The sequence below is a fragment of the Amblyomma mixtum genome, chromosome 8 (genome assembly GCF_055824585.1).
Source record: "Amblyomma mixtum isolate Tamu chromosome 8, ASM5582458v1, whole genome shotgun sequence".
Classification (NCBI taxonomy): Eukaryota; Metazoa; Arthropoda; class Arachnida; order Ixodida; family Ixodidae; genus Amblyomma; species Amblyomma mixtum.
This window is the reverse complement of record NC_143019.1, coordinates 113,691,266-113,762,883: the sequence shown is the minus strand read 5'-3', so window position 1 is coordinate 113,762,883 and position 71,618 is coordinate 113,691,266. Positions and strand designations below refer to the sequence as shown.

Genomic DNA, 71,618 nt, shown 5'->3' with positions numbered 1-71,618 from the left:
GTGAACAATCCAGAAAACAGAAGAGCAAAAATTAAAACTAAAAAACATACTGCGCATGTACATCGTAGTCGAGTCATGACATCTTTTTTCAAAGAAATTCGAAGACTATATTCCATAGCAGACGGCACTCCCCTATCTCCTTGACCTTATACAGTTGCTACGAAAGCGTGGCTCCTTATCTACGAAATTGATGTATGGTGAAGCAACACGCTCATCTTCATCAGTATAGTCAGATAGGAAGCTTGGGCGAGTTGGTGATGGTTCACTTGCCACATAGCGCTAAAACGACCCGGACACAAGAGAGACACAGGACGGGCGCTAGCGCCCGTCCTTTGTGTCTCCCTGTGTGTCCGTGTCTTTTTAGCGCTATGTGGGAAGTGAATCATCTGCATCCTTCCTGATCATAAAGGCCTCCACTATCTCCCTAAAAATTCGATCAGAGTGATTAAACAGGAGACTTGTCTTTCTAAGTGGGGAAGCAGATGAGCGTGTTGCTACACCATCTATCAGTTTGGTAGTTAAAGAGTGCCGTCTACTATCGAAGATACTCTTCGAATTTCGTTGAAAAAGACGGCACGACTCGACTGTGATGTACATGCGCAGTATGGTTTTTAAGTTTTAACCTTTGTTATGTTTTTTGCGGGGTTGTTTCCTGTGCCCTGCGTCTTTATATACTTTTTCTAGAATAAAATAACCAGTTATTAGTCAGTGCTCGTGTCATGTCCTTTCTTCCTTTTGTCGTGTTTACTGCGTTACTTGAGCACGAAAAAATTGTTTAATGGGAGATGTTCTCACTTTACCCATTCTATTTACTTTCCGCAGAAAAAAGACGAATTTACGGTAAGAGCCGCAAAATAAAATGAACTCGAAATAAATGAAAATCGGCTGTGTGTATACGCTATAATCCACCTTATGAGGTGTAGGACGAAAAGACGATACATTTCGCATCTACAAGACCCTCCTGCTTGAGCAGTTTGGGAGACCCCATAGCGCGAGTAATAGGTCTCGTACGCAGTGTACTTACGGCCCCGTAAGCACGCCGTGTACTTACGGGGCCCCAAAATGGCCGCCGCACGCGCCCGCTACGTTCCCGCGCACTACGGAGAAATGAAACTGTCATGTATCAGCACGTATACATACAGACAGATACCTTTCCGTCACACCGAAACTGACCAGTCCCCCCTCCTACTACATGGTAAGAAAATGTTCGAGAATCTCTCCACCACCCATCCCCCACCCAACGAGAGCCTCGTGGGTGCACTGGCTCTCCCTAACATAAAGAACTTACCAAACATATTTTATTTAAATCACCTATTCGACATCGCCTCTGTGACTCACGTTATATATCCTGAGCCCCTATAGCTCAGTATCCTCAAAAACTCAGCTGATCGCGGCTTCTCACTATAGTAAAGTAAGTAAAGCAAGAAATTTGTTCGCGATAGAATGTTAAGGACTCTTCCTGGGGCGCTATCAAAGGCAACTTTGCGTCCACAGAATTTTTTGCGCCCTTGATAGAGTGATACAGAGGGGTTAATCTGGCGTGCACCATTTGTCCACCAATTTGTTTCAGGCATTTATTTCCAAAGCTACAAACAACCCCTTTCTGGCAGCTATGCTTATTAGGTAAGTGCTTGCCTGTCTTTTCTGGACATGTTCTCGAGTGCTGATTCATTCTGTTTTCTCACTCTTGGCTTTTACTGCCTGTATGGCCTCTCCGCAAGGCAGATGACAAATGTTGCGATCGGTCATTACTTCCTCTACCCATACATCTACAGCCTTACCTAAACTTTCTTGATACTAGTGTATTAAAGAGAAGTCAGCGGATGTACAGTGGAGCCCACTTTAATGGCCACAGATATAACGAACGCTCGCTTATTTCGAGCGGGTGTGGTGCTAGCGTGAAAATATGCATACGGGCAACGGAAATTCGTCGCAGATACAGCGAACAACTCTGGCCACACCACTCGGTTATAGCGAACGAGGTGGCGTGGTGAACTAACCCGAGGTTGTAGAGGTCGTCCTTCCGCAGATGAAATAGCGCCTCTCAACCTTCATTACATCGCCCCGGAAAGAACATGCCAACCCAGAAATGGAATTAAAAGGCGGCACTGCTGTGCGCAGCGCTAACCGGAAAGTCCGGCGTCCGGTAACACTGTAAGTGCCAATGTAAACACGGTAACGATATGCTATAATTCTCTATTGAAATGGTAAGTAACCACCGGCCATACCTGGGTCGATGACCAATGCGTGGGCAATCACTGCCTACGCGTTCGCCGGCTCGGCAAAGCATCCTGAGTAGAAGAAGCGCGATGCGCGTGAGTCAGGGGCATCGTCAAAAGCGAAGCTACTGACCAATCTCGCGGATGAACTAAAAACAGCGATTAGATAATTTTTCAAATCCTTGCTGGCCATCCCGGTCACGTGGTATGCATAGCCTCCCCAGTCGTCTCAATCTTTGGCGCCGCTGCAATGTGCAGGCATTGTCATATAGCTGACAGTGCAACGGATGCATTCTGCGCCACAAGCGCCGCACTACTTCGTCGCTGCATCAGCCCAGTAACGACAGAAGAAGCTCAAAAACATGCGTGACCAGATGATTGCAGATTTTTTGCAACGCTTCGCTGATCCATAGCCGACAGGATGTTTCCTCGGATAACTACGTTCCTGCGGACCACAAAATTGCAGAAGCGCCTGATCTGACGGAGACGTTGAACACCAAGTGCGAGCTCTTCCTACTGCCAGGAATCTCATTTACGAGGCCGACCTGCCACCAGTTGCCATGCACAGTTCATCCATGATTAGTTATACCCCGTCCCTAAATTTGATAGTTGGCAGCAAGGTCTCGACGAGGATTAAATGACCGCCCTAGATAGCCTGGAAAGAGCCGCGGCAGGCTCTGCTTTGCACAAGTAGGCACGCATAACGCAGCTTTGTAAGAAATAATTGCCACTTTTGGCAGCCTTAGTATTTTTGGCTGTTGTAAGAAGAATACACTTGCTACGAACATCATATAACCAATGGAACCTGCGGGACCGTCAGGTTCGCTATAAGTGGGCTCGACTATAAGTGGGCCACAAAAACCTTTTTCACCCTTCAGACATGGACCTTACATGTTTGGACGTACTACCTTCGCGCCAAAGGGGCGTTTGTGTCGTAGTCAGTGCATTTCAACCTGTGCGAGCAACGAGAAACAATTTCAGCAATAAAATGATATTTTTGTCATGATGCTGTATTCTTTTAGAACATACTTAAGCAGTCTCTTAAAAAACCCATTGACATTATACATTTCATTATAACATTTATGTCTCGATGAAAAACTCTTGAATTCCGAGCGAACTCTTCGTGTTCATAGGACGCAGAACTGCCGCGTTCCACGAGGTCACTGTTCAGACAACAGTGTACTTTAACGCAGGAGGAATATGCTGCGCAAGTTCAACCTCCTGACTGGTTCCCCTTTCATGGCGTGTGCACCGTCTGGAATTTTCACGTGCGGGCGGACGTAGGGAGTTATGGTGACGTGAGGCCTTATGACGAGATCGCTGAATTCGACGCGGTCAAGTAAGGCATGAGGAGGGTCAGAGAGGTTCCAAATATTCCATGCAACAACCATAAATAGAAGCCTACAAGATAGCCGAATAGCCTAAAGCATCTGTAAACAGAGTTTTCTGTTGCGCCGCCATTAGTACGAATCCTACTAGGAGTCAGAGGTAAGACTATACATACTATTTTAGTTTTTTTTTTTTACTGCGTTAGCAGTATAGCCTGCTTTCCCAAAAAAAACCGCGCTGCGTGCGTGAAACCTCCATCCTTGATGCACCCTCCGGTGGACGACACATCAGGGTATTCACTGGTAAAAATGCACCTTCAAAAACTTTCACCCATCTCACCACCCCCCAATACCCACCTGTACCCGATATAGCCGAGGCAGATTGTTGTGAAGGCTCAACGTATTCAATCGCCCAAGCGTTCCAAGAAAAAAAAAACACTAACAATCATAAGCCTGTCGTGTCAGACACTAAGAACGGGAAATATGACTGCGAAAATTAGATATAAGTCGCCAGACAGAGAATTCAAGATCGAGCAATGCGAGAACAGCGGATGGAGCCGCGCGCTGGCGACTGGCAGAAATTTTTTCTTAGAAGCTGAGCAATTTCAGCGAATCGGCATAACGAAATCACTTCATCGTAGTTACATTGCATCGCAGTAGCATATTTATGGGCGTAATCACTATCGCATGTCAGCGAGCACATGTATTTCCGCATTGCCCTTTTGTGTAATCGGTATTTAATTTTTTCCTTTTTAGTACATCTCCACCGTAGCCAAGAACCCGCCTTTCGTTGCTTATTTCCGTCGCGCGCAAACAAGAATATGCGGATTCTAAAAAAAGAAGAAGCTGCACCAATTTATACATCCTTCTTTTGGTAATACTAGTAGTATAACCTGTCGAGTAGATATTGGGACTATATGTCAGACGGTGTAGTGGAGAGCTCCAGATTAACGGAGAGCAGCTGGGGATTTTCGAAGCGCGACAGAGCACGCTGGTTTTTGTATTTTCGGAATCAGCAGCCGAGCTCCACAGCCATTGAGCCATTTTTTTCTTTATTGCCCTACAGGCTCATCCTGAGGGGTTTTATTTAGAACTTGCTGTCTAAGACAATGAACGCCCACAAAAGTAAATGTTGCACTACCCACTGCGGTTGCTCAGTGGTTAGGGCGCTCGGTTACTTATTTGATGTACCCTGGTTCTAACTCGTCCCCGGCGGCGACCTTTCGATGGACGCAAAACGCAAAAGGCACCGTATGCTGCGCGACGTCAGTGCAAGGTAAATGGCAACTGTGCCACCTTTTTAGAAATTCGCAATACTCAAGGATTCAAATCTATACAGGCTGTAGGTAAAGGATAATAATTTTTTTGCACTACCATTTAAAATCGAGACGTAATCGACGATTAAATTTTCCACTTCTTCTCAAAGCAAAAAAGGAGTGCGAGGAAGTTCAGTGTGATGTCGCGGAAGGTATGATTTTAAATTACTGCTGCCGTCAACCACGCCCTGCCGCGCCTTGTTGGACGCTTCCAAACAACGTTCGGCGGGCTTTGACTTCGGTTCCGTTGGTTTTTTTTCCTTTAAAGCAGGCGTTTATGCGTTGAAAATGTACGGATACGTTCGATGAAGTCATCATGCGTCCCCCACTTAGCGTTGTGCGCTGCGGAGAAGTTTGAAGGCCGTCGCAATTTTAATTGGTGATTACGTCACCGTTACAAATGCTAGGCCAAAAGGACTTCGCATACTTTACCTGGAAGTCGCCTTTCAAATGACGCCATAGATATTAGAATACATGGATCACCGTGTGTTATTCGCCTACTGCCACTAAATAATTTAGAAAATAATTTTTTCTCCCATGCTGTGTCGGTTTCATCAACCGAATGATGGCTTTGACGTGAGTTCAACATTAGGTCACGTGAGGCACGGGAAAACTAATACAAACGCTGATACGTTGTTTTGACCTATAATTACAATGACCGACGTATCAGCAGTTATATAGCCGTTTATAGCACCTCACGTGACCTAATTTCCGCTACACGTCACAGCCATTGTTATGTTGGTCAAACCGAAACAGGATTAAGAAGAAATTCAAGCATAAATTATTTATTATGTGTTGGTGAATACCACGCGGTGCTCCATGTACACCAACGTCTAGCGCATCATTTGAAAGAAGAAAGCACGCAAGAAAAAGTTTCGTGTCTATAGTACTTTACTGAGTTAGAGCAGTCCTAACACTTTGATTAAAGATTTACGCAAATATGTAAAAGGGAGGAGTAATAACTCAAGATTTCACATAAACCTGACGTACAAGTGTTTAGAATTGGCGGCAGTACATTACAGAAGCGTCAATTAGGCTTCTTTCCCGGCACCAGACCTCCTGTAAGTTTGCTGTCGCAAATACTGGGTACCATTTTCGCATTTCCCAGCGCAGACCGCTACGGGTGGGTAAGTCTATGTGATAGATCATATCATTTTGTCGGAAAACAAGACGTATGCCGGGATGCAAAAAAAGTCGGGCTGAACCGGGTCCCGAAGCGGTTCGGAACGGTTCCTTTGAATCGTTCCGGTTCGGGTTCAGTTCCAAGATGGCGAAAAAAATATGGGTTCGGTTCGGTTCCGGTTCCGGGCGAAAATTCGGGTTCGGTTCCGGTTTCGGGTTCGGGTTCAGTTCCGGTTCGACACCCTGGAATAAATGCATGTCACCGCTGGATTCTTTGATGCGACAGCTCACTCAAATGGTAGCGGTTTGCTTTTATTTCGCATACTCCCACCCATACGTCGAGGTTTAAGTGACAACTAGCCCATGTTGTTGAGATAATTCTGTGATTTTCGAGCACTTAAGCCTAACTATCCGCGTCGCAAATTTTCCTTCCTCCAAGCGCGTAGCCAAGGAAGCAACAACACTGTAGCTTTTGTGCCAGCTTTAGCATTTTTCTCTCTATTTTCATAGTTTTCTTCCAGGAAAAACAAAAACATTCTGGTAGTGCTTGTCATATTCACCAATAAAATTCAGAAAAAAAAGCTTCTCCAGTCCAGAGTTCAAGTGCTTTGACTTACTGTCACCATATGGCGCCACTATGTTTACATCCAAGTCGTGCATCCAAAAATCCAAAGAAGCGACGCTGCGCGCGGCAAACAGGTATTGTAGCTGCGTCTTTTACAGCATTCGCAACGCAGTAAGTGCAGCGTACACAAGCTTAGTGCGTTCTGTGTAGTAAAGTTGTCTACTGGTCAGGGTACTTTTGAAGCCACTGAGCCGGCCGTTAGCAGAAAAGTAGTGAGCACGTCTTTATATACAAAGAAAAAGATGATTAAAGAGCATGTAGCACCTCACTGCAAAGAAATGCTTTCAATGCATGCGTATTTCTGTTTGTAATTAATGCTGGGGCATCTATCATCATCATCATTCGTTTTCGCCTTACGGTAACTTGTTACGGGAGAGACCGGAGAGACGGTATGCTAAAACGTCTTCTAGCGTGCGCAGCGCTAACCGGAAACTCCGATGTCCGCTAACACGGTAAACGGTAACGTAAACACGGTAACGATATGCTATAACTCTCTATTAAATGCTTTCGCCTTAAAATCGGACACTTAGGCGCGCTAACGTGTGCCAGTGAAGTTGAACATAGGCTGGCGAGCGCGAGCTGGCCTGCGAAGCCTGCTGTACGCTGCGCGCACAACCACAGGGCAAGGGTGGTAACGGAGGAAAGCGTGCGAGTGGAGGAGAGCGAATAGCGAATTAAAGCCCCTCAATGAAACAAAAGTAGCGAAAAGCTTTGAACTTTCCGACTCTCCTCCTCTCCAGGCGCGCCGCAGGAGAATTGAGCCTCCCATTGGCCGAGGCGCCGTAGTCACGTGCTAGCGCGCGCTTTTTTGGCTCCACAGCAGACGCCGGCGCCATTGCCAGGGCTGAGATTCGCGCGTCGTTTTCTGTGGTTGTTTTTCAGTTGTCAGTCGTGTTTTTCCGGATGATTTGGTGTGAAGCGCCAGCGGCTGCAGTCTTTCTTCGCACAAAATGCCGTTTGGCACGATTTTAAACAGACTCGTTCGCTAGCGGGTACGAAAGCCGTTCTGAAGTGCAGGTTTAATGTTGCTCGCATTGTGCGGCGTGTCGGCTTGGTTGCAGTCGGGCTCGTTCGCAGGCTCGTTCGCACGTTGTTTGAGCCCCGCCGTTTACGTTGCTCGCTATGCAGGTCTAGGCTTGATGTTGCGCGCATTGCTTGCCGGATTTGTGTTGCTGCAGCTGGACTCCTGGGCTCACGAACTCGATACTAAAGGGGCGGTACTCGCTGTTTGAGCCTACGCTGCTCATGCTGCTCGCGGTGCAGGTCTAGCTTTCATGTTGAACGCATCGCTAGATGTATTTGTTTTGTTACAGTTGCACTCCTTCGCTCACGAACTAGACACCAAAGGTGTGGGACTTGCTGTTGAAGCTCATGCTGCTTGCGATTAAGGTCTAGCTTTCATGTTGCACGCATTGCTGAACGTATTTTTCAAGCAGGGTTCTAAACCGAAATCGGGCGTTACTGTGCCTAGGCACATTAACGCACCTGCCGCTTGAATACTCAATATCTGCGTGGATAATACTTGAGAATGCAAGCAAGGACCTCTGTAAAACAGAGTTTCATACATTTTAGGTTTAGGCCGTCATCGCTGCCGCTAATTCCTGCGAAAATCACGCTGCGTGGAGCTATGTAACGTGGATAGGTGGTGTCAAATGAATCACTAACGCAGGGGCGCGCGCAATGATCCAGACCAATTCCAAAGTTCGACATTGGAAAAGCTCCTCATGGACTTTAATGCGGAGTGGTGACGTGTTAACGCTTGTGTATTCTTTTTTCAGTTATGAAAGGTCACGCTCTATAATTTTTTTTTCGTGCCTTGTGTCTGCCACGCCACAATCTAAATGTGGCCGAATCTGAGGCAGAAAATGCAACAAAAATCATGCGGGTGCGGGGTCCGCTGCGCGCGAAAGCGCGAGCGACGAGAAAGCCAAGCGAACTCACTCGCGCACGCCACTGCCAACGTGTTCTCCGCAGTCAAAGCGATCGAAGAACAAGAAGTTTCTATAAAGCAGTGCAACGTTGATCTCGGCAGTTATTACAGCAACTGATTTTTCAATCTCTCATTTCGTGATGTCATTTTGACCGAAGCGAAGGCAGGAAACGCAACACAAAGTTCATTCGGGCGCGCGGTCTGCCGGGCGCCAAAAGGAGACGGTTGGGAGCGTCTGCTAGTTGCTCCCGGCCTAGGTGCCGCCACCGTCGGCGCCCGGGAGAAGCCGAGAGAAGGAGCGCCGGCATAGGAGGAAGAGGGAGGAGATGTCGCTACTTTTAGTTCATTTAGGGGTTTTATAGCGAATTAGGGTGCCTCGATACCAGCGCCGCCGTTCAGGGTGGTGCCATCCTTTGACCGCTCCAATGCCGCCTCTCTCTCCCTGCGGCGCCATTTTGAATCACAGCGGTCGGTCGGGCTGATCGCAATTGCTTGGTGCAAGCAGCTGAGCTTCCGTTTTTCGAGGCCCAGTGGCTGCGGACGATCGCTGGTGGCTTTATTTGTTTGACAGTACTCTACCGCATGACTGAGGAGATTTTCAAGTCCACTGAGGCAGCATGACGGGTTGTTGTGTGCATGTGGGCCGGGTGAACGCGTAAAGGCCTACGCTGTTTTCGCTTCCCCCGAGACTCCGAGCGAAGGAAAAAATGGGAAGCTCAAGTATTGCGGGATCAGCCCTAGAGTACATTGCTTTAAATGTTACACCTCACTGTGCTTTTTTACCATTTAACTCGTTCTGCTATTTCGTGGTTTGCATGTTTTTATTCATACTTTGTTTTCATGTCTGCGGCGAAGGTTACACCACACTGTGCACAACGTTTTTCCCCTAAGTCTTGTTGACTTATTTCGTGGTTTGAACCTTTTTTCATGCTTTGGTTTTATGTTTTCCTTTAAGGTTACACCCCACGGTACATGCCCCACTTTTCTGTCCCAATGTCTTGCTTTATACTTATATTGTAGTTGGTGTAATTGAACTGTCTTTTGTTTTGTTCTCTGTACCCTTGGTAAGAGGTTAGGCGGAAAAGCGATGTTATATATTTGTCTTCATCAGTAATAATGATCAACGTTTGGGTAGGAGTTATTTTTCGAACAGCCTAACCCATCAGCACACAGTTTTGTAGACAGAATAGGAAATACACGGATAGCCAAAGTTAAAAACCGCGGTTTTTAAAAAGTAAACCCTCTATGGTCGATTTTTCTCTAAAAGCGTGACTTTTCAATGTTGATTAATTCGATTTTGAATTAAAAATTTTCACAATTACTGCAGTTTTTTAATGACTAAAATCCACCCTTTTTTGAGCAGGTTTATATGCATTGTTTATTAATGAATACCGATTGGCTTGAATAAAATAAATATGAAAAAATATGTTTTTTTTTATATGGATTTTAATGGCTCAAAAGCAACTGAGGCTATGATGCGCCAAACACAAGGTTGGAGGTTTTGTTAAAGGTGAAGCTTTTTATACTTAGAGTTTGTTTAAAACGCTGGCTTCCTCGAGAAACCTAAAAATACATGAGATGTCAACCAGTGCACGATCGCCTAAAAGTAGCATGGGGTGTAATGGAAGTCTTTCCCTATAAAATGTTGTAAAATATTTCTTTCATAGTTCTTCTAGTTTGGCATATGAAATTAGAATGTGGTTCACTGTGAGTTCAGCACCACACATTTCACAGAGAGGTGTGTTTTGTTTGGTTAGCAGAAAGTTGTGCGTGAGGTGGGTGTGTCCAATGCGGAGCCGACATAAAATAACTTCGGTAAAACGTTCTTGATGCCTACATGATTGCCATTCCCCTAAAATGGGCTTAACAGAATGTAATTTGTTGTTTGCGTGCTCTTCCCATGCTGCCTGCCACTTTTTTTTGAGTTTACTGTATATAAATTTTAAACAATCCCTGTGCGGTATGTTCACTTGCTTTATTTGGCTATTCCGGGCTTGTGCAGCGCATACATCTGCTTTCTCATTACCTAAAATTCCAACATGGCTAGGAACCCAGCAGAATTTAATGTTATGCTTTTGTTTTGTGATTTTAACTATGCTATGTATGATGTTTCCTATTATAGGTTCAGCTGCATTTCTGGAGTGCAGTGCTTTAAGCATACTCAGGGAATCGGTGTAAATGATGCTATTTTTGATATTCTCTCTTACTATTTTTTCTACAGCTACAAAGATGGCATAACACTCAGCAGTAAAAACCGATGCGCATTCTGGTAGTCGCATTATCTGTTTATTTTTTCCCTGGATTACTGCACTTCCAACGTGACTTTCTGTTTTTGAGCCATCGGTATAAAATTCAATGTAGGTGTCATACTTTTCTTGTAGTGCAAAGAATTCCTGTAATATGTACTCATGTGGCGTTTGCTTTTTATCTAAATGTGTCATTGTGAAGTCACATACTGAAGGCAGGCTGTACCATGGTGGCAAACATTCATTCCTTTGTGCAATATTTGGTAGGGCATCTAGCACTGTTAGCTCTTCGCATTTATCTTCAAAGCGCAGTAGTAATGGTCTGATAGAGTGTGGTTTGTTGATGAATAATCTTTTAGATGGGCACTTGGTGACAATTGGATGGCAGAGATGTTTCGGAAGAGAACGGATTTTTAAGACATATGAGCATGTAAGGGCAATTCTTCGATCCTCAAGAGCGGCTTCATTAGTTTCAACGTAAAGGCTAACTACTGGTGATGTTCTGTATGCTCCAGATGATAGGCGCAGACCAAGGTTATGAATGGGGTCTAATCTTTTTAAGTAGGATGCTCTTGCCGAACCATATACTATGCACCCGTAGTCCAGCTTGGAGCGAACCAGAGAGCGATATATTTGTAAAAGGCTTGCTCTATCGGACCCCCACCGCTTCCGTGAGAGAACTTTTAAGATATTGAGGGCTTGAGAAGCTTTCTTTTTAAGGTTGTTAATGTGTGGTAGAAATGTGAGTTTCTTGTCGAAAGTTAGGCCTAAAAATTTGTGTTCTTGTTTAATTGGTAGCACAGTGTGATTCAGGTATAGATTAGGATCGACCTGTAGGCCTCGTCGCAATGAAAAAAGAACAGCTACTGTTTTTTGAGGAGAAAATTTAAACCCATTTCTGTCTGCCCAAGCACCTAGTTTATTTAGTGTGATTTGTATTTGTCTCTCACAGGTTGGTATGCTAGAGGACGTGCATGCTATTTGTAGGTCGTCTACATAAACTGAATACATTATGGACTTGGGTATTACTTTAGCTAAGGAATTCATTTTTACTATGAAGAGTGTCGTGCTTAGAATGCACCCCTGGGGTACGCCGTTCTCTTGGGTGAAAGTCATGGAGAGAGTTGCTCCTAGGCGGACTCGGAATGTGCGGTTAGCCAGGAAGTCGTTCAAGCAGTTCAACATCCTGCCGCGGATACCTAGCTCTGCTAGGTCACGGAGGATGCCGAACTTCCACGTATTATCGTAGGCCTTCTCCAAGTCGAAGAAGACCCCAATACAGTGCTGCTTGTGGATGAACGCCTCCCGGATGGTGTTTTCTAGGCGGACAAGATGATCTGTGGTGGAGCATGTTTTCTTAAACCCACATTGGTGTTTATCTAGTAGTTGCCGAGATTCAAGTACGAAGTTTAGTCTAATGTTTATTACACTTTCGAAAGATTTAGCAATGCAGCTGGTGAGGGCTATTGGTCTGTAACTGCTAGGACTTGTTGGTGGTTTTCCGGGTTTGAGAAAAGGTATTATGACTGCTTTTTTCCACTCGTCAGGTATATTTCCAGTTATCCAGATTTTATTAAAGAATTTTAACAGTGCCTCTACAGCAGCCTCGGAGAGATGTGCAAGCATAGCGTAATGCACGTTGTCTGGTCCTGGTGCTGTCTTTTTTCCAGAAGATAATACTTTATTTAATTCTTGTAGTGTGAGAGGATGGTTATAATCCTCATGTACACCTGCTCCAGACGGAAATTTTTGTTTTTCAGCTATTGATTTGTGTTTCTGAAATGTGTTTGTGTAGTTGGATGAGCTTGAGATCTCAGCAAAATGCTCGCCCAGTATGTTGGCCTGTTCTTCTAAAGTTGTTTGTGTCCCGGGTGCTGTCAAGAGAGGAAGTGTGAAAGGGGTATGGTCACCAGTAAATTTACGAACTTTTTCCCACATTTTCTTTGATGTTATTGAACTATTTATTGAGGAGACATATTTCTGCCAAGAGGTTTTCTCTGCACTTCTTCGCACATACCGCGCTCTGGCTTTTGCCTTCTTAAAGGTAAGTAAGTTCTCTGCAGTGGGATATCGACGCAGAGCGCTCCAGGCTTTGTTTTGTGGTTTTTTTGCGAATGTGCATTCTTTTGTCCACCACGCTTTATGTTTCTTTTGTGCAAGTCCTGTTGTTTGTGGTATAGCGAGTGTTGCAGCCGATATTATGCATTCAGTAAACTTCTCATTAATTTCATCTGTGCTAAGGTCGTCACAAAATTCCTTTTCCAGAGTGGCACTTTTTGTAAAAAGTGACCAGTCGGCGAGCTGAATTTTCCAGCGCCGTGGCCTTGTGGGGATGATTGGAGTAGACGATGAGAGCCTGATGACGGTAGGTAAGTGATCGCTGCCCATGGGGTCATTTAAAACATCCCATTTAAAATCGTTAAAAAGTAATGGTGATGCGAAAGCTAAATCGAGAGAGCTCATTTTTGCTGTGCTTGGACAGCAATATGTAGCTTTTCCCGTATTTAAAAGACAGACATTATTCGAAAGTATAAAATCTTCGATTGTTTGGCCTCTAGAGTCACAGCGTTCGCTTCCCCAAAACGGAGAGTGAGCGTTAAAATCGCCAACTACCAGAAATGGCTCCGGCAGTTCATCGATCAGGCTTTCTAGATCTTGGCATGTTAATGTGATGTGTGGGGGAAGATATACAGAACATATTGTAATGATTTTGTAGCTGATGACGCTAACCGCCACCGCCTCAAGTTTTGTTTTCAGTTTGATTTCTTGAGCCGGGACGCCGCTTTGGATGATGATTGCGACGCCTCCCGAGAGTCTATTTGCATGTTCGCGATCACGCCTAAAAGTTGTATAATGTTTTAAGATATTTGAATTTTGTGGACCAAGATTGGTCTCCTGGAGACATAGGGCTAGAGGCATCACTGACCCTAGAATATGAGTTATATCATTGTAGTTCCTCAACATTCCTCTACAGTTCCATTGTATTATGAAAGCCATCTTAGTTTTGTGTTTGTACTGATTGAAAAAACTAGATCAAGTTGTTTATGGCCCCGTGACTCGGGGCCTGTCTCTTTTTGACCGATCCAGGGAGCTCCGCCGACCATCCGACGTGGACGGCGAGGGGCTGCCCGAGGTCGTGTCCATCGCCTCTGCGGAGGCACTGGACGACCGTGCAGGAGGCACATTGATTTTCGAATTTGACCTCGACCTGTGGGAAGAGGTCTTTGGGCCCGCCGACCCGGGGGTCTGCGTCCCCTCCTTTGGGGTAGGCGGAGTAGCGTTAGCTACTCCACCAGACGGCGCTGATGGCCCCGCCACAGGCTCACTACGTGTGGCCTGGACAGGTGCCGAAGCCTGGTGTGGTGCGCCGCGCCCACGCACCACATCGGCGAAGTTTGTTTTTGCAGTGAAGGTGAATTTGTTTGTTTGAGAGTATTGCCTTCTTGCTTCTTTGAAAGAAATGTTTTGCGTAGTCTTGAGAGTAATGATTTCTTTCTCTTTTTTCCAGGACGGACAAGCCCTGGAGTAGGCAGCATGGTCGCCATCACAGTTTGCACACCGTAGGTTAGCAACACATTCTTCGGATTGGTGGTCCTTCGAAGAGCATTTTGCGCAAGTTTTGCGGCCGCGACAACTCTGGGAGCCGTGGCCAAATCTCTGGCAGTTGAAACATCTGCGTGGGTTGGGAATATACGGTCTTACATTTATTTTCAGGTAGCCTACTTCAATGGATTCGGGTAATGTGCTCATGTTGAATGTCAAGATCAGGTGTTTGGTGTCCACTTCTTTGCCATCCTTCCGGATCTTGATCCGGTGGACATCTATAACTTCTTGGTCAGTAAGTCCTTCGAGCATTTCCTTTTCAGAAAGGTGGACAAAATCTATTTCAGAGATGACGCCTCGTACAGCATTCAGAGACCGATGTGGGGTCACAGAGACAGGGATGTCCCCAATGGATACAATTGTTGCAACTTTTGAGTGTTGTATGCTGTCGCGCAGTTCAAGAAGTAAGTCGCCACTGGCCATTTTTGACACCTTGTAGCCAAGGCCTAAGGCATCCGTCAAGCGTTTTGAGACTTGGAATGGGGATATTATCCTTGCTTGTGTTTCTTCTGCTTTACTGTGAATGACATGAAATTTTGGAAAGGATACTTTTCTTTTCTGGAAAAAGTCATCTGCTTCGGTCCGCCCTCTCTTGAGAGAGCGATCAAGTTTTGAAAGGGGGGGAGCCATAAAAAAATGTAGTTTTTCGGTCATGGTGCCAGCCACCCACCATGGAGTCCAACAAGGGGACGCGACAGGTACTTGAAAGAAAGTCCTGCCCACGCCAGCTGTACACCTTAACCATAACCTAATATGACTCAACTCAGGGTAGTTGGTCACACACGGTTAACCCTCGCCGCCAGGAAAAAGGAAAAAACAAAGAAGAGAGGAGGATACAGGAAAGTTGTAAGAAAGGAAATAGGAAAGTGAAAGGTAGAGGGGAGGACAGGAAAAGGCGACTGCCGATTTCCCCCGGTCGGGTCAGGCCGGAGGTGCCGTCTACAGGAAGCTGGGGCCAAAGTGGTGTGTTGCCTCCGCCGAGGGGCCTTAAGGGTCCAAACGCTCGGCATCGGCTCAACCACCAGGATCCCCTTTTCCCCGGACACGGCGATGCCACGCACGGCTAAGCGCGGATGCTCGGGTCCGTGGTGACGCATTGTTCACCATCATCCCCCTGAGGGGATGTCCCTGCGGATGCTCGGGTTAACCCCGTGGTGTCGCCACTCACCAACGTCTGCATGCTGCAGACGCCTCCCTGCGGGGAGAAAAAAATATGTGTAGAATTGTGTTTCACAAACTGAGGAATCGCAGGAGAGCAACCGGTGCGTTTGTCCATGGCGCAATCGAAGTGTGCATGCGAGAACATTCGGTGGTTATGCGCCCCTCATAAAAATGAAATGAGTGAGAAACTTCCACTAGAAACTTCCACTAATCCTTTATGCTATCGTTAACGAGGGGCGATTCGTTTTCTTTGGCCTCGAGAAAGAAAACGCAGGAGCAGTGGCAACGTCGGTATACGGCGGCTTCATTTGTATACCAGCGCCCGCCCCATAAGCAGATGTAATTGCGCCCTTGTGAGCAATAAACGGGCGAGCAACTTGCAGTTACCCTTTGAAAAATTAGAAAGCAGACAAAGAGCAGTTTTTGCGAGCAGAAGAAACGGAAACAGCCCGCGCGACGATAGCGAAACCATCCGCAGCGCTCAAGCGGCTGACGACACGCGGGCGTTAACAGAACGTGGGGATTAAAATCCAAAATATAGTGGAAAACAAAAGAGGAAGCAATTTCTTCTATCCGCATGGAGCAGCAGCATCTGCACGGCAAAAGATCTTTAAAATATTAGCCCGTTTTTCAAACCAAAAGACGGAACAGTAAATGTTCAACATCGACCACTTGGGGCTGTAAAATAAAGTCATGCAATTACGTCTTCGACCCCCGGACGTTAAAATGGCTATTATGAGTGTAAAGATACGCAGTGTGATGTTGATGAAAAAGACTGTTCTAGTCAAAAGCACTCACGCCCGCCGAGAGTAAGAGTGGCGCCGGTACACACGCTAGCGCCGCTGATCCGGTGTGATTCAATATGGCGGCGCCCGCGATGTTGTCTCCACCCTGAACGGCGGCGCTGGCATCAAGGCACCCTATAGCGAATGCGTTCATAGTGCCACCTACTGTACCTAAGCGCAAGCTGTACACGTTTACTTGAATCTCTGCAAAGCAGATGGCGACACGTTCCCACAACTCGTGGCAGTTGATTGAAGTGCTTGAGTGAGTAGACCGCGATTTTTATTGGGTCCAGTTTTCAAACTCGCGTAAGTGGAGGAAGAGTTTCTCGGGGCAGCGCCGACGTTTCTGAGGCGTGCTAGTAGACATCTTTGAGAGCAGTGCTGACGACCTGTATACCGTAAAAATGCCTAGCTCAGATGAAGATTCCGTTCCTGTCGTGTCATACCGGCAGAAGTATCGCAACCTGAAGCGCAAGCTGAAGTTCCTCCTCTACGATAATGAACGCCTCTGGGAAGAACATCAAAAAGCAGAACGAGAGCTTCTCATAGTGGAACGCGACAAAAGCTTTCTCCTGGACCAGATCCTTCAGTACGAATCGATCGACTCGTCTTCGAGTGACTCAGACGCTGCTATATCGAGTGACAGTGACAGTGACTCGGAGCTTCATGTTGAACCGCCGCCACAACCGCTCACTCCCCTGGAAAGTAGCAACGGGCATCATCTGCACGTGGCCAGCGTACCGGCTGCAACTGTGCCCAGTACAGCTCTGTCTTGCTCCATACCCATAAAGACTGAGATTGCGCCGCTGCCGGCCACCACCGTTTCCACTGCTCTGGGTGTTCTGCCTACTTTGACAGCCAAGTCAACAGCTCCAATGCCCTCCAGTGCACCGCTCAACCCTACGGTAGAAAAGAAAGAAAAAAGAGCCCGGACCTCCAAATCTTCGCCAGCGACTGTATCTGCGCTGTCGCAAACAGCTTCAAAGCCCCCGTTGGTCGCAGCCGTCAAGAGGAGGAAAGTAGAAGTGGTCGACGCGTTGTCTGCAAGCCGCCTAGACGGCCACATGACGGAGGAGGAAGTGGAGAGGCACTTCGAAGCAAGGCAGGCACTGCGCAACCTACTCCCAGAGAAGCCTCTGCTTACAGTGCCTGTACAGCTATTCAGCGATGAACCACCGGCAGACCTACTGGACAGTGGGCCACCCGAGCTTCTGGTCGCCTCTTCTGTCGTGGCCTCTGCTGACGCCGAGGGGGAGGAAGACGAACTCGTCACAGGAGCGCTGGATTGATCCTTTCCATCATACGACCATGCGTCGTATGCCGATAGTGGAAGACCACAAGCACGCAGCGCCCTGCTATACTTTCTGACCGAATAAAACTTTATTTCTTCGTATATGTGTTTTGAATTCGCCGGTGGTTTTCGTCTGTTGTCTAAAAGTTCTCTTCGGTCTAGAAGTTTTGTACTGTATGGTATGGCAGTTTTCAGGTAGTCTTGGGTAAACTGCTGTTCACACCAGGTGCAACACGGGTTCGTATACTCATGTACAGAGTCGATAACATTTGTCTAGAGCGCTCGAGCGTTGCCGTCTGGTGAAAATAATTCGAAATTATGAACAAAGCATTGACTTTCACTGATAATATTCGAGCTGGGCAGAAGCCTAATAGACATGTGCACCACAGGCACCAGCGCCTTACCCCCGGCAAAGCAGCTGCGATAAGATTTCTGTATATAACTTCATTTGCTCCCCAGCACACCGCTCTAGCGCTCGAGGCAAGTGTGATCGACTTTGTACGCGTGAGTACATATTTACATGGGCCCGTGAAATGCCCATTAACACAAGCTCGTGTTCATGGACTAGACGACTTTCCGAACTTCTATACCTGTCGTAGACCCCCTCCAGTCGGGTTACGTCACCTAGGCTAAATACCTCACCTCTACACGCATACAACACGAAAAACAGATACAGCTCACAGAAACACAAATGGACTTGGACAACCACCTCCTGCACCTTTGGGAGGCCCGCCGCATCCTCACCAAACTATGGAAGTAAGAGAAACATAACAGACTCCTCAAGAAACGCATCCTCGAAAACACAATGCAGGCTACGGAATATGCTGCCCAACTAGCCGGTACTAATTTTGTGGATCGATGCAACACGGCTGTGCCAGATGCCTGGCCACAACACGCGGACCCTGTAAGGCGCTCATCAATCCAACACAAACACGCACGGAAACCTAACACATAGGGCCTTGCACTACTTTACAGGAACGACAACACAGCTAGCGCACACGCTCAGGGACCGATACCTGTGCACCACCAAGGACTCCCGGCCGGCGCGTACTCGTGTAAAGGCAAAGAGAACATGGAGCTGGACACCCTGTTCCAGATCGCCGACCTCCGGGCGGCCTTAAGTGAGATGTAGCGTGGCACTACACCCGACCCGAATAGGTTTACGATCAACCTTCTGGCCAACCTTCCCGACGTAGCCTGCGCCGCGCTGAAATACATCAATAGCATTTGGGATGTCGAGACTCCTGTCCATTTCTACTGGAAGTCGGCTCTCATGGCCTTTATCCCAAAGGCCGGCAAACCTATTTATGTGGAGAACCTCCGCCCCACCTCCCTCACATCTTATGTCGGCAAGCTGATGGAGACGATGGTGCGTGAGAGCGTGACAGACTCAACTTTCTCGAAACACACCACATTTTAGGGCGCACCATATTCAGTTTCCGCTCTCACAAATCAGCACATGATATACGTCTGCAGCTCTACCGCGACATCATAGATCCTGTCCAATGGTCCTCGGCTTGAATCTCAAAGGCGCGTTCAAAAACGTCAGACGCGAAGTAGTCCTGGACCACCTTAGTCACACCATCTGCGGCCACAAAACTTTCCATTCCATAAGACATTTTTTCTACATACTACCAAGCCTGGATACGCATACAAGAAGCGGGACACGGGCCATTCATGAACGGCTCGAGGGGAACACCTCAAGGCGTGGTCCCATCTCCCCTTCCCTTCAATTTGGCAGTGCTTCACCTTCCCTCGAAATTGTCTTTTCTGCCTGGAATACATCATGCTCTTTGCGCAGATGACATTGCAATCTGGGCCACAAAAGGTAACCTGGGCCACATAGAGTTCTGCCTGCAAGTAAAGGCAACCCTAGTCGACGACTACGCGACCTACTGCGGACTGCAGTGCGCCCCATCAGTCTCCCCTCGGGACCGATCCGGGAGTCCAAGAAGATCCGCGTCCTTGACCTCTTCATACACCATCAACGCAGAGCCGACACCACCCTGGCCAAACTTAGCACGGTTAGAGACTAGGTGGGCGACATGGTCCGCTGTGTCTCCAACAACCTGGCCGAACTATGAAGTAAGGATGCACAGCGGTTTCCAACATTTTCGTAACGAGTAAACTCCTTACTCAACCTCCTACTTTCACCTGCACAAACAAGATATTGGCCAACTAGTGTTTATCCGCCGGAAATTCATGACCCGGTCTCTAGACCGCCAGGCAGCCAAGTCTAAGCACAGATGTCTGGCCCTGGGCGTGGTAAGCACCTTCCGGGAGCTCCGAGAAGCCCACTTTGTCCACCAAAAAGCGGAAGTTTAACTCTAGCTACAATGGAGAAGAAAAACGAGTGTTTCCAGAAATACGAAGTTGGACGTTTCGAGCAAGCGTTCTTTTGAAGGATATTAAGTCAAGATTAGGTTAAGCTCTTATACTAAGCTGAGTGTTCATAGGCAGATGGATGGCAGCAAGACGGGAAAGAAATGAAGCGGGACAGGCTGAAGACGCAAAAGAAAAATTCAGGGGGGCACATTGCTGACCTAAATTGCGGTGAGGCGAAAGCCTTTAGCTCGGTGTCGCTGCTTGTGTCACTGATGTGTGGTTAAGATGTTAATTAAGTACACAATTCTTTTCGAACCTTAAATGCTGGAGACACTGCAGGGCGTTTGAGGGGCATCCATCGGTTTCGACGCCTTTCTGCAAACACTCTCCAGCGTCCTTGACAAGGAGAACTACATACACGTTGGCAGGAAGTAGCGTAGCCATTAGCACGCTCGGCTGCGGAACGGAAGGATGGTGGTTCAAATGCCACCGTGTACAAATATTTTTTTGGCTGGTCAGACTAGAAAAAGCGTGATAGCTTTGCTGACAACCTTCTGTCGACAACGATGAGGCATTAAAGGCTTTCGTCTTGATAGACGCGTCTTGCACAAACCACATCTGGTCGCTGCCTTTTGAAGCGGATACACATCAAACACGACTACCATATTGAGGAAAGGGAGAGAGTGTCATAACCCTGTAGACGCGCAGTCCGGGTCCCACCCATTCCTCGCAACATGTCCAGAGGAGACCATAGTGGTGGTCGCCAGGCGCGTGCAGAAGCGTTAGCGCGATGCTGCTGTCATCAACAGCACGTGTATTACGTGGACGTTGCTGGCCCACACCACGAGGGGCGGTACATTTGCGCAGGCGTACACAACACAAACACAGTGAACGGTCTCACTTTCAATGCCTACAGCGCAACACACGCGGAGGAGGTTGCCATTGCTCTGGCTCTCACTGATCCCAATTCGAAACACATCATCACCTGCTCGCGAGGGGCCTGTCGGAGCTATCAGCTGCGGTAGACTCCCCCGCTTGCACGGCGCATACTGCAGTCTAGGTGCCAATACGTAGCTACAACTGCGCGTAACCTGACTTGGGGCCCCGGTCGACAGGGGCTCCAGGCAAACAAATAGGCCAATCAGGACGCCCACGCATCTCTCCTCGAGCTATCTCCCTGTCCCTGGAAGTCTATTCCCAATCAGACAACCTGACCCTTACTTTGAAACACGCCACCGATCACTACAAGGAGGAGCACCGGCGCTACCTGGCCCCTTGTAATAGACTGGATCGCTCAGAAGCGCTCCTCCTCATCAAAATTATCACCAAAATTATGCTGTTCCCGGAGGTGCTTAAGAATTTCAAGCTATCCTTTGATGGCGCGTGCCAGTTCTGTGAGGAGGTAGCTGACACCTTCCGCATAGTTTGGGCGTACCAAACAAAACTCCCTCCCTCCCCAATCCCTCCAGAAAGGACTGGGAGGCGACCCTGTTAGGCTGCCAAGACCTCAAGACCCAAAAGGTCTTGGTTCAACGGACGCGCGCGGCGTTGCTTACCAATGGGGCCCCCAATGCGTCTCCACATTGTATTGTGAGGGGAAGGGGCCAATCGGGCGCTATCCGAATCACCTTTCTGTAACCATTTAATAGTTGATAAATGCTCTTCACTGCCACCACAAGTATATTTCGCGAAGTCAAAGGCCCCAACCCATTTACTAGGTTCACTTTTTATTCAGATTCAACCTGCGGGCCTTTGTGACGTTTTCTGCGCGTGCTCGCCTCGTAATATGAAAGCCCTAGTTTCGATTCTCATAACTGCAGGATAATTTGTTTTTTACAGATTCTTTCGTTACGACACCAACACCGGATTTTCCGCGAAAAGAGCACCTTACCGCTATCGCATCAAAACGCTGGCTGGCTCATCTAACTGCTGCCGTGTCGGCCGCAGTCACTTTTTGTGTTGAAACCTGTGACCTCCCTGCGTGTTTCACTTTGAGGATATCCTCTCTATGTCGCCATGGCGCCGTCGACGTCCTGGTGTCCACCGAACGTCGAGTCTTTGATGCTACCGCCTCTACAGGGACTAGTAGTTAGACCGTGGGTCGATAGTAGGTCTTCGCGAACTTATATATTCGGGCGCATATGGGCGCTGTTACGATTGGGCATCCCACCCGTGCCACCACTGTTGCAACTGAACCTCCGAGCCTGGTCCCCACTGTTGAGACTGGAGCATCTCTGCCTGGTGCCACTGTTGCGCAGAGCTGAGCGAAGAAACGGTCGAGGCGACGGTGAGTCAACGAACGTTTATATTGAGCAAGTACAAGGGCTTTACATAATCGGCACAAGGGCCGATTATGTAAAGGAGCAGGACAATGCCCCGTGAAAGCGTCTCTCTGGCGTGATGTCTCGTCTGCTACCCGATTGCTGCTCCGGCTGAGCGCGACTCCGTTGTTATAGCCCCTGGTGACGGTTGCAGCAGCCAGCCGTGCGAGCCCTCCAATCAGTTCACACCACTGGCCGCTGTTTGAATTGGAGGAATAGACGAGAGGAGTTGGCCGCTGAAAGTTTGCTGCCTTGAAAGGGCGGCCGGAGAAGCGTCGGTTGAGTCTCTAGCCGACGCTAGAGAGTAGAGAAGGAAGGGACTGCGCCGGGCGAGCCAAGATGAATCATGCTGCAAGCCGCGACATGTCCGAGCCCGGGATCGCTTTGCGCAATTTCGGGCGCACGGCGCTGGTTTCCACGGAGGCCAACGGAATGCGTGCTCAGGAATAACAGCACCTTTGCCGCCAGACAATGCACCACGAAGACGAGCTGCTTCTGCTGGGCTCGGATTTGGGGCGCGCTCGTAGACCAGGCTCTTCCAAGGTTTGTTCTTGTGGTCAGACACAGGTGGCTCCATACTCCTTTCCGTGAACAGTTCCCACTCATGAAGCCAGAATCACTGCTCCGCCGCTTGTCCCGCAGGTGTCCGGACCAGCTCCTTCTGAAGAGCTTGCTTCTCAGCACCGGTCGTTGATCGTTCTGCATCTTGCCAAGAACCGACCGACAACAGGCAACACCCAACACGAGCAAGTGCCCTCCGTCACCCGTCAAGGCACCAGGCTTCAAGGTCACAAAGCTCTGCTGACTATATTTCTGATCCCGTTTTTTGTTCCCTCTTCAACAAGTGACACATGTGAGATACAAGAGCTCTTAAAATCAGAACTCGAACAAAGTGTCAAATGCATGTAACTCAAGGAATGAAATGAATGAAAAAAAAAATTTGGTTTCTTGAGATCACTCTGGTGGGAAAGCATTCAACTGAGGCCGCAAATGATCCCGATCTGCGAGCGAACTTGAGAACTGTTCTCGAAGTGAGAACTTGTAAGTCACGAGGAGGTACAACCCTACAAGACAGCCTTGCTTAGAACGCATAGCTTAGTGGGTCTACGTCAGCGCTTAACTCGCTTTTAACGGACGTTAAACGACGCCCGATACTGCGGAAGGTAATGTCTCTGCCTTTTTCACTGTAGCTGCGCTTGTCTCCCTCGCTGTGTTTGGCCCTCCAGTTTCTATGGGTGAAGCAAGGCGAGAACGAGTTGCTTTCTCTTACTGGCAACTTGTCCCTTTCCTTACGCGTTCCGCGCCAGTTGCGAATTTCCATTGAGAGTGCGTAACGCTTCCGGTAGAACCTTTCGTTCTTTCTCTTTGTATGTGCTGCACGTGACACCTCCCAGAAGTGTTTAATTCATGCGCACCCTTTCTTTTCGCTTGGCGCGAGGTTCGCATCTATCCGACCTTTTGGCTTTACACCAACTAAATAGCGTTATCTCGACTCGCCACTTTCCATCACGATACCTATGCCTGGCCCAGCGCTTAGACAGTTTCTTCTTGCCAGTTATCTTGTTGCCGCTGTCACTACGGCCCCGTGCAATACTGCGCTTCATGAGCCATACACGCGTTTTCTCAGCGCACGCGTGCTACTTTCTGTGGGACCGCAGTTTCTCCCATGATTGCTGTGGAAAGTGAGAGCCTGCCTGAGAGTTTGTGCTTTTACGTGTCATGCTCTCCGTGTACTGGCGATATGATTCAATCTTGTCCCGCTCCCTAATTTTTCGCGTCCCGGGCAGTACTCACTTGTATATCGGCTTCTTCCCTTGATACTCGTTCCCGCGCAAATGTTTGTACATTTGGTCTTTACAGTTTATCTTACTGCCCATAACAGTGTGCCTGGGCACTCATGTGCTACGCTTCTTGGTTTGATGGAGATGCATCGTGCATGTCTTTAGCTCTCACTCTAACGCTAATTTCGGGGCTCAAAATCAAAATGATGTTGCTGCTGTCCATTTGCTGGCAACGCTGACGCCTCCGATGGCGGCAGCTCTCTTTCATGCGCTTGCTCCTCCTCTAGTTTCGAAGGTACCACTCTTTCTTATGTCTGCCTTTCACCTTTTGGTGACAGCTCTGGTGACTGGTGGTTCCTTTCCTTCCGGTCGCTGATTTCTGTCTTGTCCTTTCCTTTCACTCTCTCCTGGGGAGCGCTTGCTGCTTCTGTCACCTAGGCCGCCTAGGTTCGTGTTCGGTGACCATATTATGATTGTCAGCCGATTCACGCGTGCTACCTGCCTCAGGTCTCTCTTTGATGCTTTTCAGAACATCCTCCAAACGGCGCTCTTTGTCCTCAAAGCCTCTGTGTGCACAATCGTCCTCATCGTTCTCGAATAGAATGACGTCTGCAGCCCCCATGTCCTCTGGAAGTTTCTGTCTGTAGTCCACTGTTGTCCAGCACCTTAGTTTCTTAAGGCGCAGACAAACCATTGTTCTCTCCTGCCATGAGTGCTGGCAGCCAGCTCTCGTCATGCTCCTGAAGCGTTTCAGCCGATTTCGTATGACTATCGGTCTTGCACTTAGTTGTGGTGTTCCCGCTTCAGCAGCTGATTTTTTGGACAGACTGAGCTCGCAGTGGTGGGAAAGCACGTGTCTCGTTTTGCATCGCTCACCATAAACACTAACGCACAACTCAGCGCCCGCAAAATCTATATGCGCCCGCTGCCGTTGATCGAAAGTCTCAGGCTTCTGCATTTCTGTTGAACGCGATGCACAGCACGGTGCGTCATTCTCTTTGACTTCGCTTGCGTCAGCACTAGCGTTTCCATTAATGTCCAGCCGAACATCCTCTCTGCCATGCTCTGAAACTCGTGCCGCTTTTGGCACTCCAGGAGCACCACTTTCCATCAACTCTCCTGAAATCTCAATGGGCGAAACCTGTGTAATTGCACCGTCCACTGCTGACGATATCATACCCGAAGGTAGAGAGATTTCCTCAGTTGCCGAATGCCGGTCATCTTGGGCTGTAACAGCTGGAGTCACATCTGCCAAGTTCGAACTACCTTCCTCAGTGCCGCACCGGCAATGAGGCTCAACACCTACGCACTCGATCTTTTTCACGATCGTGCGAACCTTCCGCACTTTCGAGCCATTCTAAAAATGTCGACTTTAAAGAGGTATGGAAAATCGAAGTACGGCTTCTTACTTTCATCGTACTCGTGCTTTTTCTGGAGCTCCTGAGGTGACAGCCGATAATTTTGCAATAAAATATTTTTAGCATATCGTTGATGTCTTCGTCATCGTGTACCAAGTCTTTACCACGTCAGACGCTTCGCGCGAAAGAAGGACGACCAAAACTTGTGCCAAACCATCTCGCTCAATACGCTTTCTCTCACAGACGCACTCGAAATATGCTAAGTACTTCGCTATATCCTCGGCGATCACGAAAAGGCAGCAGCCTGTCCCCTGACAGCCGACCTTTAGCCTCATGGAGAACGGATAACGATTTATCTCTTCAAAACACATCCGAAGCGCTTCAAGCTCAAGGCCCACCAATTTCATTACTCGAGCATGCTGTTTTATCTCAAGCTCCTCCTGTCTTTCTGCCTCTTCGCGCTCGCGGTATTCTGTGATCTCAGCCGAGGACTAATTCGCTTCCTCAGCGGTTCGTCATTGGCTTCCTCAGCATGATCTCAAAAATCGTATTCTTTCGTTTTGCGGGCCCTAAAGCAGTGTCCAACTTTTCACAAATTCCGACGAGTTCCTTCACTTTAATGTGCTCCATCGCGCAAGCAATTCTTTCCAACAACGCCTTGTTTACTCCCTATGCACCAGCTTTAGATTAAAAACAGTCCTACTAGGCTCGAAACAGCAAACCTCTCTCTAGTGCTACGCAAAGCCCTACTCTAAGACTACAATCACATGTGCTAGAGCAGTCTGGCGAATTGAGGGGAAAACATCAGGCACTCACCGCGCCGCGGAAGCTGACGCCGGTCGATCCCGCAGCTGTCATTCACTGTTACGGCTGGGCATCCCACCGCTGTTACCAATGTTACGATTGGGCCCCCGAGCCTGGTCACCATGGTTGAGACTGGAGCATCTCAGCGTGCTGCGGGTTATCGTCGGCCAGATAGGGTCTCGCCGTGCTTTCAGACTGGAACGCGGCACGTTAGCGTAGAGATCTCCGCATCGACCCCGGTCCCCAACTATCTGCACGTCGCCGGTTACTGAGTTACCTTTGACACCAAAGCAATGCAGCGCGTTTGTCGGCATTGTGGCTCCTCGGGGCACTTCCAGGCGCAATGCACGGCTTCATTATGCGGGCACTGCAGTGTTCATGGCCCCCAAAGCAGCCGCTGTGCTCTTCCCTGTCTACGTTGTGGGCCTCCCATAGGTTCGCAGTGCCCTGGTGAAATAAACGGGGCGCATTAAGAGACAGCCGGAATCGGGCCAGGAACTGCGGGAGCTTCGATCGGGTCCCAGTGAACCTCCACAATACCTTAAGTTGCCTTCATCGGAGCGTCACTCGGACAACTCCGACGGCACATTTAGCCTCGATGTGGGCAGTTCTCGAAGCGTTCTCTACGGACTTAGCGCATGCGAAATTGCCGTAGGGCTCTCACGTGAGGTACAGTCCTACGTGTCTACTTCAGTAACTGGCTCGGGAACATCTTATGAGGGCCGACCGGAGGTGCAGCCCCCCAAAAATATCCCGAGCTTCATCTGGAGGGCCGGGGATTACCGTCTAATATAACTGTTCGGACCTTGAAGGTGCCGTGCAAGGCCGCGACTTTGTTTTCCTGGCCTTTAGAGGTAATTCAACACATGACATCATATTTTAAAATTCTATCCTTAAATGTACAGGGCTTTCGCAGCCACCGGAAACAGACTGAAGTGATTGATTATAAGCACAGAGTCTGATGCGCTATTCTATGTTTTCAGGAATCTAATTTAGCGAGACTCTCCAGTGTTTTTGAATTCAGAGGTAGTCGTCACCTGGCCTGCTTCTTTGCATTTCCGACTGCTCACTGGGGTGACGTCAGAATTGTTGTGTTTAAGAGATCCCCGCTGCGCGATCATCACTTAACTTAGTGCGGGTATGGACCTGTACTTGCGTTAGACTGCGTCTATTCGACTCTGAGGTTGCGAAATTTGCGCATTTGCGCGGAGGCAGATGCAAGCCTCAGTAATAATTTTGTTTCCTGGATTAGACTTGCACAACCATGACAACCGTCATGTCATCTCTGTGGGCGACTTTAACTGTGCATTGGACTCCTATACCGATGTGCAAGGCCCGGGCAGGGGCCGGTCGACCTGAACTCTCGTCAGTTGCTGCGTCTTGTCCGCCAATTTTCGCGTGAGGATGCGCACGAGCTCATGGATAGCTCGTGGTTTCGCTGGACATAGCGGGGTGGTTCACTGGCGGAAAGGCTTGGCCACGTGTACGTGCCTCAATCGCTATCTAGATGCGTGGCGGGTATGAATGTGGTGGCTTTGCCCACAACGCTAGTTTATACCTCAGATCACCAGTCTGTTATGGCCAAGCGCTGAAATCCACATTGCGGTATATATCGTCCCTGAGGCTTCAATGTGCAAGACGCGTTCATGCGAGGGCCTGTCACTTGTTCTTTGCGCTTCGCTGTCTGACTGTGATGAAGGCGCTTGGGATACGCTCAAAGAAGTTATGCGCACGCATTCTTAACTAGAGGCCCGTCCGCTTGCCTGAGCAGCTGGCAAACACCACTGCGAAGCTTCGCATTGCACAGAGATCAGATTGCCATATAGCCGGTGATGCATGCGGGGTGTGATGAGCTGCAGAGTCGGTTCCAGCGCCTCATTGGTACCCGGTCTTTTCCGCGGCCGCTTGGAGCGGCGGTCATCGGTCGTCCGCACATGCCGAGGTGTAGCGCTTTACACGGCGCTCTTATGTTGCCGCGAATCTTTGTACTGTTGGTTCATTCTTCAAAGCTGCCGGTACTCGTTTCATCACTTTGTAATGCAAAACGCCACCAGATATATCTCAAATGATCGCATCCAGGCGGAGGCGATTCTGTGTTCCAGAATGTTGCAGTAACTTTGCACGACGTATCTCGAAAGTTTGGTATCAACTTTAAATTGAGCACGGCCGAGAGCGGCGGGCATTCTGTTTGGCGACCGCCGCGCACGCTTATTACTATGCCGCCGCCGAGACTTTCAGTTCTTTGCGGGCGCAAGTCAGCCCAAATAAAGAATCTTCTTTTGAAGCCATTTTCGCTGTTTTCCTGCTTGTCACTGCACTCACCACTACGTAACATCTGGTGAAGATGCTGGCCTGCAATCCTGACATGCTTCCCACGGTGGATCCTGGTGCACAGTAACGCCCGTGTGCTTGGCCAGTCCCGTGAGCCACCGAATTTCCATGGAGAACCGCACAAAGGTGTGGAAGGCTGGCTTGACCTGTACGACCGTGCGGCCGTGCTGAACGCATGGGAGGAGAGTGCCAGGCTTCGTAACCTCTGCTTTGCATTGGACGGCCTTGCCAGAACGTTGTTTGAAAACACTAAATCTTCCTTCGCAAAGTGGGCGACCTTCAAGGAGCCGCTACTGGGAACATTCACTAGCGTCTTACGGGAAAATATAGCGGGGGTTCTGCTGCAGTACTCAATTCAACACCCAAGCGAGTCCGTGACTGCGTATGTGTAAGAACTGAAGCACATTTTTAGGCGCGCCAACCCTGACATGACTGAAGAAAAGAGGCTCACCTTCCTCATGCGTGCACTGCGTAAATAAGCAACTGTTCGCCGGCGTGATCTGGAGTCCTCCGAAAACCGACTCCGAATTCGTGGTGGAAGCTTCTACCATCGAAAAGACCCTTGACGCCTAGACCCGTCAGTGCAAACAACCTCTTCAAGCCCTAATGGCAAGCACCCCAGATGATACCTTTGCAAGCCGGGATAACCTGTGAGATGTAATACGCGAAATTGTTCGCGAAGAACTTCACCGACTGCTGCCCTCCCCAACACAGTAGAAGCAGCAGACTCAGGTGGCGGCGCTCATGGACACCATTCATGAAGAAGTACAGCATGCGTTTTGCCTCCCAGTCAGCGCCATCAGTTGTTCTAGTGAGGAAGGAAGACGCCGCTCTTCGATTCTGCGTCGTTTATTCCCGTTTGAACAAAATTGCAAAGAAGCATGTCTACACCTTCCCCCGTATCGACGACATACTGGATCGGCTTTGCAACATCAAGTATTTCAATTCAATTCAGTTCGTTTATTTTAAACTCGACGTTGAAAGCCCCCAGGTGAAAAAGCTGGTGTGGACCTGAAGAGCGGCTACGGGCAATTTCGGGCCGATGAAAGAGATCGCGAAAACGGCGCATTTATCACTCCGGGTAGCCTCTTCGAGTTCAAGGTGATGTCATTTGGTCTCTTTTCCGCACCGGCGAGAGAGCGAAAAAAAAACTTTGTTACCAGGAATTCGGTGCATGCTCCTGGGTTTCCGCACGACCCCGCTGCACTAAAGAGTTTATGTTCCCAAAGTCCATAACACTGGGAGCCCGGTGATGTTTCATCGAGTAATTGACAGAGTGCTGGCGGACCTGATGTAGTAAATTTCTCTGCTGTATTTAGACGATGACGCTGTCTTCGAGTGGAACATTGAGGAGCACCTAAAAATCTTCCAACAGTACTAGAAGCAATCATGTCGTCCAGCCTAACCTTGAAAGCAGGGAAGTGCCACTTTGCCTATGAAGGTGACCTCAAGATGGCGCGAAAGGCACAAGGACGAGAGAGGCACAAGAACACAACAGGACAGGAGCCATACGGTCTTGTGTTCTTGTGCCTCTCTTGTCCTTGTGCCTTTCGCGCTGTCCTGACATCAACTACAGCTATGAGCCAACTAGCCCCAAACCAAAGTACTGATTGTGCCTATGAAGAGCTGCTCTTTCTAGGCCACATTGTTAGCAAGGAGGGAGAACGCCCAGAATCTCAGAAAACCGCCGCTATCGCACTATTTCCACCGCGGGTGGATAAGAGAGCAGTGCGCAGAATCCTCGGACTGTGCGCGTGTTAGCGACGATGTCTCAAGACCTTTTCGCGCATCGCCGAGCCTCTGAACCATCTGAGAAAGCCCGACGTGCCACTTGTCACAAAATTCGGTGCATTTTTGAAACAAAGAAACAAAAACAGCGCCGCGCGGACGCATCTCTCCAGCGCGGGTCGTAAAACGGGGGAGAAGGAAACCCTCTGGCCTTAAATTTCTTAGAACCCCTAACTGCGTGATTTGTCTTTGCGTATTAAAGACACATTGTCTATACAATAAGTCGTCTTGAAGCAGGAACTTGAGTGTGGTGCGGCTCCCCTTTCCTTGCAGTGCGTTACGAACTCTCTTGAAGCAATCACGCAAAGATTTGTCCTCTCTTTGTTGCTTTGCAAGGACCTCCGAAGTGATAACTAGATGTAGTACTATTCGTACATTCAACGGCTTCAACTCCATTTTTGGTCCGGGTGTCGTCGATCTTGTTTGCACAGCCGAAGAGAGCTCCTTGTCCACCCTCTCTTTTCACCCGCGGAGCGTTTGATCCTGATGACCTTTGTCCATCAAACGATGACTCATCCCTGGCATCCACTGTACATACTGGCATCTTCGAGTTCACTTCGAGATCATCAATATTTCGAGCACCATCAACATTTTCAATAGTCAGGTCCTCTACGCACTTCGCTGTTAGCGATCCTTTATAGTGTGTTCTACACCATGATCCTGGCCTCTGGAAACATGACGCACCGTGTTGTCGACAAAGGCCACACTCACTTCATGTACCGTGAGTTCTGTATCTCGCACAAGACTCTTCCTCACTAAAACCACATTAGCCCCGCTGTCTAAGCACAGAGACACGTTAACCATGCATTTCTCCCTCAACAACATGCATGTTTTGTTATCAGACTGCAATGGTCCTCATTTATGCCCTTCACTGAGCCTATCTGATCATCGCGTTTACTGTCGTGCGACTCCTCCACCCGTTCTTTTTTCGGGTATAGAGCGCAAGTAGCTTTTCCCCGTGGACGCAGACTGCACTCATTTGTTTGGTGTCCTCTCCTGTTACACTTCTCGCACGCTGGCTGAGCCTGTTCACGCGGATTACCTAACCGGCAGTTGGCCGCGCGATGTCCTACACGATTACACAGGAAACATCGCTTTGAATTTCAGGACACCTCACCAGGGGCTCTTGATCGAGAAACATCAGACTCTCCTTAGACTGTTTTATCCTTCACCTTGGCTAAATTCTTAATCCCCTGTGCCTCCATGAACTGGTCGGCGTAGTCAGCAAATTCAATTTTCTTTCCTTCAAAGATATTGCAACTTTGTAGCTGCAGGGCGTGAAAAATTGTTCAGTAACTACGTGGTCCTTGACCTCCTCAAAGGACTTCTCAGTGTTAGACATTTCCATCCAGCGATCGAAGTAGCCGCTCAGGCGAAATGCAAACTGAATGGCAGTCTCTGCATCCTCAGGTATTGTATCTTTTGAAAGAAGTTAGCGCAAAAAACGGACAAGGGACAGAAAGAAAGGACACATAAGACATTCACGAGCGCTCGTGACTGTCTTATATGTCCTTTCTTCCTGTCCCTTGTCCGTTTTTTTGCGCTAACTTCTTTTGAAAAATGTATCACCAACTAGCCCGGCAGCTTGCTCTCCTGATCAGGTATTGTAGACCGAAATTTTTAACGAAACCCATCTGCAGTCAACCAAAATCTCCTAAGCAAAGTATCTTTCATCTTAGCGTACTGCAACGCCCTTATGGCGTTTTTAAAACCATCATATTGATCCCCAATCCCACAAAAGCTTTCAAACAGGCTAGTGTTATGTTTAAAAATACAAAAGAATGGAAAAGAAGGAAGCATTGTCTAGGATAGAGGAAATATATAAAACACTTTCGACTATCTAACAAACGCGCTTCGGAAGCAAGAGTTCAGAAGCGGCCGCATTTCATCGTCTCCAGCAACGAACAGTGGAGTTGCTCACAATAAAATTGGTCTGCGTGGCCTGCTGGCTGGTAGTGGCAGCGGTGCTGTCACGGCACATCTTGAGGTGGTGCGTAATCGTGCGCCATAAAGAAATATTACGAGAAAGAAGACGATACGGGCAATGCAGTCGTGCGTGTGTATCCCCTATGCACCCTGGCCAATTCCCCGCCGTGGGTATGTGCCATTAAGCCTGAAGACATCATCATCATCAACAGTGCGAGCATTCTTTTCTGGTGTTAGGCTGGTCGCCCATTATAGTCTCATAACTTCCAAGACCTGTCTACCAGTATATGTAAGATAAAATGCCAATGTGTGATCCTGTGTACTGCTTGAAGAATTACAAAAAAGAGGCATCTTGCTAAGAAAAGACAGTCAGCACTAAAGAACGGCAGCTGAAAGAAGAAATCAAATCACTACTGCCACCTAGTACTCCGTTTCTTAACACAAAGCTAACTGCGCAGAGACGAACTAGGCTTTGAAGGGAACACAACAAGCGCAGACTCTTGACTGATTTTTATTTGAAACAGCATGTATCCTTGTGGCCTCAAAACTGCTCTATCACGGAGTAAATGCAGTTCAAAAACATGCTTTCCCTTTCGTAGAAGTTATCGGATGGGTCACTCGTACAATCACACCTCTTCATTTTGAGCGATCGCCTCTACTGAGTGCAACACTCGAGTTTCTGTCCGTGAGCTCGTATGAACTCCAAATGCCCTTTAGACTTCGCAGTTCCATAGAAACAGCCTTAAGTCAGATGCCGAAGCATACTTTCACTGTGGCCATTGCGACGGTGTCTCAAAATTAGACCCGGGTCGTTTCCAACATGTTGCCCATTCCACCCCCCAAACTTGGGTTTCGTATTCCACCCCCGAAATTATACCTGCATCGATATTGACTAAAATCGATGTCCAGACTAATTTTACCTTAGTCATTCCGTTGCATTCACCTCAGTTTGACCTATGAAAGGGCTTGAAATTTAAACGCATTCCAAAGGATGTCGTTTAACAATATTGGTGTGATAGACTAGCAAGAACAGCTATCTCTCGACTATTCGGTATAACACAATTAAACTGTTGCTTTTTTTATCAACCACCTGACAGCTAGCTGACATGGTAGGCATTTTCAGCATGGTATATGAGTAGGACCAGCATGCAGCTAAGGCTGAAGCCAGCTAAAGCCACAGTAACATTGATCATTTGACTGTAGACAGTGAATTTCCAATGATGAGTCAGCGACAGCAAAGATCCTCCGTGGTCATTATTCAGGAGGCTATCGTGAGGAAGTGAAACCTGCTGTAGTTGAGTGTGGTTAAGGTCACTACGGACGGCACAAACGTTGTTACGAAAAATTTTAAAAAGTATAACTTTAACATTTACTTTGACTTTGCTTGTTAACACATAGTTGCCAATAGCTGGCGTAAGCTAGGATGCTACAAAGGGCGTTTAGTTTTCGTGTTAAACTCCTGTGCTACACTGGATTCTTTCAAATTAATAATGACGCTGAGGGGCAGAATATCATTCAGAACCTTGACACGGTCTGTCAGCTAGCAGTCACATCATGTTTGCAAGAGGTATTGACTGCGCTGGACTCGGAGGAGCTAGGGAGGAGATTTGGTGGGGGACAGAGATTTGCCGCCGAGAGCATGGTGTTCTGATTACGCAACACTTATGAGGGTAACTGCAGGGAGAAATTGCCGCGCTTGGTTAATAACCTAACCAGGCAACGTAAGAAGGCAACATCAAGAAGTGTTTTAACTGAAACAAAGAGACTGTTCAACAGTCTATAGCACGACACGTCTTAAACAGCAGCACTGCGCAACAACAGGCAGTCGCCCATAGGGTGCTATACATGTCCGATAATTAAGCAACAGTGAACGAAGGGAGCGTTTTATTGTTTCACTACATTATAAAACCGAGAGGCATCAATACTTTTGCGCTCATTTATTTGGTCTTGCTATTATCTCCTTTGCTAGGTAACATGAAAAGTTTACCCACGAACTATTATTCCCTTCTCCTGAATGAACGGTGCGCTGAAGTTAAGAACGCGGGTGGGGCTGCACTGCAAACTTGAATTTTTCTCAGGTGTAGGGATGGCACAACACTTTATGACACGTATACAGGTATTGGAGGTTGGAAGGCAGTACGTCATGCCAGCAACTATTGACGGCTGATTCAGATTTTGCTGAAGAAATAAAGAGAAAGGTAAGAATATACCAGAATGTGCTTTGCAGACGCAGAGGTGATGAGTAACAGCCTGTGAGCATACAGAAAATCAAAAGCGAATCGACAGTTTTAGCTGACTGGTTTTGCGGTGCGCTCTGCTGCTTAGCGGATGGGGCGCTAAAGTGAGCATGCGCAGAACGCTCATTCGCTAGCGGGCGAGCGGAGCGGCGCGCCGACTTAGCGGAGCGTTGTATCGTAGAGAAAGGCCTGGGGATTTCCGGTTACTTCAACATGGCTGCCCCGGCTCGAGGGGGCGTCTGAAAGTGCTTTAAGGTTTCAATGTTTTAAGTGCTCATTTCCCCGACTTCGTTGGTAGGAAGCCCTTCAAAATCGCCAAGGATCCCCGTTTACAGTGCGACGTAGTTGCAGATAACAACCGAGTAGACATCCTTGCCGTCTGCTTTCCATAGGAAGCAAAGCAAATTTTAAAACGCAGGTCGCTGCCTACACGCCCGCCTCAATTTATTTTTACGACTGAGTGGATATTCGTGCACTGAGAAGCAAAGGCGTTCGCCTCGATACATTGCAAACATTTGCAACTCAAGAGATCGATTCTTCACCGCCAGTTTAGTCGCGGCAAAGGAAACGGACACTGCTGGAGCCTGATGGTTGCGCGCAGCGTAGGAAGAAGTAAATACACTGAAATAGCGGTGGGAAGCGGTCACCCGCGCAAGCAGCAAATTGCGGCATTTGTCTGGTTATAATCAGGCAGCCTTCAATGGAAGCCGAGTTTTCCTTATCTTAGCTGCAGGAGGTGTCCATAAACTAAATGTGTTCACTTAACATCAGTGAGGAACCGGAGAAGCAACAATAAAGAAATATGAAGCAGAAAAACTCAAATTTTTATTGTTTCATCAAAGGAGGTTCTATTTGTCACCACCAGATGGCGACACAAAGCCAAACAGTTCCACTTAGCCATACCAGCCGAACTCTGCGCTAAAGCGTGCTCGTGCACCTTAGCTCCACTTAATATGAGCGGGTTAGCCTAAGCGGAGCGGACTGTAAATTTGGCTAGCAAAACTCTCTAAAAGGTCTATACTAGAGGCACTTATAGGTGGGGAAAAGGTTGCTAAGAAAAATACTAATAAGCAACGAAGGAACAACGCCGAAAGCTGTAAAAATAAATGCGTTTCCTAGAAAGGCAGCTTCCCTCACAGAACCTGTTAGAGAGAGATAGACGCAAGCAAGAATTCTTAGTTCTAACAAGCTATATAAAAACGTAAATGCTCAACGCGCCGTTAAGACACTCAAAACGAGCACCATGGTTCAAATAACACACTCCAGTCCATCATATCTTGCTAAAACAAGGGAGAAAAAATTGACTTTGGCAGAGTATGTAAAACATAAAACAGACACCCAATGCTCTGCTGTGGTAGCAAAGCGGTTTAAAAGGGCAGGAAAGCATGGCTTGAGGTGTTGAAGAGCGAGGTGTATATATGCAATTACAGTCAGGTGATTAGATTGAGATGTGCGGTCATGGCTGCCGCTGTACCGAATGAATTGGAGAATTTTGGCAGATTCAGTAGAATGTTGTGAGGACTAAATAATAATGGTTGCTCTGATAGTGATGATGATAATGAGGCTAAAACTTGATGCGCGAAGCACATATCAGCCGCACAAATGAAATTATGCGACCAAGGAGTCACCACGTTATAAAAAACATACGGTCCTAAAGGGTAACGGAGTGGATTCCAAGAGAAGGCAAACGTAGCAGGGGGCGGCAGAAAATTAGGTGGGCGGATGAGATTAAGAAATTTGCGGGAATATGGTGGCCGCGGCTGGCGCGAGACCGGGTTAATTGGAGAGACATGGGAGATGCCTTTGCCCTGCAGTGGGCGTAGTCAGGCTGATGATGATACGCAAACTACCTTTTTCATAGCTCGTCTGCATGATTTCTATACCTGATCTTTAGTGCCTACTCAATTTCTACATAATGTTCGTGACGCTATGCAGGGTCCGTTCGAAATACCGATGTTGCGTATGCGTCGTCTGTGTGTCTTATCGGCTCTGTAAGTTGGATATGCTTCCCAGTTGAGCCGTACGGAAAACATTCGGAGACATGAAACTTTTTATTCTGTATCTTTTTTAACCATTTACGTTGCTACCGCTGCGCTGCCAACGCCGACTCCAGCGCGAGTGCTCCAAAAGCAGGACACATTCCTCAACTGTGCCTGTTGACAACGTATACATGCTTTGAGGAACGACAAAAACTGCGCCAGGAAACATGGCTAACAAGAAACGCAGGTAGGACGAGCACTGCGTTTTGAGTTAGAGAGAACTTCTCACAGCAACAACTGTAATTTATGAAAGAAAAATGCTCATGCGCGAGGAAAACATGGCAATCAAGAAGCGCAATTGATTGTAAAACATTTTATTCGCCGGAAAGAGCTTGGCAAGAGGTCGCGTTAAGTGGTCGAGAGTACATAGCCCTCGACGACTTTGTCAGCCCACTCCACAGCCAAAACTTGTGTTCTGGGGTCAGAGCTAGCCAGCACGGTCTCCCACCGCTCGAGAGAAGGAGCTGTAACTAGATCACGCAGAGGTGGCTCTATTTTGCAGTCCCACAGGATGTGATCGTCGGTAGCACGTTGGCCACAGTGTTTGCAGTTTGGGTTGTAAAGATCTGGATAAATGTGCGCGAGGAGTGATGGGGTGCGCATCGATCTCGTCTGTAGACGACGCCATGTAGCCTCTTGTTCGTTAGTAAGTCTTTTGTCGGGAGGGGGGAAAATGCTCCTCTCTAGTTTAAAATGATTGGTGAGATCATGATATGTGATCATGGAGTCCTTCGTGAAATTCAGGGAGCCAGACTCATCCACTGCCCGGTCGACGAAACCTCGGGCTTTATTGTGGGCTGCCTCGTTCCCCGGATTCCCCGAATGAGCTGGGACCCATATCAATTCGGAATAATTTGGTGAGAATTTGGTTGCGCTAAGGATTATAAGGGAGGTGTTTGTAATTCACCCTTTAGCGAAATTATTGATACCCATTTTGGAATCGCTGAGGATGATGCTCTCTTGGGTATGCGCTAGGGCGAGGGCTATAGCCGCCTCTTCTGCCGTTTGAGAGGATTTCGTTTTTATTGTTGCCGAGACGATGTGGTCACCATTCTCGTTCACAACCACAATTGCAAAGGCATTGGTATGTTTGTATTCTGACGCATCTACATAAAGTGTTCCAGAACACTGTTCGTATTTGTTATGTAAGGCTTTGGCTCGTGCTTGTCTTCTACCCTCATGGTTTAAGGGGTGCATGTTTTTGGGGAGTGGTTTGATTAGTAGGGCCGTCCTATAGTCGCGGGGTAAGTCTACTTTAGCATCGTTATTCGTAGGTTGAAAGTTAATTCCGAGCCTGGTAAGAATACTCCTGCCAGTTCTGGAATTGGCTTTTCGCGCTGTTTGAGCCATTAAATGGGCTTCTTTCAGTTCATTGTAGGTGTTATGTATTCCTAACTTCGTAAGCCCTTCGGTTCATGCATTTAGTGGGAGTCCTAACGCAGCCTTATAGGCCTGCCGTATCATGCTATCCAATTTGTCCTTTTCTGCTTTCGAAAATTTGAGATAAGGGGTGGCATAAAGTATCCGGCTTAGCGCAAAGGCCTGCACTAGTCGGCATAAATCTCTTTCTCTCACCCCTTGTCTGCGATTAGCTATGCGGCGGATTAATCGCGCCGTCGCTTCTACCGTGCGTTTTAGCTTAGTGAGTGTGTCAGTATTTTTTCCATTTGTTTGTAAATACAACTCCAGTATTCTCATGGTTTGTACCTCTTTGACAGATCGTCCATTAACATAGACGTTTATTTGCGGGGGGGATGTCGTGAAGGGGACAGGACGGAGCCCTGTGGCGTTCCTTTACTTCCTAGTGTGATTGGGGCAGACTATATTGTTCCGACCGTTATCACTGCTGCTCTGTTAGTGAGGAAGGATGGGATGTAGTTGTACGTCCTTTCTCCGGGGTTGATTTCTGACAAGTTTGTCAAAATGGATTTGTGGGTGACGTTGTCGAAAGCTTTACCAAGGTCTAAACCCAATATTACTTTCGTTCCTGTTCTCTCGTCAGCTTCAATTATGTCCTTGTTAAGCTGCAAGAGTATGTCCTGGGTAGATAGTTGGGCCCTGAATCCTAACATTGTTTCAGGTAGGAGGTTCATGTCCTCCGCATAGTATTCGAGCCTATTGAGGATGACATGTTCCATGAGTTTGCCTTGGCATGATGTTAATGAAATTGGGCGTAGATTCTCAGTGCTGAGTTTCTTACGCGCTTTAGGAATACAAGTGATTTTCGCGTGTTTCCACTCTTGTAGTATGTTGCTTGCATGCCAGTATTTGTACATAAGGTCTGTAACCGCCGCGATCGACGTTGCGTCTAAGTTCCTGAGAGTCTTATTTGTTACTTTGTCTGGTCCTGCCGCAGATGTTGTCCGCAGTTTTCCAATTGCGTACCAGACCTCTGCGTATGTGATGTCTGCGTCTAAATTTGGATTAGGAGTCCCCCGGTAGTCTGGTTGTGTGGTACCATCATCCGTGTTTAGATAACGTCCTGCTAGCTCTTTGATTAGGTCTTCAGTTGTACCCTCATATTTATGTATGAGTCTGTACAGTTGACTTTGTTGCACGGGACGCGTTTGTTCTGGGTAGAGCAGGTGTTTTAGAAGATGCCATGTCTTCTTATTTCCGAGCTGTCCACTGACGCTTTCACATATTTGGTTCCAATGCTGTGTTCGGAGAATAAGTGTATTTTCCTCGATTCTTCTCTCGATTTCAGCGATCATTTTGCGTAGTCGCTTGTTGTGTTTTTGCTTCTTCCAGCGTTTTTGGAGGCCTTTTTGTGCCTGCCAAAGGTGTAAGAGTTTTGAGTCGGCAATCGGCTCCTCCTTCTCAACTGGCACCACAATGCTAGTGGAGGTGACATCCTCATTCAGGGAGATAACCTAGTCGCTAAGGTTAGAGATCTCCTTTGGAGCTGTTTTGTCGCGAAGTTGCCTGAACTTGTCCCAATCCGTCAACTAAAATCAACTGAAGCCAAATTGAGAAACCGCCACTATTTGTCTTGCTAATGAACTCAACGAACACTAACGCACGTGTCTCGTGGAATTTCTCGCGGGGCATTCTTTTTCTTTTGCGCCCTCAATTATATTTGTGTCACCAAAAAGTGGTGCACAGAATTCGCAAAATAGGCAGTGGGCTTCTAATTGTTCAGTTTTCTTCTCTGCATCATCGGCTGACGCAGTTCTTTTTTTTGTGCGATCAAGCCACACCAACTAAAACCATACCAAATCATGGAGGGCCCCTTGGATTCATGTCTTGAACATCGGGCTCTTTTAGGCTGTGGTGATTTCGACGAGCAGCGCCCTTTCCGCACAGGCTTGATTGCTGCTTCAGTCCAAAAGTACGTAAGCTTCTGCATCCGAAAAAAAAATATGGTATGGTTTTAACGTAGTTCGAGCGAGCAGGCGTACGAAAGCATGTGTTTAGCCTGATTGGTTCATGGTGCTGCTTTCCTGGGTCGTCGGCACGTTTGGCGACGAGATTACTCAGGTTAAGCTCTCATCGAGGTTAAGCTGATCTGATATGTTTGCGCCGGAGATGGAAGTTGATGAAGACGAAGATGCACAATGCACAGCGTGAGTGCAGTCAAATTTATGAAACACTTGAGATAAGTCTGGATGAATTTTCCTTGTGTTTGGATCTGCTCTAAACACTGGCCAATACACTACCGCGGGTATGTGCCATCGCTGTAGAGGCAACAAAACCAGAAGTAGTGATCGACTGCGGCGATTGCATAGTGTTGTTCTGCGAAGCTATTCGGTTCCGGTTTTTGCATCGGCTTTTGCAGCTTCGGCCGTCAAGGAGAGCTTTCGCTCTGAAGCGTGTGCCCCGCCTGCAGCGAGCCCCTCTTCAACATCCTCGATTGCCCCGATGGGGAGAGGAGACTAATTGCAAATGTTCCGAAGATTGAGAACTAGAGAGTCTGCTTGCTACAGGAGCTTCTAAGTGGCTGATAAGTTACCTTAAAGCACAGAATCTATTTATTTTTCTGGCATACATACCGAGGACAACAAGGGCATTTCTACCGAGCGATTTCTACCAATATGAGCTCCTTAACAGGGCGATTGCGTCAGCTTGTTTGACAATGTCTCTTACTGAATCCTGTTCAGAAATTTTGCAATTCGATTTCAATGACCATGGAACGCTTCCCTTTGGCAGGCTTTTCGCCTGCGCTAGTTCGCGCTGTGGCCGAGTCAGCTTTGAAATCTTCAGGCTCGAATCTAAGGCCTTAGGAGGTGATGACTTAAAGCGCAAAAAGTATGAGGTGATAGCTCATGATTGAAATTCGGTATAGTGTAAAATTTGCGATATCTATATTGAAAATGTTGAATTTCTACTCGCTACTTTCTCCTTTAAAAATGAGTAATTCAAACAGAAAGAAAAAAAAAAACTTCGGGCCTCTTGCCACTCGCCACGACCGCATTTCGAAGAGGACTCAATGAACATCTGTCCGTCCTTCGCGGTGCCTGCTGTGCAGCAAAGGTCACAAACGCTTGCCTCGTGTTTCGCGTTACGCCGCATTTTACACTGATTCGCACAGGAAGTGAGTTGACGTACGACCTCGGGGAATGAATTTATGGCTTGGCCGGCGCTGCGACAGGTGCAGAAATAACACGAATGCTCAGTAATAGGTGAGCCGTCGTTGAGGGCATCGGCCAGGCCAGAACAGCGCACAAGCGGCGTTCCCAAGAAGCACCCCGTGCAAGGAGGAACTGAAACTGGCAATGTCTTTAAGCGGAAGGCTGGCATTAGTGACGGGTGGTTCTAGCGGCATTGGCGAGGCCGTCTGCCACGCCCTGGCTGCCCAGGGTGCCACTGTGGTCGTTGCAGGCAGGCGTGTTGACGCTGCCCAGAAAGTGGCGCAGTCTCTTCCAGGTGAGTACTACGAAATGTTTCACGCTGCAATTAACCTTCCTGACTGTCTCTGAAACCTTCAACTTTTTAACGCGAGAGTGTTAAGCCTCCCGCCCCTCAAAAAACCCGGCATCGTCGTTGGCATTGTGAGCGAAAAGTCGCCGGAGAAGCAACCTAGGTGGGTCACTTAGGACACGCCACCTTCTGGCATCATACAATCTGCCCAACGGATGGTGAGCAAAGTGACCACCGTGGCAGATGGCAGCTCAACTTAAAATTGGTCGCGAGAGGTTCCTTGGGGAAAGCAGCCTGGGTCGCACAAGGCCCACCAATTGGCAGCGCCCGCCTTTGCAGGGAAGTGGCGCATCGCTTAACCGCTGCACCATTGGGCAAGGAGCGGTATGAGGAATCTCAAAGATCTATGAATGTAAAGTTGGGATTGACCAAATCCGCATATATAGGCATTAACCCATTAAAGCTGGCATAGCCTAACTGTCCCCTCCAATTTTTTTTCTGTTATCGGAGTTTTTCGAAGCTCGAAATGAAAACTTCATTGCAGGCGTTTCTTCGTCCTAGACACCTTTCGCTTCGTCTTGGCACCATTCTTTGTTTCATTGCGCTTCGCAGGCGACGCAGAAAACGGGGTTGCAGGAAACTGGTGAGGCACGGTGCTTCTGCACTATTCACAAGCAGACCCATCATGTTGGCTGAGTGGGAATCTTGTTCAGGTGCAGAGGCTTAGCTCTGAGGTAATACTCTGGCGTTGCCTCCAGGTATACACAGATACGAAAGCCAACAGAGCCCTGCAGTTTGATCTTGCCGACGATTATAGACTCCAAACTGATCGATATTCGTCTGAGCAGCAGCACTGCTAGTTTTGTATTGTGTATTATTCCACTCACACGTAAAAACTTGTCAAGCTATATACTAACAATATAAATGAAATACTACGGGAACTATTTGAGCAGATTCTGCTAAAATGGTTTTAGTGAGGAGCAAAATAATTAACGAGGAAAGATGCGATGAATGTAGAGTACTACATCTAGAGTATAGAAGTTTATTGTGTTATCTGCGGACAGACACTGGGCCGCCGGTTGCTGCTTCAGTTTGCTGAACTAAACTGATCGGTGTACTTTTTCACACGTTTCATCTAACCAAACATAATATTGTTGTATTCAATGTGCGTTTCCCTTACCTTATGATCTAAAATTAGTGGCTTTTAGCAGATGAACGATCTGTGCGCTGATTATTTGAGACTTCTATTTTGCGATAACTCATACGTATTCCTTGTGGTGAGCAATCGTTGCTCCCCCTGTCTATTGCCTTTGCATTACCTCATCATGTTGGGTAGGACGTTGGGTAAAGAATCTGTTTAGTGGTGACCGGCTTAGTTGAACGCACTTTTAAGCCAACGATGTGGCTATAGTGTAAGTGAAATAGAGAAAAGAACAGGTGAATGCGTGCCGCTTCTGGCAACCCAAACTATTTCCTTCTTTATAAACTGGAGCCACGCCATTTGTTTTCCTCTTCACCTGCTCTTGACGGCTGAGCGACCACTGGCAGAGAACCGAATGGACAACCAAAAATGGACAGCTTATAAAATATGGCCCCTGCAACATTTGGTACACAGATCTTTGTTTCAGACACGCCGCTTTATTTTATACATTCGCAGGAGACGAAAAACACTGCGGCATGCACGTCGACGTTGGAGACACGTCATCTGTGGAAGAACTTTTCCGCAACGTTAGCCTCTTATACCCGCAACCGCTCAGCATTGTCGTCAATTCCGCCGGAATTTTTGGTCTCTCGCCTGTCGCTGATTGTACCGACGACATGTTTGATGAAATCATCACGGTTAACTTGAAGGTAAGTTTGCAAACGGTAAGCATTTGATGAGTTCTCTTGAAATGTTATTTTTGCGTAGCATTGATTACTGGAAACCTTATGAAGGGCGAAATGCATAAACGTTCGCACACTGACATTTCAGCGCTTATTGAAGAAGGAGCCATAGTCAAATCTTTACCCAAAACGTACACCACTATCTCTTTCTTCTTTTAAATCGTTTTATTTTTTTTTTTGGGGGGGGGGGGGATGCGCCATACTAGCATGTCAGGGCATTGCTGGTATTCTGTTTAACGCAAGGATTGTAAGCAACAAATCATAAAAAAACGTTAATATCACTGCGGCAACGGCATTGGAGAAATGCCTAAGCATGACGTCACACTTTATGACGTCGCACCAAGGCAGCGACGCAACATTTCCACACTTCACGTTAACTGAGACTCGTTACCGGAAGTCGAGACCCTCAAACCGGAAGTCGATCACTTGTCGATGACCTTATCGATACCACAATTAATTTTCTTACTTAATCTAGTTCCATGCCACCGCGGTGGCTCAGTGGTTCTGGTGCTCGGCTACTGACCCGAAAGACGCGAAAGACCCGAAAGACGAAGGACGCAGCGGAGGTTGTAAATGGTATAAGTAACATGCTCTCATTACTCTAATATACTTTTGCATCCTTGAATAGAAAATATCGGATAGCATGCTTGACTGGAATATTTCAGTATGAATAACTACAACATTCCAGACAACATTGCTGCCTGATGATATGCCTGTCTTTTTGCACTTATCTTAATGTGCAGAAGCCATGCAAACAGCGTTAATTAATGCATAAAAATGTAAGAAAAACATTGCGGTTGTTCCTTTCCGTAATCTCCAAATTCTATTGGATGCGAGTATTTATGATGGCAAATAAAGCAAATAAATGATTACCAGTTGGGAAGCATTGGGCATTAGCTGCGCATGGTTAGGCACTGAACTGTCGTGGATACGCTTCAAGGCTTGCCTTTTTTTAAACGCCCGGGCTGGAAAATCACCTTACTTTACTCTAAACATAATACTCGTAACAAAAACGCGACTGGGATACCGAAGCGCCATCTATGTTCCTATGTTAGACTGCCCTTTCTTGGACGGCACTGCCCGCGGTGGTTTGCTATCCAAAGGTCACGAGATCTAATTGTGGTATTTTCATGTTTGTGTTCTTGTCTTGTATTTCTAGTAATTATGTACGGTTAGTGGTATCAGAATGTGTAATAGCCGAAATTAGCCTTGAAGCCATTGTCCAGCTGATGTTTCTTAATGACTGCTTCAGTAGCAGCAAGAACGCGTCCCTTTGCTAGGTGATGAACAGTTGAATTACTTTGCCAAAAAGAAACCACCGGTTGCAGCAAAAGAAGTTGCTCCATGTATGGCTAATAGGAGTGTTTAGAAAGCGCTACAAATGGTACTTCCTTCTACCTCTTTCTTGCGGTAAATGTTGCTAAAGGTAGTTGCTGTTATCACCTTCTAGAGGTAAGCTAGCACTTAGTATACGCGGTTACTGCCTAGGTATGGGTGTCCCAGCTAACTTGAACCAAGGGTTTAAAAATGAAATATTGGGGTCAGGAGAGTGAAACTACCTGCATATTGGTGACAGGCATTTGGCGCACCACAGGAAATTTTTTGTATTGCAATTACTTAACTAGTAATTAAAATAATTTTTTTAAATTTTTAATATTGACTTTAGACACTAAGTGTGATTCGCAAAGTTGGAGAGCACTTTCAGAAACCCCCATTCCATTATTCGCCATAAAGAAAACCTTACGTGTACCTCTTTTTTCGAGCTCGAAAGAAAGCCCGCGAAATACAAAAAAAACCACGTGACGAGCGCATTCGCGCGCCGCGATCGTGCTGCTCTCAACCGTGCTTTCAGTGAACGAAATCAGCTCCGGTATTCATTCGGCGGCCCCGTTTCAGAGGCAGGCCGATATCTTGGTGGTGGTTTCTTCGGCCGTGTCAGCCAGTTCGCGCGTGACGGTGTAAATTGCAGCGAGTGCGCTGCGCTTTGCAGTCGCGATAAAGACTGCCAAGCTCGAAGTTTTCAAATGAGAGGAGTTTTATTTGCCAGTTGCAAAGAAAATAAAAGTGGCGGTTTATGGCTTGGCTGTGCGGCGATGACAGCCGTGGCATGCGGTTGTCCTGACTCCATTTCATTTCGGTTTCTTACCAATTATAAAAAGTGCTCGAATAGGTCACCTTGTGCGACGATACAGCTATGGCATCTTGTAACCAAATCAGCCGTTGAATTTCGTATGACAGCCTCAGGCATGTTTAAACAGACTTCCGTTATTTTGTCTTTAAGGTCTTGCGGTGTGGAAGTTGGTGTGCTGTACACCTTGTCCTTGATATGACCCCACAAAAAGTAGTCCAGAGGTGTCATATCAGGAGACCTGGCTGGCCAGTTCACGGGACCTAGTCGTCCTATCCATTTCTGCGGGAACGCTGCGTCGAGCCAGGTCCGAGCCTTGGCGCTGCTGTGCGCGGGGGCGCCATCGTGTTGAAACCACACATTTGTGGCCCTGGCGAGCGGTAGATCCGAAAGGAAGTCGTCAACGGGTCCTCTGAGGATATCATTGGTGTAGCGATCTGCTGTCAGCGTCTGGTCGAAAAACACAGGCCCGATCAAACTACCGTCGAAAAGTCCACACCAAACACTAAATGACCACTGGTACTGGTGCTGCGTCTGTAAAACCCAGTAGGGATTTGAATCGCTCCAGTAATGAGCATTGTGCAGGTTCACCTGTGAATTGCGCGAAAAACTAGCTTCGTCACTCCATATCACTTTGTTCAAAAAATCCGGGTCGTCCTGCATCTTTATCAGAATCCAATTAGCAAAATCGGTCCTGTTTTGGAAGTCCCGTGGCAACAGATTTTGATGAAGCTGTACGTGGTACGGATGCAGGCGGTGTTTGCGCAGTATTCGCCAAACTGATGACCTGGAGACTCCGGTATCCTCGCTCACGCTGCGCACGCTTGCTTGGGGTTCCAGAGCGAACAGCGATAAAATATGCGTCTCGAAGTCCTCGTCAAAAACAGGTGCTCTGTGTCGTGTGGACGTAAAACTGCCCATCCGTCGCAGCGTCTCGAAGGCACGCAGGATCGTTACTGAACTTGGCCGCCTGCCTGGGTGCCATTGTTGCATAAGGTCTGCAGCGCGCCTTCTGTTCCCATGACATGCACCTAGAGCCAGAACCATGTCTGCTTTCTCTTCATTTGTAAACGGCATGTCTGCAGTGCTAGTAATCACTACACCAAAGATTCAGTCTCGCATGAGAGTGGCATAAGAAGAGCACACGACAAACTGTGCTTCACCGCTGCTTCCAGCTTTCAAAATCCTCATTAGGAAACTGCAACACACAGCCGCCAACACCTCGCGGCGAAACATTATTCCCTGTATTTCTCTTTTGCTTCTGAGTGACAAAGCAGACTCGCCATCTCAGTATCTTATCAGATTGGGACTAAGTCGTCGTCGCCGGGTGCCAACTAGCTGACGCGGACGAAAAACCCCCGCCAAGATATCGGCCTGCCGCTGCAACGGGGCCGTCGAATAAAGGCCGGAGCTGATTTCGTTCACTGAAAGCACGGTTGAGAGCAGCACGATCGCGACGCGCAAATGTGCTCGTCACGTGATTTTTTTTGTATTTCGCGGGCTTTCTTTCGAGCTCGGAAAAAGAGGTACACGTAAGGTTTTCTTTATGGCGAATAATGGAATGCGGGTTTCTGAAAGTGCTCTCCAACTTTGCGAATCACATTTAGTGTCTAAAGTCAATATTAAAAAATTTAAAAAAATTATCTTAATTACTAGTTAAGTAATTGCGATACAAAAAATTTCCCGTGGTGCGCCAAATGCCTATCACCAATATGCAGGTAGTTTCACTCTCCTGACTCCAATATTTCATTTTTAAACCCTTGGTTCAAGTTAGCTGGGACACCCGGTATAACATAAGCGACCAGCAGTTACAAAGCTCAGATAAGTTACGGTGACTACATTTGCGGTGGGAGTGTAGCTGCCAGTATTCCAAGTTTAATTCTTAAAAGTTAAATGATTTCCAGAAAAGAAATAAGGAATGATGGTGGAAAAAATTAAAGGAACCTCAAGTTCGGTACCTATGAAAATATACCCCTCGTGGCATGCTTGTCGCGAGGTAATGGAACGCACTTTGACTGCACCTGCACGAAGTGACAGTGACGGTATGATCAACGTATTAACGGATGGCTTTAGGCATAATTGGTGCTTTGGAGGGGGGGGGGGGGGGGCGGTTGTAAGAAACGCTGGTAGGATGTTATTTTAGGCGGATTTTTTGCCGGTTTCCTGAGAAGCACTGCGACATTTTTTTTGGAGGTATGGCTTCTGTTGGAACATAAGTAGCCGGACTAAGAGGAAATGGGATATTCGCGAAATTACTATTAAAAAAAACACCTGCATTATACACTGCTCTCATTACCAAAAAAGAAGGTCCTGTATTTCTCGGTCAGAGCTGTGTACAGTGTCTTTACTGTAGTGTTGAAGTGAATGCACTTCACTCGCTTAGAGAGAAAAAATGACGCAACATGTTCTCTCTCCAGGCCTTATGTGTGAATCCAAAGGTTTGTTGACGCAGAAATTCCTTGCGTTTTTAATAAAGGTATCCTAAAGATACATGCGACAGAATGTAGCACGTTGCAGTACACCATTTCCTCATTGCGGAATGCCAATAGTTCTGCTGCGAAACGTTAGACAGGGCCACGTTCTCTTTTTTTAAGGTGGGGGAGAGGGGGGGAGGGCAAAAACAGTAGTTAGTCACTCCTCATGCGCTACCTAAAGATAGGTCAAGTGATCTATACGTATGTTCTGAATTGGTCTAGATTACAGAAAGTGGCGTCTAAGGTCAGAAAGGTGGATTGTAGGACATTTTTTTTTATTTTTCAGGGCGCAGGGGGCGGTGGTGGCGGTGAAAATATTTATTAGGGAAGAAAAGGAGGTATGCTTGGGTCAGCCCGTAATGGACCGATCCCTGCAAACACAAGGTGGAGGTCCCTAGTGCGAAACCCCAGTGGCGGCGGCCGCCGCCCGGGCGCGCCCGACTAAGGCGTGTTAGGCCTGTAAGTCATGGCAGCCGTGCAGGGTCGCCTCACAGTCCCCCCGGGTTGGGCTGGGGATGGGGGAACAGCCGGGTTGGAGGGGCAGGAACATCCTTGTGACAGGTGTCCGAAGACACCGCTCTACAGTGCGGACAGCAGCCACTAAAGGAGGGGTTTTAGCTTTAGTGTTGCCGCGGGCACAGCAGTCTATTGGAGAAGGCGGAGAAAGAGCCGCTAATCCGCCTTATTGAGGCATTTACATAGGTGAAGGTAAATGCGATGACTATATTGACAATAGGTTGTAACATCTTTGAAGGAATAGACAAGATTAAAATCGGGTTCCTGCTCGGGTGGAGGGGATAGACAAGCCCGGTTAGAGAGCGCGCGGGTGGCTTCGTCTGCTGCCTCGTTCCTGCCAGCCCCAGATGCGCAGCGGCCCAAGAAGCCTTCAAGTAACAGTGCAAAAAACACAGACGGGACACATAGAACAAGAACACACTACGAGCGCAGCGCTCGTTGTGTGTTAATACTAAATTAGAAAAGCAATGGGGAACGCTTTTAACAACAGCACAAAAGTTAATAGCAGAAAAATGGAAGCCTCTCGACGGGTGATATGTGAAGATCTTGCGATATATGAAAAAAAAAAAAAAAACTGGGCATAAGCTGCTGAAAGGTTTTCGGTGATGGCTTGAAAAAAAGAATCTGCAAAAACCCGTTTATACAAACGCTGGAGACAGAAAACTGACTCATACCTCGACAATATATGCTGAATCAATCATCGCGCGACGTCTGTCCGTACTCAACGAAGCTCCCCTCGTACCACCTTCTGTTTTGAGCAGGTACACAGAAAGCGCTACGGTTCGCATTACTCTATGAGAAGATGGGTATCGTACATGTTGCTATCGTTTTATGTGCTTTGCTTGTGTAATGCGTGAAACCTATACTTAAGACGTCTTATTGTGTTGTTTTTCTTTTTCAGGGCACTTTTGCGGTAACTCGTGCAGCTAGCCGAGAAATGCTCCGTTCCGGCAAAAAACTGCCTCAGGGAGGTGGCGTCATCATAAATGTGTCCAGCACGGGTTCCAAGCGCTGTTGTGTAGGCTACGGAGCGTATGCAGCATCCAAGGCCGCCGTTGAGGCGCTCACAAAGACGGCGGCGAAAGAACTGGCGGCTCACGGCAGCCGATGCAACACCGTCCTACCGGGGTTGACGGAGACACCAATGATAGGTCTTTTCGACGAAGAACGCAGAACCACTCTGGCGTCTGAGACGCCGCTTAAGAGAGCTGCCAAGCCGCATGAAATAGCTGAGGCTGTCTTGTTTTTGTGCTCGCCAAAATCTGCCTCTTACATCACCGGCGCATCGCTGGTCGTCAGCGGAGGACTTTACATGTGATTTTTCTGCTTTGGGCATTAGTGCAGTGCACATACTGTCCGTGGTTATAAACCAAAATTTGTTTTAAATCTTCCCAGCGGTTGAAATGTCTCTATTAAATATATCCTGAGAATAGGCTTTGAACAGAGTGATTTATTGCAGGAAAAACGGCACCCCGTCAACTGATAATGTTTTTCTAGAATATTAGAGTCTGCTGTAATGTGCCCAGAAAATACACTGCCAATTTTACTGACCACAGGAGGAGCTCATGATAGTTTAGTTTATTACGTGATCAACTGCCTAAGCAGCTCCAAAAAGGGCGTCACTTTCACTCACGGGGAGGTTTTACAGCGGGCCAGTAGATGTTTTCCAGCTTTTTTCTCAGCGCAAAAATATGGTTTTAGTTTTTGCACATAATAGGGTGAGACAACATCTGCAGAGTTAGTTCTTGTTCTAGTTGGTATACTTGATTTAAGCTCACAGTTTTTCAGCGCTACGGCACACGGCCAAAGAAAAGAAGCAGGAAGAGAATGAGGACGAACACAGCGCTGACTGACAACTGTTTCTTTAGGGACGCACATACAGCTTAAATACATTCAGACCAGCGCAAGCGCACACCATGCAAAGTAAATAACGTCTAACCATATTATTATCTGTTGAAAATGCAATAAAGGTATTCAGGTAGCATCACGGGCGCTATTTTTGCGCGCGCAACTGTGTAGGCCGAGGGGGTGCGGGGTGGAATCAACCGATTAGACACGCGTCCTATAAGTTTCGCCTTGCTTGACGCCAAAATCGTAGCCACTGTGGCTTCAGTGCATACCTCCTATTCCCAGAGCGCAGTTGTACACAATAATGAATTCAGACTAGACCTTAAACACATCCACCGCGGTGTTTCCGCACCTTTGGCGCCTATTTGCTGATGCAAAGGTCGTGATTTCTATTCCGGCTGCGGCGGCAATACTTTAAAGAAGCCGGTCTACCAAAATCTCTTGTGCTTTGTGGTGTCAGAGCATGAATCCAGAGCCCTCGGCTACGGCGGCCTTTATAATTATAACAGGCTACTGGACGTTAAGTCCCACAAATTATGAGCTAAAAACATTTAGAAATCGCCTATTGCAAGATCAGGGCAAACGGAAACACGCAACTCTCCGTACTGTTCATTATTCGGCAGCACTAGAAGCGTAAGCTTGCGTGGATATATGATGGTTTACAACTGCGGCTGGTGAGATTGACCTAATTTTCTTTTCCACAGGACGAAGTGAAGGCAATATACCATTATGGGAGGTAGTGCCGAGATACTGACAGCCCAGGGCGAAACTTGAAAGTTCCGAGTGAACACTGTATACTGGTGAATTATTTGCAATGCCCTGGTGAATTTCTGCACTAAGCCCTAGGAATACAAATTATATGCAAAAATTCACGCTTGTGCTTCCTAGACCCAGAAACGCTGGTTTCCTGAGAGGTGTATGAATGGTAGCAAGTTGCTTTAGAACTACCGAGATAGTCTACCATGTATCACCTTCAATTAACAAAACCAGGTGCGTGAATGGTATCAAGTTGCTTTATAACTCTTGAAATCGCCTACCATGATTCACCTGCAATTAACAAAACCATGCAAGGCTTCTCTTAATGCATGCTCCTCTTCAACGATCAGGCACACAAACGAAAAACATTGGCAGATGATTTCACTCAAAAAGTTCACATCGCCGTCTCCGTGAGTAAAAATCAGGATGCAGTGTCTTTGATTGAAACTTCAACCAGATGTTAACCGTAATTGAATATTGATAAAGGCACTCTGAGGACAGTGCCGGTACTTTGAGTCCGTGCTTATGGGGCTTGGCAGCTGACCCAAACGGAGCGGGTTCGGTGCCGATCACGACAGCCGCATTTCCGTACAGGCTAGTATACGGAGGGTTGTCAGTGTACGTTAAAGAACCCCAGAGGCTCGAAATTTTTTGAAGGCCCCCACTACGGCGTTCCTCATAGCCTGAGTCGCTTTAGGACCTTAAACCTCATTAACCAACCATTAACCAAGCGGCACTGTCGAAATCTGTATACAATAACTGTTCCGAAAACCATATTATCTGGCTCTTTCTGACTATGTTGACCTTTGTCCGGCAGCAAAGTGCGCATCAATGTGCGCAAGAATTCAATTTAGAAATCTTCTCGGCAGTGGATTCTAACTAAAGACGTGTCTGTCGAAAGGGTTGGGTTGCCACACATTCCAGTGGAATGGTCGTAGCGTCACCTCTGGGATCTGCGACCAAAACGCGGTGTAGACGTGCGCATTTACACCTTTGAAATACATCGGTGATGACAGCAACTGTATTTCGTTTTGTCGTCTTTTCAACCTTTTCCAAGCTCCGTCTTCCTTTGATGTAGACTCTTTGTGATTATAACGCGGTACCCCGCCGACGCAGTTCGCATTAAATTCCTTCTTACTGATGACACCACTTAAATTATTAGAGTCGTGCCACATTGGCTTTTGCAGGCTTCCCATGTAAACTCAATAGTGTCGATCATCTTGAAATGAATTGCATTGGACCCCGAGCAATCGCAATGTTAAGATCGACGTTTTGAATGTTGACGATGATTCTTAAACATTAGCCTTTCGGAGACGGCGTAAGAGTTGAGAAAAAGAAATGCTTTCTCTCAGTTCTTGGGCGACATTTTGCTTTATGATGGACAGCATTTCGAGAGCGGCAAAGTGGTCACTTCGCTGCTGCTTCCAGTACCTGATCCCTGAGATTAGCTTTCGAAGCTGCCCATTATTGACTAACTCGGATAAAAACAAGACCTCCAGATTGACCCCCACGGTCGCATACTGCTGCCAGCCGGAGGAGGAGGTGAGTATCCTAAGAAAAATGTTTGCTGCACTGAGCATTTCATACTCTTGAAAGGTCAGAATTCTCTTCGCCATCACTCCTATCTTTTGAATATCCATCATTCAAAGAAAAGTGTCAATTTTAGATCAGATGCGGTATATTGGCTACAAACATCACTAATTTTTCGAAGTGCTTCATGTATATTGGCTGCAAACATCATTAATTTTCGGGGTGCTTCAGGTATATTGGCAACAAACATAATTAATTTTTCGGAGTTCTTCACCAAACTCCAGAACTTAACAGCAACCATTTTGTTCACTGCAGCGGCTTCCAGTGTTTTTCTTTGCTGAGCGGCCGTGTTCCTTAGACGTGTCCCACACTCGTAGCGAGGCCAGCTAGGGATTAACTATCCAAAAGAGAGAGAGACACTTTAATGAAATACAGAGAATTTAGCCGGCGTTTAAAAATCGCTGGCATGCTACTCTGCGTAGAGAGGGGAATTTGGGAGATAAAGACAGAAGGAGAGTAGTGTGGAAGAGGTAAAAAAAAAACGAAGATAAAATGCAGCCATGAAATGGGTACTAAAAATGCAACGCCGAGTATTGATGTAACCTATGAAATAATGAAGTGCATAGTTCGACAAATGGGCTGACGAAGTTCACTGCATGAAGAATGCATGAAGCTAACGTGCAAGTGAATCTTAAGCTTATCAAGATGTGCAATGTCTTTTGAATATGTAAATAGAAAGTTCATTGCAAGTGTCTGTTGCCTAAGGCAGGCTAAGGGACCTCAAACTTTGTCCATTGTTAGCGGCACTGGGCAGAGCTTCTACATGCAATGTTCATAGTACGCACGCTCGTTAGCATACGGAGGGCACTCAAGCAGGATATGTTCCACAGTTTCTATCGAGGCACAGTTGTCACAATGCGGACTGTTCATTTGTCCTAAACGGTATCGCAAGCCGTTTGTATATGCAGCATTCAGATGAAGTCGGCGATAAAGTGTTTCCAGATGTCGAGGAATTCTGAGTGAGAGTGTTGATCTAAGATGTGGGTCGATTGAGTGAAGAAATTGGTACTGATGTGTCGGCAAACTACAAAGCCGATGCGTTTCTTCGAAAGCAAAACTTTTAGCCATTTGGGACGCGTCAGATTTCGTGAAAAAAGTTCGAATGTATCTACGATGTAGATGGCCCTTACGGGCCACTTCATCTGCTTTTTGATTAGCCAGAATGCCACAGTGAGCAGGTACCCACTGAAATGTTATGCAGTGGCCTGCGGCAATAGCTAAACGATGTAGATACCCGATGTCCAGGGAAACTGGCTGGTGAGTCGTTTTCTTCAGTAGGTTGGCCAGGATCTGCAGAGATGCTTTTGAATCGCTGAAGATAACCCAACGGCCTGCGGTTCGGCGCAGGATGTAAGAAGCAGCTTCCTTAATGCCGTGAGGCTCAGCTGTCGTAGAGGATGACCTCCGCTGCAGCCGGTAAGAAAGGGCATGGCCTGTTGAGGGCACATAAAGGCCACAAGAAAAGGTTTCTTTAGTGGTTGAACCATCGATGAAGATACGGGTGTGCTGCGTATATTCCTCGGTTAAGTAGGCGAGAGTAGCTTGCAGAAGTGCTGCCTGTGGCATGCGGCTCTTGGCATTGACACCTGGAACAGACTTCTTCACATTTAGAGGAGAGAGTGTCCATGGAGGAAAGACCAGAGGTAGTAGTTTCTGTGGCTGATTAATAGTAGGGAGGGGCAGGAGCTGCCCTGCCTGGCCAAAGCAAGAGTTGATATGAGTTAGGTGGACACGGTGTAGGAAGTGATTCTTTCTTTGCAGGACATGGCGGAGATGGGTAAGCATAGTTTCCTGGGCGGCAATCACCTCTAGTGGGAGACATCCTGCCTCCGCTACTGTTTCAGATGCAGAGGAACCCTTTGGGAGGCAAGGCATATTCGCAGGCAGTTGTTCCTTGCGGCAACGAGAGTCTTATTGCTTGATGTAGATAATCTTTGAAGCACTGGTAGACAGTAGCGCAAGGTTCCTTCATCGTAGGCTTTTTCAAGCAGAAGCATTGATCGACAGTTGCTACTCCACCTTGTTCCCGCGATGAAGCTGAACACTTGCGATGCTGCAGTGATCCTCTCGCGGAATGTTTTGACCTGAGGTGACCATGACAGACTACAGTCGATTACAACAACCAGGAATCGTAGCGATCGTCCGCCTAGGAGCAGCGGTTATCGGGTCATGGTTTTTCTTGTAAACGCCATCGCAACACTCTTTTCTGGCAAGAGACGAAGACCTATGGAAGCCAGGTACATCGAAATGGGCAATAGCGCTCTCTGAAGACGTTGCTGGGTAATATAGCGCGAACGTAATGCGGTCCAAATGCAGATATCATCAGCATAAATTGTTATGCGGACCCCTCGAGGAAGGTTTCTTCTTATGTGTATAAGGACAACATTGAACAGGAGAGGGCTGAGCACCGCTCTCTGTGGTACGCCCCTCTCCACTGCGTGAGAGCGTGTTGGACCGTTTGGAGCGGTCATAAAAATTTACCGTTATTTTAAATAATGCCCAATCCACTTGTATAGCTTTCCTCCAAGGCCAAGACTGGCAAAGGCTGCGAGAATTGCATGATGAAAGATAGAGTCAAAGGCGGCCTTGATGTCTAGGAAAACGGCTTTCGGGATGTACCCAGCATGAAGTCACTCTTCAAGTGATGAGACGAGGGCGATGATATTGTCAGTCGCAGACCTGTTTTGACGGAACCCGTTCATTTCTTGGGAGAACTCATTTCGGCCTTCTAGGAACCAAGTTATGCGTTTGCAGATCGTGCGGTCCATGAGCTTACGTACTCAGCTCAGTAGGGCAATGGGCCGGAATAATGCGTAGCTTGTTGGCTGCTTACAGGGTTTCAAAACAGGCACAATTTTCGCCAGCTTCCATTCCCTGGGGACCTCACCAGCCATCCAGGAAGAATTGTAATACTCCAGCAGTCGAAGACGGGAGGTGTGCGGTAGCTTAGCAATGTCGTCCTAGGTCACCCCATCATGACACGGAGACGTGTGTCTGCTTGTCTCCGCGACAGCTGCGGATAGTTCTTCCATTGTGAAAGGCAGGTCTAATGCTGGCACTGACGCCTTTGGGATGCCTGTTTGCCCGTCTGCGGAGAGTGTTGAATGCGCTGACCCTGCCGACAGTAGCCTGCAGTACTCTTCTGAGACTTCTTTTATAGATTTTTGTTCGTGAAGGGAGAGTGCAGCGAAGGGGTGGAGTTGCTCAAGTGGCGTGCGCATACCTCTAACTATCCGCCAAATATTGGTTACTGGTCGGCGCACATTCAGCGTAGAACAAAAGTCACGCCACTTTTGCCGACTGAGTCTATCCATGTAGCGTCGAATGAGACGTTGTGCCCGTCGGCGTGCACTTAGGTCATCGAGGCTTTTTGTGCGCAGAATTTTCCTTTCAGCTCGCCTGCGTATAGCGCAAAGCCTTTGAAATCTGTCATCATTTGAAGGTAGGCTATCATTTTTAGCTGCAATTTGTGTACTCGCTCTCAGGCATTAGGCCATTGTCGATGCTAATTCCTCATTGCGAGTTGCCGCAGTAACTACTCTGCTTACAGCGCCCTTGTATGCGTCCCAGGCTGTAGATTTTATAAGGAATTTCTTTTGGGTTCCTCTGTGCACGGAAAGCCGATATAAGGATTGGGTAATGGTCGGTTCCGCGTGTCTCCAAATCAGTGCACCAGCCAAAGTTGTGGGCGAATGAACTTGTGACAAATGTCACGTCGATGCTGCTGGTAGTAGGCGGGCCTCGGAAGTAGTTGATACTGCCGTCATATAATGGCTGCACTGCATGTTTGGAGAGAAGTTTAGCAAGCTTGGCACCTCGGGCACATGTATGTTAGCTGCCCCAAATTTCATTATGAGCATTGAAGTCTCCGCAAATAATATGCGGAGAGGGCGTCCTTGCTATCAAGTTGTCAAGTCTCAAAGCATCAAATGGCGTGCCTGGCTCAAGATATACTCCAATCAGAGTGTACTGTTCTCCGGCAATAACTGTGAGAGCGCGCACGTATTCATTGTCGCTGTGAGGGGGACATCAACCGATGAGGCCGGGTATCCTTGCGAAAGCCTATCAGCAATCTGCTGACGTTATCTGGTCGTTCTGAATGATGGAAATAGTATCCGTGGAGTCAGAAAGTTTCCTCGACGCGTGATTCACAGATGACTATGAAGGCGAAGCAGTACGCTCGCACGAGCTGTCGGAAATCTGAGAGTTTAGAGCGGAGCCCGCGAGCGTTCCACTGGAAAATGGTGCATGTACGAAAGCTGTTGTGGATTGTCAGCTGTGGTGAAGTTCTCGCTGTTGAAGCCATGATTACTGAAGTGTGGTATTACGCCCCTGCGGAGCGTAGGAGACCGACACCAACGGCTCCATTCCAAGGACAGCTTCTACTTCTGGGAGTCCTCCTGACGAGGGGTTTGCACAGGTAAGATCCTTGATGGCTGCGAACAGCATCGGAATCAGTAGGCATGTGATATCTTGGTCAGAGCTTCCGGTTTGCTGCCTGTCGCTGATCTTCCTGTTATGTTGTGGCGCCTTAGGCTCAGAGCGAGTGACGCTGTTTGTCGGGTCTTGTGCAGTGCGTTGCAGCACCTTTGATGAAGGAGAAGAACCAACGGACTTCCCAACGGACCAACTGACTTACCGCATCTGCGTAGGCCTTGTCAGCTGCTTTGCCACGCTGTGTTGACTGATTCTCGGAAAGAGCTGCCGTAGTCGTGAAAACCACGTCGGGGTTAGGTGGTGGTTCATGGCGATTAGTGGGCTTCCCTTGTGTTTGCTCTGCCGTGCGAGCAACTGTGGCTGCTTTCTTTTTATAACACCCTCCATAGGAAGCAGGGTGTGGGCAACCGCAGTTAGCGCATTTAGGTTGCGCTCTCGAAGAGCATTCTTTGTGCGAGTGGTGGCCAGCACACACTTTCGAGCGCATGGGGCCGTTACAATGTCTTGATATGTGGCCATGCCTCTGACATTTATAGCACTGAGTTGCTGCTCCGACGTATTCCGTTACAGGGTAAATACAGAACCCAAGCGTTACTCGTTTTGGTAGCGGCGCATCTTTTGTGAATTCCAATATAACTGGGCGACGGCGCCCCTCTTTCATCTTTCCACCATCCTCAGGAGTGTAGGCGGTTAGCCTCCTTGCTGAAAAGATACCTTGGTCGCGTAGATATTCCTGCAGATCTTCGTCTCAGTAGGTTACAGGTACATCTTGTATTTTGCCACCACTTGCCGTGTAAGAGTATGGGACTCGGGCCTCTACAGCCACTCCAGCCAGCTTAGTTACCGTGAGCAGACGGTTGGCGTCGGGCAGCGTCGGTACTATAACCATCAGGCTGCCGTCCTTGCGAGTGCGATGGCTGAGGACTTTTTCTTGAGCCGATGCTACAGCCGCCGAAGCCACAATGTTGGGGCTGGCTTTCCATAGGCTTCCTCCTACGTCGGTGGGCCTGAAGACTACAGGAACACCAGTAGCTCTCTTTTCCTTGTACGAGACAACTGTAAACGATGTGTGGTCCATATCCTCTGGATCGTCGGTCAGAGGCTCATTGCTGGCTTGGTCGTCGCGCAGTCTTTTTTTTTGCCGGGTCCTGGTCTGTAGCCGCAACTGCAGGGGTCGCTGGACCTGCCGCTGCCGCCATCAGTGCAGCATGGAGTTCAGCTGGTGGTGATGTTCCGTGTCGGCGTGGATACGGCGCTGTGCGCCGAGGAGGTCGCTTGAGATGCTTTTGCCGGCAGCCAGGGACCCCCAGGTCGTCGCACGTCGAGGATACTCGCGAAAAAAGCTAAAAAACCTCTGAAGTGACAAAATAAAGCCGAAAATTACGGACTGGTGTCAGACAGCCGGTCCACTAATCATCGTCTCTCCAAAAGAGTTTTGGGCGTCAAGGTAGCTGGAGGATAGGCTCTGCAATGCTCAGTCTATTTCTTGACAACCATCCTATGTTCTTTATGGAATACACAGCAATATGCACCGTAGTTTTGTGTCATGAACATCAGTTAAGGTTCTCTGGCTCCACTGGAAAGTTAAGGTGTCAAGAAAATTGGTTTTAATTATTTTCAACTGGTGTCACCTCATCAAATGACATTGGCTATCAATGCATACATGATCGCAACAGGCGGCAAAAAAGTGTCCACACCTGGTTATTTTTAACCGAAGCACGGTATAGTAAGCCGTTCGCTGGATTCTCTCCTTATATCGCAGTTAATTCACTATAGGTCAGAGCAGTCAGGCCAGATATCGTAAACTACGAAAAGTTGAGACTTGATCTCTAATTAAATCAATTTTTCTCCCGTTAGGGTTAAGGCATAACAACCCCTACATACTGCGAAATTGCGAAGGTCGTGTTTGTATACGTTCATTGGCCACGCTCTAAGATATTCTGGCAGGCAAACAACTTGCGCTCTTAAGTCGGGAGCTTAAAAAAATTGACATGAAAGATACCACTGTCTAACGTCTTCATATCAAGCCTTCATATCAAGAACAACGTGTGTAAAGGAGAACGCGCTCTAGGCCGGCTGACACGAATCGCCAATAAAAGGTTTGGGATGCGCCGCAACACATTATTGTTACTTTACAAAGCTTATGTAAGACCTATACTTGAATTTGGTTGCATTTTGTTCTCTGGTAGCGCAAACTACAAGGTCCAACCCTTAATCTTACTGGAAAGGCGTGCTCTACGTCTCTGCCTTGGTCTGCCAAAATCAGTTTCAAACGCCCTGCTTTATCTCGAAGCCAGTATGCCCGATTTAATTTCCCGCTTTCAAATACTCACGGTGTGAACTTTCCTCAGGTCGTTGAACCCGATGACTAATGTCAGTACTCCTATTTTTGTGTCTCAGCAGGCCTTATTTCTTTACGATCATTGGCCACGATATCAAATGCCACAAATTACCTTAACGCAGAAACTTTCAACCCCGATTGGTGTTGATCTCAGTTCTTTGCAGTGGGTTGACGACACGCCGGCAGCAGTGGAATTCCATTTTGACCACATCTTCCCATCTCATGCGAAACACATGCCCACAAACATTTTAAACGGCATTCTTTCTGGTCATATAGCGGAATTCCCCCATCATGTGGTGCTTTCTACTGATGCCTCCGTCAGCGGCCAAAAAGCTGCAGTTGCCATCTTTTCGCAGGATTTGGCATGGAGCTATTCTGTCCGCATCCCAGATTATATCCCCATATTCTTTGCGGAATTTTTGGCTCTTGGAATGGCCCTGCACAAAATTCCGTGTCATGTATCTCAGGTTATCATCCTGGCTGATTGTTTGTCAACTTTAGTCTCCCTTGAAACTTCCCAAAAAGATTTTTTGTGCCGCTTCTTGCGATTTTTTGTCCCGTCCACTTTAAAGGAGGTCCGTTTTGTCTGGGTTCCTGGTCATGCAGGCATTCATTCCAACGAGGTGGCTGATTATTTAGCAAGGTCAGCTCTTGACGGGCCTGTAATGAATCCCGTCCCGAATTTCAGTCTGCTGGCGATCTCCAGGTTTCAGCGGTTCCAACACATATCAGCCAGGTTACGCGATCCCCTACTAAATACTGCTGATTATCAGCACTTAGCGTATAAATGAAACGTCCGTTCGTGTAAAACCAGGCAGTGTGAGGTATCAATGACGCGACTGCGGTGCAGGATTCCCAGTTTAAATTTATACCTATGCAGATGTGGGTGGTCTCCGACAAACCTATGTGACTCATGCGGGGTCGTTGAATCTGTGGACCATTTCCTGCTCTACTGTCCAAAGTACGCACTTCAGAGAAAGATTTACCTGGAGGTCCCTCGCTCCAGGTTAGGGCTCCCGTTATCTATGCCAGTGTTGTTATCGTTCGCAGCGAGCGCCAAAGGATTTGCTTTGAGTTCAATTTGTGGGAATCTCCATGATTACATAATTGCAACTGGTAGGTTGATTTGCTAAGTCCTTTAAAAGTCTCGGAGTTTTTTTTTTTGTGTGTTTTAATTATTATTATTCTCGCCAAAATGTTCTTTGTTATTTCACTTCAAATATTCTTCTGTCGTTTTTCATTAATACATTTTTCAAAATTCACGTTTAATCCTATGAAATTTTTTTTATGTATACCACTACGCCTTGGCCAATCCCCCCACGGGGCTATGTGCCATTATAAAGAGGTGAAGAAGAAGAAGAAGAAGAAGGCGGCGTGTATACCACTACACCTTGGCCAATCCCCCCACGTGGGTATGTGCCATTATAAAGAGGTGAAGAAGAAGAAGAAGGCGGCGTGAGCGTGCTGGCAGAAGAAGGCGAGGAGCACGAGCTGACCGGTCGGTTCTTTCCTTCAGCGCAGACTGAGCTGTCCGCTTGGCAAGAAATCTGGCCTGGGAGCTGACTTTCTTCTCCTCGGCGTTCATCTTCGAGAGCTATGGAGACTACAGCAAAAGGGACGGCGACCAAACACAAGTCCAAAAAGTCGTCACGGCGGTCTCGCAGGAAACGCAGTTCCTCGACTTCGTCCTCGCTGTCCCGGTCGTCCAAGACCGACGATGAGCGCACCCAGGCGCAGCCCGCACCAGCAGCCCTTCCCGACGCCAGTGCAACAGCACCGCCCACCGCACTGGCGACCACTGAGTTCTCACCGGCTCCCGGGAAGGGAACACCGCGAGCATGTAAGCTTGAGCTCCTCGTTAATCGACTCTCTCTCGTTAAGAGAGGGCGAGCCTGTTTTAAGGGAGGGTTCTCATTTGTGTGCGGGCCCGTGTGTCACCGTGCCTCTGCGGTTGCATAGAAAGACAAACAGTAAACCCAACAACGAGCAATCACACATGACTTCTAGCGCTGACCGACCAACCATTGGCTCCGAGCTAACACTTGTATTACGGCCCATTCTTTTATTCCGTAAGCAGTACTAGTGTTACAATGCGAAAATGGCGGCGTCTCTCTGTAGCCTTCAAGAGCGAAGCACCACTCATACCTCCCCCCCCCCCCCCCTCCATCCCGCGATTTATAGGATGCCCACGTCGATCCACCTCGCCACCCCACTTCAAATATTCAGCCTACTGAAGCGCCACCCACCAATAACCCACTTGTTCCTATCCTCCACGACGTCTCCACCCAGTAGAAGCCGACATTGCACGACAACGAAAAAGCAACGACAAAATCCAATTCAAAGACTCAGTGAAATAGTTAGCTGCTTTGCACCACGCGCTAGCCACCTCTCCGCACCACGCACCTAAGTAGGATTTCCACCCACCTCTGCAATCATGAACAGCCACTTAGCACCCACGCACGTCCGCTGATGGATGTAATGAGCTTCTTCGAAGCACTGCCCCATCACCTGTTAGCTGATCAGATCCAGAAGGCAGAGGCAGTTCATGAAATAAAATCCCCAGAGTAAAATGCCGCACAAGCAAATTCACTGCACTGGCTTCAAACGATGTAATAGCTAAGAACGGCGTCATCATAGCTCAAGTTCAGAATAGTAAATTCGTGAAAGGTGCGCAGAGTTACGGTATTAGATTCGAAAGTCACTGGCTTAACAATTCACAGTACCTCGCATAGCCTACAAATGCGAGAGTCACGTGAGTGTTTCATTTAGGGGCACCTTGGTTCTCCCTTTTTTTCTCGGAAGCTGCACCTCCCACCGCTGAGGCTGCAGGCGCCGCCGTGCTCTCGGCGTACGTGACCGCCGAGAACACCGCCGCGTCTCTCGAAGGGCCCGTCGTGGTGCCCTCGGCGACGTCATCAGAGGTGAATCATATGGGCCAGAGGAACATCGAGCCGACCACAACAGAGGACACCGCAAGGCTGGGGCAGCAGCCTGGAGCAGAGCCCCCGCTACCCGTGTCTGCTGCAACCTCGAGCACAGAGAAGGTTGCTGCCGAGGAGACGCACAATACAGGGCGCATCATCCGAGCTCGGCTGCCTGAGGTCGCTACGCCCGTCACAGTGGCCGTAGAACCTCCGCGCCCTGTACACCAGGCGAGTGTCTAGTGTTCACCGCGAGGGTGTAAGACGCGTGTTGTCCATTATCGAAGGGAATCAATAGATTAGGATCCTGGAAACGCACGTACGGAATTTTAGTGGGATCGGCTTCACTTATTCAAAATAAATCGCCCAGGTTAGACTCGTATAGAAAACCACAAGTTTTTCATCGTTTATTCTCAGTTTCGTTTTACGGCAGCAAATGCTGTTCGATGGTCAGTGTAGTAATTTGCGGCCGTGTCAACCGTGGCCACGGAGCAAGTCGAGTTTAACGCATCTTTCTGGAACACCATGTCTACACTATTACGCCTTTGGGCAGTAGCAACGTCCGAGTCCGGCACTAACTCCCGGTCGAGATTTTCCTTCTTCCTCTGTTTAAACGCCGAAGTCGTGGCGCAGGCAGAAGGAGCAGAGGCTGCCTCTTAAAGGGAGACTGAAGCACTTTTTTTGAAAATCGGGCTGGCAGCGGCGTCCTATAGTTTTTCATGCTGCATACTGGAATATCGCATCCAAATAAGGCAAAAACAAGCCCGAATTGCCTTTTTTAGCCGAAATATGCGGCTTGCGCAGCGGGGCACGCCGCGCGGCGCGCCGCCGCCCGTGATTGGTCAAGAGAGGTCGTGACGTCACTTTGAGGACTGGAGAAGCTGCCGATGCGGATCCGGCGCTGCGTTGGGTGCAGATCGCAGCTTTCCGTGTCGTTGTAAAAGTGAATACGGCGACTATTTTTTTTTACTGACCTCCGAAGAAAAGCATATTAGTTTGCTCATTCCACGTATCGCCTGAAACCAAAAAAGACACAAGCAAAAAAATTCTACGCCTAGCACAAGCATACGCCAGCGTCAAAGACGCGATGCAGACCATGCGTAAAAGGTGCCAGCACAACCTCGGCTCGTATTCTCTGAAAGGAAGGGGTGCGAACAATACTCAAGTCAATTACCACCACCGGACGCCTCCTGGCTCGCTCGGAAGAGCATCATCCTAAGGAAAAGGTCCAAAGCACTGTGTACGAAAAATCCTGTTCTCAGTACCCGGCATTGCAGGATGGGGCAAGAAAGTTTTTCAAGGAAACGATGAAGGAGCACAAAGTTGATGTCAAAATTAGCGAAGCGCAGTGGCCAAGCACTGCGAGGCATGTGACCACAAGATAGTGACGCAATCATTGTGCGCTGGAAACCAAGCCAAATACGCGCACAAGGCTGCTGCTTCACTCATGGCGGGTTCAGCAGATGCCAGAAAATATTAATCGCTGCCTCGGACACGTTCGCCCTACCTAGATTTGCAGTTTAGGTTCAGTGAAGTAGTTGCCAACTATATGTGTGTTTAAAAGCCAAGCTAGCTGCAACTCGCCCGCTGCCACAACTTGATGAAGAAACCGAGTAAGGTTACGGTGTTTTTTTTGCAAAAACTCGGTTGGCATTCATTTCTCTCATAAATTTGCATCCGAAATCTACGTCGAACGCTTTCATTTTAATCGCTTAGCTACGATTAAACGAGATGCCGCATATGAAGAGCTTCGATGCTTGCTTGCTTTGCTTTATTGTGCTTTGCTCTGCTTGCTTGCTTGCTTGCTTGCTTGCTTGCTTGGGCACGTCGAACCGAGTATAAAATCACTAACCGAGCCTTGCTGAGCACGTCTCAGGTGGTCTGGCCGCACCTAAGCTGAGGAGAACGACACATGCTTAAGCCTCTATAAGGTTTCTTCAGGGGCTAAGTGAGCATGTTTCTACTTTTAAAAGAGGCGCTTCTTCGGAATGGTGACACGCTTCTCATGCGCGAGAAAATCGAAGGAACTGTGTCATGGTTCAGCCGCGCCTTTTCGACAGAAATCTCCAGAGGTCACATTAGGGACAAGCTCTGCATGTAGCCGCTCTTACGAAAGTGCTTCGAGCAGAGTAGGCTTGCTTTGATCAGCTTGCATTCTTCGTCACAGCAGCGAGCGCTTGCGCTGCGAGCTTTTGATCTTGCGAAAAACAGTGGAAGACGACACAGTCTCGGCCGTATTTGTTCATGGACACGAACGCAGAGTAGCACCTCGTGTTGAATCTGATTCTCAAGGTCGGCTGACACGCTTTGTACGTCACAACGCACGCAGCACGAGAAACAACGCGCGCTGAAAGCTCGCTCGGGTGCGCCGAAGTATCCCCGGCTCCTCAACGTGACGTCACGTTGGCCGACATGGACGAAGTTTCCTTCTCAGCTGTTCTCCTCTCCTACGCTCGCGCGGGGCGCGGGAGATTTGAACATCGCGTTTTTAATTGGTGATTGCGCCACTGTTTTAGCCAAAATCGAAAAAATAATTTCCCAGACGTGATCAGCAATGACACTACTTCAAAACCCTAAAAAATTAGCTGATTCGAAAACCGCCTCAGTATCCCTTTAAGCTCTTCGCTGCCGCCTCTCCGCATCCTTCAACCGTCGCTGAGCCAGTCGACGCTCCTGCCGTGCTGTCTCTGCCGCTTGCTTGACACGTTTAACTTCCCTACCTCTAGCTGAATACTCATTGACATGATTGGCAGCGTCAGCCGAATGGTGAGACTCAGCCTGTCGTCTGCGAGACCATCCAGACAGCGTAGGCTGTCGCGGCCGACTTGCGTCGTCCATTGGGAGAAACTTGGGGGCGTCAATGTGTACGCACGCGAGAGCGGCGCCGTGTCCCTTACCATCGAACTGCGAGTCACGTGGTTAGTCACGTGGACACAGCTGGCGAGGCAGCTCTCGGCGCAACGGAGGCGGAGGCAGCGCGCGGCTGACCTCCACTTGAAGGTCAAACGTACCAGCCGATGACCTTGGCTCGCCGAAGATAGTAAAGCTGTCGCTTTAAAACTCCAATTCTGTCACAATTTATGCTGACTGCGGGGAGCAGCAGCTCCAACGAGGACGGGATACACAGAACGATGGCACGGGCGCCTGCTACTGAGAACTTACTTTAATGTAACAGAGAGCCGGTAATTTTCAGGCCGTCATCCTTGCGTGCATTCCGTGGAAACATTGCATAGAAACAGCTTAAGATCTATTTATACTCCGTTCTAGGGAGCCCCCTCCAGCCTGAGCCATGCTGCAGCGACCCACCGCGGTGGCTCACTGGTTAAGGCGCTGCTGCTGACCCGAAAGACGCGCGTGCGATCGCGGCCGCGGCGGCCGCATTTGAATGCAGGCAAAATTCTAGAGGCCCGTGTACTGTGCGATGTCAGTGCAAGTTAAAGTACCCCAGGTGTTCGAAATTTTCGGGGCCCTTCACTACGGCGTCCCTAATAGCCTGAGTCGATTTGGGACGTTAGACCCCGTAAAACAAACCAAACCAAGCTGCAGTGAATCCGATGGCACAGCTGGCACTGCACCATAGCCATCCATCTAAACCAAATGTAAGGTAGGACGAAGCAAAGCCTCTAGGTAACGTAAGATAATGCTAAGGAGAAGCAGAAGCGGGAGCCACGCTTGGCAAGATCGCGTGGCAATGCCCCAGATCCATCCCGCGGCCTAAGGTAATAAAAAAGAGAAGCAGATGGTGGGGCATGGAGCTGGCACGATGCCAGAACCTTCTGCGTTCAAAGTTAGATCCAAGAGGAATAGGAAGCTGCACGATGTGCGCGCGCCGGCTGCAGTTCTGCTAATGTTATGGCCTTTGAAAAATATCTTGCCTGTCACATTCTTGAACGCAATGAAAGTCGTTTCCGCGGCAGACAAGAACCTGCCGTGCTCGAAAGAAATAAATCAAAGCAGCAAGCAGCATCATATCGCGTATCATAACCGCACGCAGTCAGAACAGCATGACGCGCTCGTTTCTGCTGTAGGTTCTCTCCGCTATGATGCAGCTTCTCTTCGCTATGCAAGCAAAAAAAAAAAATTGCCGAAGACACTTTTAAATTTTAAAGTGTGCTTGGCGAAAACCTTGTGGTGAACCCACTGCCGCTTCCCTGAACCGCTTGGCGCGTGGTAGTGGTGGTGGTGGTGGTGAAAAACGTTTTATGCGAAGCATATTACTAGAGCTACACTACAGGCCGTAGAGCGCGGCGGTGGAGCTACCATTGACCTTTAGCGTGACCACGTGACATGACGTCACAGCAGAGGAGAGATGGGCTGCCGGCTCGCGCGGTCGGCCGCGGCGGTGGAGGCTCCACATCAGAGGCGCTGCAGCTGACCACGTGACGCTACAGCAGTGGTATAAAGCTGAGCTTGCCTCAGCTTTCCAATGTACTTTCCATGGGTGCCAAGAATGCGGTTGTAGCCGGTGCTGGGGCAGGGGTTGTACACTCTGCATTGAATTCACCGATGATCCCGTATATAGCTGCTACGGCAATCCTTGCTACACTTATAGTGGTAGTATTAAAATGACCAAGTATTCAACCAAAGAAAGCCATGTATTACCAAGCCTAGCCATCAGTATGCTTCGCATCTGACTAGGCTTAACCTTAGCTAAGCCTCAGCCATTTTTTTTAATACTCAGAGAGAGTTTGCGGATCAGAAGACCCCGCTACATGGTCGGTATCCTTAGTATGGGACACCGCACGACGAGGCCCCGTCTCGCGCCCGCCCTTTGGGACTCCAGTGTGGAGCAGTTGAGGAGGGCAGTCTCCCATGCCTCTCGGGTGGGGGTGGGGGAAGGGGGAAGGTGAGGATTGTGAGTACATGCCCACACCATGTGAAAGATATCGCAGAAATCTCCACAGTGCGGGCAGTGCCCATCTGTGTTCGGATCAAAGTGTTTGGCGATGGCACGACAGAGAAGCGTTCCTGTCTGCAGGCGCCGCAGAGTTCGCTCTTCCGCCTTACTCAACTTCTTGGCAGGCACCGGGCTTCCAGCATGAGCTGTTTTTATTGTCTGTGGCGACTGCGGTTGCTTTTTTGATTGCAGTGTTTTAGAGCGCAGCTCTCTGGCGCCAGTTTCGCGGCGTCGCCGTCGCCGTTGCCCGTTCGGCATTCATTGTGTTCATTGGCGTTGACATTTTACACTCCGATCATTTTATGGAAAGTAAATGCCCAAACTGGCTCCCCTGCGACAGCAGACGCCTGACTAGCGCTGTTGTGTTTTTGATGCGGTCGTATGAGCCGTTGCCTAGCAACCGTCGCGGTGGACTCCCGAACCGCACCGTACAGGAAGGAAGGAAGTGGGAGTGAAAGAAAGAGAAAGAGAGACCGTAGTGAAGAAAATGAAAATTGTATTTCAGGAAAGGAAACTACGCTGTAACTGTCTCGCATATCTCGGTGGACACCCGTCATCATGTTTTTAGAGGAAGGGAGGAAGTGGGAGTGAAAGAAGAAACAGAAAGAGGGGCCGTAGTGAAGATAATGAATTTGAAGAAAAGAAATTAGGGAGGAGGTTTCGCCGCTGCGCAGAGGAGAGGCCACAGCTAGCACGATTCCAGCCCACGGACGGACACCGCGAGCTTGAGCCATTAAAGACTTTCGCCTTAAAAAAAAAAAAGGAAAGCAGCACAGCACCGCACGGTGCAAACACACGCTCACCGGACGTTTGTCCACTGCGAACCGATGCTTAGCACAGCTTGTTTTCCTTCTTGAGCGATCGGCATTAATGACAAGCGTTGTGAGACAATGTGATGCAGCGCACAAACGAAGGGAAAACTTTATTTACACTAACGGTTTTTCCTGCTGTTTGGGGGCATCTTCAGAGACGTCTTGGTTCTACCCCCAGGAGCCTACTCTGTCGAAGTCGTCCGCCTCTAATCAGTGGTCGGTTGCCCTCAGTCCAGGGCTCCGCTGGCCACTGCCGCCCGTTGAGCTCGCTGTACCAGACCTTGTTGGTCTTCACAGCGGTCGCTGGACAGCAGTCTCCCACTGCTCCGAACTCGGGGTTTGTATTTTGGGGACCACGTGTATGTTTTGGTAGGCCCATATAATGTAGTATAGAGTAGGTGTTTCGTCGCACCAGGGACATTTGTCCGTGCATATGGTAGGGTGCTTTTTGTTTAGTATATGTAGGTTTGAGAAAGAGCCTGTTTGTATTGTCTCCAAGTGACAGCTTCCTCTCTGCTGAGAGATTTTTGCGGTGGGGGATATCGCATTCTTCTGCCTCTATAGTTTTGTAGTATGGCCGAGTATTCCCTGGGTGCTGGCGCGAGTTCCGTGGTCTCGTCGGATGCTCGGAAAGTAATGCATCCTCGCCAGCTCTACCCTCCGCCCCACCCCTCCCTAGATAACAGACACGCAACACTCTGGCGCCGATTACAGACACACACTCTACCCGCGCCCCTTACCCTAGCCCACTATCATCCCTCCTTCCCTACTCCGGCATGCGCCCTATGCCCAGAACCCTTCGCTTCTTCCCTCCACATCCTTTCCCTCTGCCCGGCGGACCCTCCACCGCGGGACCTAGAGAACCTGAAGACCTGGGAGGACTGGGAGACCCTGCTGCGCTCGGAGGACCGGGCCGTGCAGACCATCGCCACCGGCCGGGCTGCCAGTGTTATGGAAATCAGGAACATAAACGCTTGAGTGGAGTGGGGTCGTGCGGGGACCCTGGGGCGTGCCCCGAATTCCTGTTGTAATAAAGTTTTCTCTCTCTCTCTCTCGAGCTATCCTGTCGGCCTCTCGGGTACCCTGCCACCCCCGTGTGCCCCGGTACCAACACAATTTTGTGTGGGATCTTAAAAGAAATCGAGAAAACCGTAGCATGAACAGTATGCTGAAGGCACAGGGATGAACACTGAAGCAGAATAAGCATGGATCATCCTTGGTGAAGCACTCGCGAAAAAAATGAACACACACAGAAGAACAAAGAAGCAATACAAAAGCGCTGCGTGTTGATTGCTTGCTCCTCTGCGTGTGTGCGTTTTCTTGTGCAGAGTTTTCAGCATTGATCTTTACGAACTTACTTGTTTATCAATTCCGTTAAAACATGAAGTTGCACTTTTTCACTCAAGGCGCAATGCTGCAATCTCGGGACGTTCATTTCCGCTTGGCGGTGAAGCAAAAGTCTAGTGTGGCGACATGAACGCAAGGAGGTAGTACAGGAGAGCGCCGATTCCACGCGTGACCTCTTCAATATGCTCGTCGATAGGGAGCTGGATGATTGTGCTTTTGTTTAATGAGAAATATATTCCTGCAATTAGGAAACGTACGCTGGAATGGTGTGAATCTTAGTTTGCTCACGCGCGCGACCATGTGCAACCATGTTAATCTTTCCGTCCACACGCACTGCTGATTGCTTTCCAGCGCTTGGCTCGGCTCCACTACCGTCAGCTCCTTCTTCTGATTTGGGATATTTTCAAATCGTTGGACTTGCATACTTAAACTAAGCTAAAAAAAGCCATGCTTGTTTTTTCATCATTGCGTCCGGGATGATGAACCGAATGATGAACCGTATTTGTGCAGAGGTGTGCCGCTTAGTCCGAAGTACGTTCTATTGTTATAAACTTCCACAGCGCCTGGACAGCTAGGATGTAATTTTTCCTGAAATACATCAACCGTGTGAGCAATCTGCCGGAGAAGATTACACGATCTGCAGTATTTACGGCATCCGAAAGATCTTGAAAGCAAGAAAGTTAAGCGCTCAAGATGCGTGCAATATTCTTGAAAGAAAAAAACTGAGAGAGGGAGGAAAACAGATATCTTGTTGGTTGCTCGCCACAGAAGACCTTCAACAGCTGGGCTAGACTGAATTCTGATTAAATAGAGAGCATGGTATAATAACGGGGCCTGGTATGCAGACAGAGGCATTGTATTGACGGCTATTGCCGGAGGCAATCTTGTAGAATGACTGCAAATTCAGATAACTGCTTGACGCTTTATGCCGAGCGTGCGATATTGAAGGATGTTCTAAGAACGGCCCGACAACGTAGTTTGGCAGGATGTTAGACGGCACGTTCGTAGGTAAGTAATGGAGATCTTTTGAAAGTGCATAAGGAAGCATGCCTGAAACTAGCACCCGCTTGTCGCAGTAGCATCGAGGCAGTGACCAGGCTTCACTTCTGCCCTTCTCCAGCTGACTGGTTACGTTCTTGCGCTTATTCCACCCGGCGCAGGAGCCGGACGTTCCCGACCAGAGCAGTGGAAAGCCGTCGACGTTCCGCCGCTTCCGCGATGCGGGCCGCTCCTTTCGTTCCTCCATCTCCTCCTCCATGGTCCTCTCGCCCACGTCGGGGGTCGGCTCGAGCATCCTTATTCCCCGCTTCTCGCTGCAGTCGTCCGGCCTGGAGCGCATCAGGGCACTGACCGCTGCGGAAGAAGGACGGATGGGTATGCGAGAGCCGGTAAGTGGATCGCTGTGACCTCATCCAACGGTGTCAGCCTCGCAATCGGCAAAAATTCACGCAATGCACAATGAGCTGTGTAGTCGTGTCACACCCTGTGAACGTTTGTGCGCAGTAAAAAACGTTCGTTACTCTCGCTTAGCATGTGCGCATGCGCAATGCGGCAGCAATGATACCTCCACTTCTGAGAGTTTCAGCGCTGTTCAATGAGATTGAGACAAACTTGAGAAAAGTACCTACAGAGAAGCCGCAGTTGGGTTCATAACATAGAATTTCGTTTGCTGGTGCTTTTCATGTGGCGCCTCAATTCTGAAAGTATTTCGAAACATTGCGCAGTAGGAAATAAATGCTGTACACGGTGCCCCAGCTAAAAGTAGCTATAATTTAAAAAATCGCAGTGTCTTAACCGTGTGAGGTCCGCTTATTGCTGTTGGATGCCGCATTGCCTAAACTGGAACATATTTTTTATCTGCAGACTTATTTAGCAGAGACTAATTACCTAACTTTTAATTGATAACTTGAGCAATACGAAGTCAAATCGGTAGGTGCGCAGTTCATTGTAAATAGTTAGTGTAAGTTTTGTCTACGACGCCAGTTGCCCAGCTTTTTTAACGGCCTTCCAAGAAAGACCAACAAAATAGAAAACCTACTGCATGACGGCTGCAGTCGCACGTCTTACCCGTTGCACACGTAAGACCTCGTCGGCGAGACAGCTCAGAGAAGAAGAGTACTTGGTTCACTGAGACGCCTCGTTGGACATCACGCAGTAGCTTTTGAATTTGGCGGTGTTTCTTTTAACGCCGGCAAAAAAAAGTCTACGAAAATGGCACCTTGGTGTTACTTCTGCATTGACACTTTACTCCTGAAATCAAAATACACATGT

General features: G+C 48.2%; 2 protein-coding genes across 2 annotated transcripts; both read left to right on the top strand.

Moving 5' to 3' along the window:
• The first annotated feature begins 16,739 nt into the window (after positions 1-16,739).
• On the top strand, positions 16,740-17,624 carry LOC149333999 (uncharacterized). Its single transcript, XM_089556166.1, has one exon. It carries the CDS (start codon positions 16,740-16,742, stop codon positions 17,622-17,624), a length of 885 nt encoding a protein of 294 aa, XP_089412292.1.
• A 23,627-nt stretch (positions 17,625-41,251) lies between these two features.
• Positions 41,252-49,716, top strand: LOC149333998 ((3R)-3-hydroxyacyl-CoA dehydrogenase-like). The gene is made up of 3 exons (XM_089556165.1): positions 41,252-41,402; positions 43,054-43,247; positions 49,300-49,716. The coding sequence occupies exons 1-3, from the start codon at positions 41,252-41,254 to the stop codon at positions 49,714-49,716; spliced, it is 762 nt and encodes a 253-aa protein (XP_089412291.1).
• The last annotated feature ends 21,902 nt before the right edge of the window (positions 49,717-71,618 follow it).

Coding starts and splice junctions, on each gene's coding strand:
- LOC149333998 (XM_089556165.1), top strand. CDS start 41,252: ATGTCTTTAAGCGGAAGGCTGGCATTAGTGACGGGTGGTTCTAGCGGC. Junction 41,403..43,053: donor AGTGGCGCAGTCTCTTCCAG/GTGAGTACTACG, acceptor ATACATTCGCAG/GAGACGAAAAACACTGCGGC. Junction 43,248..49,299: donor TCATCACGGTTAACTTGAAG/GTAAGTTTGCAA, acceptor TTTCTTTTTCAG/GGCACTTTTGCGGTAACTCG.
- LOC149333999 (XM_089556166.1), top strand. CDS start 16,740: ATGCCTAGCTCAGATGAAGATTCCGTTCCTGTCGTGTCATACCGGCAG.